Genomic DNA, 71,930 nt, shown 5'->3' on the forward strand with positions numbered 1-71,930 from the left:
GCAGCAGCTACTCTTCCTGGGGTCCACACAAAACATGACCTAATACAGAACATTCATAGACAAGAACAGCTCAAGGACAGAACAACATCAATTAAAAAAATACATATTAAAAAAGGCACATGTAGCTTACATATCAATACATAAACTGTCTAGGTCAAATAGGAGAGAGGAGTTGTGCCATGAGGTGTTAATCTGTATTTTTCAACCAGGTTTGCTGTCCATTTGAGCAATATGAGATGGAATGTAGTTCAATGAAATAATGGCTCTATATAATAGTGTACGCTTTCTTGAATTTTTTCAGGATTTGGGGACAGTGAAAAGACCCCTGGTGGGATAAGTGGGGGCGCCAGAGCTGTGTGTAAGTTGACTATGCAAACAATTTGGGATTTAACGTGTTTTTTATGAAAAGAAGTGACGCAGTCAGTCTCACCTCAACGCTTAGCCAAGAGTGACTGGCATGCATAGTATTTATATCATCCCTCAGATTACAATGAAGAGCAAGACGTGCCACTCTTTTCTGGGCCAGCTGCAGCTTAACTAGGTATTTTCTTGCAGTACTCGACTCAACAATAATCAAGATAAAACAAAAATTGTCCTAAAAACCTCAAATGAGCTAAATAATAAACATAGCCCAAATGGAAATAAATAAAAAAGGGCCCAACAATTGCACTTTTAACTTAGTGAATCACAATTGCACTTAGAATACATACAAATGTATGCACACATTACTGTAAGTCGGTTTGGATAAAAGCGTCTGCTAAATGACATATTATAACAGGCCTAGACCCTGACAAAAACAAGGGCGTGTGCGGCAGGTGGGGAGTGAGCTGTGTGTGAGCGAATTGGTTCCAGTTTCTCTCCGTAATGCTTTAGGCCAAATACTGGCATCCCAGACCAGCAGCTAGCTAGACCAGTGGAAAGTGGATGGCCAGAAGAATAAAACAGAGCCAAGCTAAGGCCAAGGCTTTATAAAGCATGGCTAGTAGACTGACAACATAGGACAAAGGACGACCTCACCCCCAATCAGAGAGCTCAGAGTCTTTCTGACACCTAACTTCATGATTAATAGCCTTACCAAACCCCCCCTTCACAGTCTGTGCTGTGAAGGTTCATAACCCACACTACACATGTAGACACTACGTTAGAACACAGTGTGTGAAGAGGTACCGCGCTCAGAAAATAAGGAAATGCTAAACTCCTGAGGAAGCCAAAGAAACCAATCCCCTGCTGCATTTCTCATCTGCTTACCCTGCCACTCACAGACAACAGGCCTACATAACCTGCTGCGTTTCTCATCTGCTTACCCTGCCACTCACAGACAACAGGCCTACGTAACCTGCTGCGTTTCTCATCTGCTTACCCTGCCACTCACAGACAACAGGCCTACGTAACCTGCTGCGTTTCTCATCTGCTTACCCTGCCACTCACAGACAACAGGCCTACGTAACCTGCTGCATTTCTCATCTGCTTACCCTGCCACTCACAGACAACAGGCCTACGTAACCTGCTGCGTTTCTCATCTGCTTACCCTGCCACTCACAGAAAACAGGTCTACGTAACCTGCTGCATTTCTCATCTGCTTACCCTGCCACTCACAGACAACAGGCCTACGTAACCTGCTGCGTTTCTCATCTGCTTACCCTGCCACTCACAGACAACAGGCCTACGTAACCTGCTGCATTTCTCATCTGCTTACCCTGCCACTCACAGACAACAGGCCTACGTAACCTGCTGCGTTTCTCATCTGCTTACCCTGCCACTCACAGAAAACAGGCCTACGTAACCTGCTGCATTTCTCATCTGCTTACCCTGCCACTCACAGACAACAGGCCTACGTAACCTGCTGCGTTTCTCATCTGCTTACCCTGCCACTCACAGACAACAGGCCTACGTAACCTGCTGCATCTCATCTGCTTACCCTGCCACTCACAGACAACAGGCCTACGTAACCTGCTGCATCTCATCTGCTTACCCTGCCACTCACAGACAACAGGCCTACGTAACCTGCTGCATCTCATCTGCTTACCCTGCCACTCACAGACAACAGGTCTACGTAACCTGCTGCATCTCATCTGCTTACCCTACCACTCACAGACAACAGGCCTACGTAACCTGCTGCATCTCATCTGCTTACCCTACCACTCACAGACAACAGGCCTACGTAACCTGCTGCATCTCATCTGCTTACCCTGCCACTCACAGACAACAGGCCTACGTAACCTGCTGCATCTCATCTGCTTACCCTGCCACTCACAGACAACAGGCCTACGTAACCTGCTGCGTTTCTCATCTGCTTACCCTGCCACTCACAGACAACAGGCCTACGTAACCTGCTGCATCTCATCTGCTTACCCTACCACTCACAGACAACAGGCCTACGTAACCTGCTGCGTTTCTCATCTGCTTACCCTGCCACTCACAGACAACAGGCCTACGTAACCTGCTGCGTTTCTCATCTGCTTACCCTGCCACTCACAGACAACAGGCCTACGTAACCTGCTGCGTTTCTCATCTGCTTACCCTGCCACTCACAGAAAACAGGCCTACGTAACCTGCTGCATCTCATCTGCTTACCCTGCCACTCACAGACAACAGGCCTACGTAACCTGCTGCGTTTCTCATCTGCTTACCCTGCCACTCACAGACAACAGGCCTACGTAACCTGCTGCGTTTCTCATCTGCTTACCCTGCCACTCACAGACAACAGGTCTACGTAACCTGCTGCGTTTCTCATCTGCTTACCCTGCCACTCACAGTCAACAGGTCTACGTAACCTGCTCAGAACTATACTGAACAAAAAAATATAAAATGCAACAATTTGCGATATTACTGAGATACAGTTCATGAACTCAAAAAAAGGAACGTCCTCTCACTGGCAACTGCATTTATTTTCAACAAACTTAGTGTAAATATGTGTATGACCATAACAAGATTCAACAACTGAGACAAACTGAACAAGTTCCACATACATGTGACTAACAGAAATTGAATAATGTGTCCCTGAATGAAGGGGGGGGGGTAAGAATCTAAAGTAACAGTCAGTATCTGGTGTGGCCACCAGCTGCATTAAGTACTGCAGTGCATCTCCTCCTCATGGGCTGCACCAGATTTTCCAGATCTTGCTGTGAGATGTTACCCGAGTCTTCCATCAAAGCACCTGCAAGTTCCCGGACATTTCTGGGGGGAATGGCCCTAGCCCTCACCCTTCGATCCAACAGGTCCCAGACGTGCTCAATGGGATTGAGATCCTGGCTCTTCGCTGGCCATGGCAGAACACTGACATTCCTGTCTTGCAGGAAATCACACACAGAACAAGCAGTATGGCTGGTGGCATTGTTATGCTGGAGGGTCATGTGAGGATGAGCCTGCAGGAAGGGTACCACATGAGGGAGGAGGATGTCTTCCCTGTAATGCACAGCGTTGAGATTGCCTGGAATGACAACAAACTCAGTCCGATGATGCTGTGACACACTGCCCCAGACCATGACGGACCCTCAACCTCGATCCCGCTCCAGAGTACAGGCCTCGGAGTAACGCTCATTCCGTCGACGATAAACGCGAATCCGACCATCACCCCCGGTGAGACAAAACCGCGACTCGTCAGTGAAGAGCACTTTTTGCCAGTCCTATTGTCACGCCCTGGCCTTAGTTATCTTTGTTTTCTGTAATATTTTGGTTAGGGTCAGGGTGTGACAGGGGGGATGTTTGTCTGTATTTGTCTCGTCTTGGGTGGTTGTATGGTATAGGGGGTTTTGGTAGAGTATATGGGTTTGTGTTTGAGTGTAGGTGTCTAGGTATGTCTATGGTTGCCTGAATGGTTCTCAATCAGAGACAGCTGTCATTCATTGTCTCTGATTGGGAGCCATATTTAAGGCAGCCATAGGCATTAGGCTATTGTGGGTAATTGTCTATGTGTAGTGTTTAGTGTCAGCACTATTTGTTTGAATAGCTTCACGGTCGTCTGTTTGTTGTTTAGTTCGTATAGTGTTCGTTTCGTTTTCGTCTTCTTAATAATAAAGAAGTATGTATTTCTCTCACGCTGCGCCTTGGTCCACTCTTCTTCAAAGTTACGACGATCGTGACAGAATTACCCACCAAACTCGGACCAAGCAGCGCGTCAAGCAGCAGCAGGAGCAGCGCATACAGGATTCTTGGACTTGGGAGGAGATACTGGATGGTAAGGGACCTTGGGCACAACCGGGAGAATATCGCCTCCCTCGTGAAGAGCTGGAGGCAGCTAAAGCCGAGAGGAGGAGATATGAGGAGGCAGCACGGAAGCAAGGCTGGAAGCCCGCGAGTAAAACCCAAAAATGTCTTGGGGGGGTGGCTACAAGGGAGTGTGGCGAAGACCTGCGCCAACTCCCTATGCTTACCGTGGAGTGCGAGAGTACGGGCAGACACCGTGTTATGCGGAAGAGCGCATGGTGTCTCCTGTACGTGTGCATAGCCCGGTGCGGGTTATTCCACCTCCCCGCACTGGCAGGGCTAGATTGAGTATTGAGCCAGGTGCCATGAAGCCGGCTCAACGCGTCTGGTCTCCAGTGCGTCTCCTCGGGCCGGCATACATGGCACCAGCCTTACGCATGGTGTCCCCGGTTCGCCTACACAGCCCAGTGCGGGTTATTCCACCTCCCCGCACTGGTCGGGCTACGGGGAGCATACAACCAGGTAAGGTTGGGCAGGCTCAGTGCTCAAGGGAGCCAGTACGCCTGCATGGTCCGGTATATCCGGCGCCACCTCCCCGCCCCAGCCCAGTACCACCAGTGCCAACACCACGCACCAGGCTTCCAGTGTGTCTCCAGAGCCCTGTTCCTCCTCCACGCACTCGCCCTATGGTGCGTGTCTCCAGCCCGGTACCACCAGTTCCGGCACCACGCACCAAGCCTCCTGTGCGTCCTGTTGCTGCTCCCCGCACTAGCCTTGAGGTGCGTGTCCTTAGCCCGGTACCTCCAGTTCCGGTACCACGCACCAGGCCTACTGTGCGCCTCAGCCGGCCAGAGTCTGCCGTCTGTCCCGAGCCGCCAGAGCCGTCCGCCAGCCAGGAGCAGCCAGAGCCGTCCGCCAGCCAGGAGCAGCCAGAGCCGTCCGCCAGCCAGGAGCAGCCAGAGCCGTCCGCCAGCCAGGAGCAGCCAGAGCCGTCCGCCGGCCAGGAGCAGCCAGAGCCGTCCGCCGGCCAGGAGCAGCCAGAGCCGTCCGCCGGCCAGGAGCAGCCAGAGCCGTCCGCCGGCCATGACCAGCCAGAGCCGTCCGCCGGCCATGACCAGCCAGAGCCGTCCGCCGGCCATGACCAGCCAGAGCCGTCCGCCGGCCATGACCAGCCAGAGCCGCCAGCCGGCCAGGACCTGCCAGAGCCGCCAGCCGGCCAGGACCTGCCAGAGCCGCCAGCCGGCCAGGATCTGCCAGAGCCGCCCGCCGGCCAGGATCTGCCAGAGCCGCCCGCCGGCCAGGAGCAGCCAGAGCCGTCCGCCGGCCAGGAGCAGCCAGAGCCGTCCGCCTGCCAGGAGCAGCCAGAGCCGTCCGCCAGCCAGGAGCAGCCAGAGCCGTCCGCCAGCCAGGAGCAGCCAGAGCCGTCCGCCAGCCAGGAGCAGCCAGAGCCGTCCGCCAGCCAGGAGCAGCCAGAGCCGTCCGCCAGCCATGACCAGCCAGAGCCGTCCGCCAGCCATGACCAGCCAGAGCCGTCAGCCAGGCATGACCAGCTAGAGCCGTCAGCCAGAGCCGTCAGCCAGTCATGACCAGCCAGAGCCGCCAGCCAGCCAGGACCTGCCAGAGCCGCCAGCCAGCCAGGATCTGCCAGAGCCGCCAGCCAGCCAGGATCTGCCAGAGCCGCCAGTCAGCCAGGATGCCAGAGCCGCCAGTCAGCCAGGATCTGCAAGAGCCACCAAAGCGGGTATTAACTATGGTGGAGTGGGGGCCACGTCCCGCACCCGAGCCGCCGCCGTAGGAAGGCCCACCCGGACCCTCCCCTTCTGTGTCAGGTTTTGCGGCCGGAGTCCGCACCTTTGGGGGGGGGGGGGGGGGGGTACTGTCACGCCCTGGCCTTAGTTATCTTTGTTTTCTGTAATATTTTGGTTAGGTCAGGGTGTGACAGGGGGGATGTTTGTCTGTATTTGTCTCGTCTTGGGTGGTTGGATGGTATTGGGGGTTTTGGTAGAGTATATGGGTTTGTGTTTGAGTGTAGGTGTCTAGGTATGTCTATGGTTGCCTGAATGGTTCTCAATCAGAGACAGCTGTCATTCATTGTCTCTGATTGGGAGCCATAGGCATTAGGCTATTGTGGGTAATTGTCTATGTGTAGTGTTTAGTGTCAGCACTATTTGTTTGAATAGCTTCACGGTCGTCTGTTTGTTGTTTAGTTCGTATAGTGTTTGTTTCGTTTTCGTCTTCTTAATAATAAAGAAGTATGTATTTCTCTCACGCTGCGCCTTGGTCCACTCTTCTTCAAAGTTACGACGATCGTGACACCTATCTGGTTTAGCGACGGTGGATTTGTGCCCATAGGCGACGTTGTTGTCTGGTGAGGATCTGCCTTACAACAGGCCTACAAGCCCTCAGTCCAGCCCTCAGTCCAGCCTCTCTCAGCCTATTGCGGACAGTCTGAGCACTGATGGAGGGATTGTGCGTTCCTGGTGTAACTCGGGCTGTTGTTGTTGCCATCCTGTATCTGTCCCGCAGGTGTGATGTTCAGATGTACTGATCCTGTGCAGGTGTTGTTACATGTGGTCTGCCACTGTGAGGACGATCAGCTGTCCATCCTGTCTCCCTGTAGCGCTGTCTTAGGAGTCTCACAGTTTGGATATTGTCATTTATTGCCCTGGCCACATCTGCAGTCCTCATGCCTCCTTGCAGCATGCCTAAGGCACGTTCACGCAGATGAGCAGGGACCCTGGGCATCTTTCTTTTGGTGTTTTTCAGAGTCAGTAGAAAGGCCTCTTTAGTGTCCTACGTTTTCATAACTGTAACCTTAATTGCCTACCGTCTGTAAGCTTTTAGTGTCATAACGACCGTTCCACAGGAGCATGTTCATTAATTGTTTATGGTTCATTGAACAAGCATGGGGAAACAGTGTTTAAACCCTTTACAATGAAGATCTGTGAAATTATTTTTACGAATTATCTTTGAAAGACAAGGTCTTGAAAAAGAGCTGTTTTTTATTTTTCTGAGTTTATAAGGAAATCAGTCAATTGAAATACATTTATTAGACAAAACCTATGGATTTCACATGACTGTGCAGGGGAGCAGCCATGGGTGGGCTTGGGAGGGCATCATAATTATAATTTTTTCCCACAAAAGGGCTTTATTACAGACAGAAATACTCCTCAGTTTCATCAGCTGTCCATGTGGCTGTCTCAGACGATCGATCCCGCAGGTGAAGAAGCCGGATGTGGATGTTCTGGGCTTGCGTGGTTACACGTGGTCTGCGGTTGTGAGGCCGGTTGGACGTACTACCATATTCTCTAAAACGACGTTGGAGGCATCTTTTTATTGTCCCCAGCACAAGGTGCACCTGTGTAATGATCATGCTGTTTAATCAGCTTCTTGATATGCCACACCTGTCAGGTGGATGGATTATTTTGTCAAAAGGAGAAATGCTCACTAGCAGGGATGTAAACAAATTTGTGCAAAAGAAATGGGAGTGAAAAACAATTCCTGGGATCTTTTATTTCAGCTCATGAAACCAACACTTTATATGTTGCGTTCAAATTTTTGTTCAGTATGAAATGATTTAGACCTTAAAGTCCCGCTTCCAATCCAAACAACAAATATCCTCACTGAACTTCTGACGTCCCATGCTTTTTGTTTCGGGAGAAGGGCAGTAAAAGACAGCAGTCAAGTGTGATTACTGCCTCATTATTCAAATACAGGAATGCTGTTGTAATGTGGAGTAACCTATTCCTTGGAATAAACACTCATTAATGCATGTTTTATAACATGTTAGCCAATGGCATTGATAGTGACACGCAGGAGACATCATTTAGAAAGAGAAGCACAGCTATCTTACAGACACAGCTGACAAAACAACAGTGACGCACTGTAGCCCACAACAAACACATTCTTATTGGGACGGGGTGGCAGATATCACCACCCCGCTACGCCTTCTGATTCTCTCCACATTGTACTGGTGTAATCTGCACTGTTAGCAAATTATGATATGACAAGCATAGTGGCGAACAATACGGAGGCTGTATGAGCTACTTCATTTCCTTAGGGTAGAAGAAATGCTTGGCTCAGTATGTTTTAGTGTGTGTATCAAGAAAACACAAGGTAAACGTTGTAGGCTGTTACAGTACATTACACTGGTTCAATAGGTAGAAGGAGCCTCCCTGAAGATAAACAAAGTTGGGGCTTATGGCCAACAGTTTTAATAAGGAAACTAGAGGAAAACAGAACATTCCCGGCCCAAACAGGATGGCCACTGCAGACGGTTCTGCACGGTCCGATTGTGAACACATCCAGCTGAAGGTCTGACCAGGCTTTCTCCTCTACCTCTTCCTTTACAGGATCAGTCTTAAACAATGGATCACACACACACACAGGAAGTCAGGACCACTGCATTCCAGACCATGTCTGCCCAGCTGTGCCACTCACATTTTACATTCATTCACTATTACCAAGGTGAAAATGATTCCATTCCTGAAAGCATAGTGAGGCAAATGTCCTTAAGCTAAACATTTCAGGATGTGGGCTACATTTGATACGGTCATCTTCTACATATCTTATATTCTGTATAGTTAATGGTTACTGTCTAAACAAAAACTTTGAAGTCTTCATATTGTAGGCCTTCAAATTCCTCTTTATCCAACTAATTGCCATCCAATACTCTAAATACTTTGACAAACATAACTGCAAGGCAAAAAGATTGCTAAGTAGCCTACTCTGGTTGAAGTCAAGGTTATACTAAACTGGCATAATAAAATCTGTGTTGTTTGAATGTTAATGAATTTTGAATGGTCGCCACTGCCTCCCACAATAAAATTCCACAATATTGTGGTTAATTTATAACAACAAGTAGGAGGAGTGAAAGGTTTATTTGTGGTGCACTTGCAACAAAGGAAAGACTAGCTAGCAGATTATAACGGGCTAATGTGACGCTCCATTAGCCGTTAAAGGTTAGGTACTGTTTAGCGTAGCACAGAGAATTTGACCAACCTTAACTTGGCAATACTTCCTCAATTCCCAACTTGGAAGACAACCAACGTCTTCTAAATGTCCAGGTCTAGTTGCAAGGGGCTCGTTTAAATTTAGAAAATGCCCCATTATCAAAATTAAAATCATGTTTTGCTGCATGAAGTAATCCAACAATGTGTATGCCGTCATCTTGTCTATTTCAAATCTTCTTTCATTGATCGAGACAGGTGAGTGTAATGGACAGATTTCAGGAGACAGGATTTAAAGGAAAGTCTAGCCAGAACACTTTTCGACTAAGCAGGCAGGACAAATTTGTTGAGGCCACCGGAAAAATGGAATTTGATAGCCCATCGGGAGAAGATGAGCTCACAGACTCAGATGAAGGAAGGATGGTGGAAATATTAAATCTGATGTCGGTGGAATTAAGGAAGAATGGACCTCTGTTCAAAAGAACAGTTAGAGAAGCAAAAGTTGGGATGGGAAAAAATATGCCCATTGTGAAGAATACCTCATATCTGGTGGGAGTCCGGTTTCTGAGACAATTGGGGCTCGAATTGTGAAATCCGTTGGAAGTATCCAAGATGATGGTGGGGAGAGGTGTGGGTAAAGTGGAGTCGGTGAGTCACAAGGAGTGGGCTGGTCTTGACTTTTTGTGTTTCTGCTGAACACAGGCGAATGACCACACATTAAATGACCATGCTGCATTGTGCTTTGAGCTAAGGAGAAGAGCACCTGTCAAGGGAGTCATTGCTGGAGTCTCGGAAGAAGTGGTTATCGAGGAGCTGAAGATTATTCCTGGAGTGGTTGATGCACGGAGGATGAATCGTTGGGTCAGTGGCAAGGAAAAGAAGAGCTTGTCTATTCTTGTGTTTTTTTATGTGGAGTCCCTCCCGACCAGAGTGAAGCTGGGGTGTGTACTTTCCTGTAAGAGCTTTTATTTCCAGGCCGTTGCAGTGTAAACGGTGTAACATTTTTGGAAACGTAGAGTGTCTACAGGCGGAGGAAGCCGAGATGCAGAAGTTGTGGGAAAAAGGTGATGGTGAATGTTATGAAGAAGCTGTGAAGTGTTACAACTGTGGTGGAAAGCATGTAGCTACATCTTTGGAGTGCCTGACAAGGACAAAACAGAATGAGGTTGCCAAAGTCAGGGCCGTCCAGTGCATTTCATATACAGAAGCTGTCAAAAGGGTGGACGGAACAAAAGGTACTCTTGAGGACTCCATGGTGTTGGCAAGTCCTTAAATGCAGGCTGCAGAGTTGGCTTCCCTCCAGGAGGATGCAGGGATGTTACGTGTAAAGAAGGTGGACTTTGTGATTTTTATGGCAAAGGTGATCAATGGCACGGCTAAAGTGTAGGGGAGGTCCAGGAAGATGGACAATATTGTGGATGCGGCTGAGCGGTTCCTTGGAATAAATGTTCTCAGGGAAGGAGTTATACGAGGCAATGTCACGAGCAGTAATACCCTCAGGCCCCAGAGCTTGGGGAGGGAGCTATGGAAGAAATTAGGTAGTACTAGGATATAGGTTTTGTTAAACTCCACAGATGAAGACATACGGCCCTTTGGGGTGGACACCCACCTGTCTCAATCAATGAGAGAAGATTTGAAATAGTCAATATGGCAGCATACACATGGTTGGGTTACTTCATGGAGCAAAACATTTATTTACTTTAAAACTAGACATGGACGTTTAGAAGACATTGCTTGTCTTCCAAGTCGGTAATTGAGGAAGTATTGACAAGTTAAGATTGGTCAAATTCTCTGTGCTATGCCAGTGGTATCTAATAATGCCCATCTGCCAGGTGGAACAGAGTAATGGTCTGAATAGGCAATATTTTTAATAGCTAGAAGATTAAGATCACTTTAGGTGCAACCGAAATTGTACTTCCGCTTTTAACCCAACCCCTGCGAAAGACACACATACATGCACATATACAGGTTTTGGAGGAGTGGGTGGGCTGCCACACTGGGCATCATGGAAGCTGTTGTTTAGAGTGGTTAAGTGCCTTACTCAAGGGCCAAACATCGGGCAATGGCATCTAGGATTTGATAACAGCAACCCTCTGGTTACCAGCTCACTGCCGCAAGATTTTGTCCTGTCGTACCCGGGATTCGAACTGGCAACTCTTCGGTTGCTGCAAACCGCTAGGCTACCTGCCGCCCCTAACAATTTAACACAATTAACTCTATTGCATGGTCCCAAAACAGCAAAACTGTATAATTGAGTTCCTTAAATAATATCCAATGTAAATGTTTTTTGGGCTACAATCTAATTAAACTTGAATATTAATTGCTTTCCCTTGCCTTGGCTGACCGACTGCGCCGGGCCTTGTCTGTTGTGTGGAACCAGACTGAATCGTTCGGGGATATTCTACCACACCATAAATAGGACACTAACAAACAGAAACGCAACATTGTAACAAAGTCACCCAATGACCAAGCGTGACGGACTGCGTAATTCTGTTTATCAAAACAGAACATGAGGGATTAGGCTATCTGTTGAGTATTTCGCGATATGATATTCTGGCCAGGTGCCTTCCACGGCTCCAAGCAAAGGTATTCACCAGCACTTGAGCGACAGGTTTTAGTGTAAACAACACTAAACAACAAAAAACGTAGTATGCTTTCTTGTGTATCATTGGGTAAATTGGAATACCCTGCGTCGTTACAATGTAATGCGCGTGTTTTATTGTAATGTATCAAAATAGCACAGCAATTAACTACATGCTACTATTGCTGCAGTTACCTTGTAGACATCTCCGTATGTGCCACTTCCTATCCGCTGAATTAGCTCGAAATCCTCCTGCGGATTGCGCCTGGATAGGTCGACGCTGGAATTCATCTTTAGAACTCCGATTTATGGTTCCCGAATGGTATGGTTGAACGACACCAATACTACAAATCGAAAAAAAACACAGCGTCAGAAAATAACAGCAAGCCTCCACCAAAACTTCAACATGGCTTCCAATGCGCAATGAGCATGCGCATCAATGTGTAGTTTTAAATTCTCTCTCAAAAAAAGCAGACTGGGAGGTAGTGTGCAGCAGCTTACAACGGTGTCAGATGGCTGGCTGACAATAAAGACCAAGTGAGAGATAAAGACTGAATGAAACAGGCTCTGGCCCCAAGAAAAGGATATGGGCCCCAAACTACAAACGACTTGGCTTCTACAACAATAAAACATTGGAGTAGGCTATGTGGTTAACCCTTTAGCCTCAGGTATTTCTCACTGCCTTTATGGCAGAACGTTTAACAAAGATTTAGACAGGAGACCTATAAGATCTGTACACGAAACTGTTTGGCTTTTAACTTACGTTTGCATTTTTCTGAGCCCCCATGTTAGTGTATTCAAAGGTATTGTTCAACGGCATTGCCAAGTCAATCCCTACTCCTATGCTCAATTGACGATTGATAATAGCAAAGTCTATACATTGGTTTTGGTGACAAGAGGCCTCGAGTGAAGGGTTGATGAGCAGGGATGTTAATTAGCGTTAGCCCACTACAGGGTACTGCCATTCATTCCTTGGTGGTGTGTGTATAGGCTATGTTGTCACTATACTGGTCTCATGGTGCAGCAGAGACAGTGCTCAGTCACGTGTTGGGTTAGGGAAGGGTGGGGTAAACATACTAAATTAATAATTTGACCAAATATTTAGGAAGGGGTCATCATTTCATGGAGTCTGTGAAAGAAGAAACCACATGGACAAAGTGTCCAAGTCAAACAAATTTGTATGAGGTTTCATGATGTTTGTATCTAAACAAAAGTAGATAATTTTTCAAGATTGTTCTATACATCATTCGGGGTCTCTATAAGCTTCAATATTAGGTCCTTAAAGTGCTTCCTTGTAGCTGTGTGGGCTAATATAGTCAAAATGTTTGCATTGGTGTAAATTAAGCCAATGGCCATGGGGAGTTGAGCCAATGACAAGTTGAGCAAATTCAAGTGTTTTCTTCCCAGGTGTAATACAAGGCATTATCGCTGGGATATGTAGTAACAACAGGGCCTGGCCTATGTTAAAAGTGTTTTAAAAAAGTACAGTGTTTATTAAATGTTAAGCCTGTTTTAAAAGATGCTTAAAAGTATTAAAAGACAAAAAAGTGATTGTGTTTGGGAAATAAAGATAGACATGGTTTTAAAAAGGCAGTGATAATATTTCATTCAGTACATAAATGTGTAGGTGGGTTAACTTAACCTGTCCCACGGCTCAACTTACTTCATACCCGGGGTAAGTTGTGCCAAGAGACCACTTTTTTTGGACAAGCTATGTTTTCAAAACTGTAATGTTTACATGAATTCAGATTATTTCCAGGGATACATAACATCCTGAAATGTATGTAGCTATCGTTGGTAATTAGTCACATTACAAACAGTGCCTTGTGAGTCTGCACACCACTTGTAAAATCTTAATTAAAAAATAAATAAAAAGTAAATAAATTAGATTTTCTTCCCTACTGATCTACAGAAGCTAATAAATATTTTCAAAGTGAAAGAAAATCCTAGAACATTTTCCAAATTAGTTACAAAATAAAAACGAAGATGTCTTGATCGTAAGTCTCCACCCCACTGAGGTAATACTTGATGGAAGCACATTTGGCAGCCATTGCAGCTGTGAATCATTTTTAATAAGATTCTACCAACTTTGCACAACTCTTAGGAAAACATAATGTATATGTTTTTGTCAAAATTGCTCAAGTTCAGTACATTTGGTTGGGAATCATTAATGGACAGCAATATTCAAACCTTGTCACTGATTTGAAAGCAGATTGAAGTCAGGACTGAGACTGGACCATTCAGAAACACCTCTTGGAAAGCCATTCTGGTGTCTTTCGCATTAACATATGTGTAATAACAAAAATACAACTCTATCCCAGGGTTGGGTTTTCAGAAGACTGAGACAAGGTTCTCTAACTTTATTATCTGGGCTTTGCTCCTTTCATATTATTTTGATCCGGACAAACTCGCCAGTCCCTGCCGTTGACAAGCATACTCATAGCATGATGCTGCCACCATAAATACTTGAAAATACAGAAGATCAACAACATTGCATTCACTCCACATTACTGGCCTGCATGACAAAGGGAAAAGAAGGAAGTCTGTGTTAAAAAAGTCACTCCAAATCATCCATTATGTTTGCAACAAGGCCTTTAAGTAATATGGCAAGACAACACAGCAAAGAAATTAACTTTTTGGCCTAAATTTAAAACTACAGGTTTGAGTCAAATCCAATACAACACAACCCTCTATTTTCAAGTATTGTGGTGGCATCATGCTATGGGTTTGCTTGTCACCAGCAGGAACTGGGGAGTGTAAGGTTCAAATGAAATAAGAAAGGAGCAGAGCCCAGGTAAAAAGTTAGAGGAAAACCCAGTCTGTCTTCTGAAAACCTTACCCTGGGATAGATACATTTTTCAGCTGGACAATTACACAAACGGTCATGTCAAAGACACACCAGAATGTCTTTTCAAAAGGTGCATAAAAAATGTGAAGACTGTGCAAGGGGTGTGTAGACTTTCACTAGGCACTGTAGATAATGACCACATACTATTACCAATACTGACCTCTATAGTGGTGCTCAATAAGTTCTTATACTTAGAAAGTATTGTAAATATAGAGGTCAGACAGCCATGTTGATACACAGAAGAGTGAGAGAATGTCTGTGTGGGTTATCACTACTTATAAATGCCATAAAGTCATAAACCCCGCCTACAATTTATCTTCTTAAAATTTGATTTTAAACCTAACCCTAACCTTAACGCTGCTAACCTTATGCCTAACCCTAACCTTAAATTAAGACCAAAAAGCCCATTTTGACTTAGTGGCTGTGGTAACTAGCGGAATCCTCTATCTAGCCAACTTGGTCTTGTAATGAAGTGCTATGCAAGAATTATGACAGACCACGCAGGTGTCAACTGGTCCAATTGGAACATAGGCTACTGTAGCTATTGTGTTACAAGTATTTATACAATGGGTGGGTCTAATCCTGAATGCTGATTGGTTAAAACCGCATTCCAGCCGGTGTCTATTCGACAAGTTACCACCGGCCAAATCTATGACATTAAAATGCCTATTTACTCTGTTCCATCTGACTGCACAATCCCCTGTCTCATCAGCCAAGCAATTTATAAACTTGATCTCCACTCTAAAAAGCATCTAGACATTATCTCACATTTCTTTTAGACTAACATTTCATTTTCAACAGCTGAGATTTGTATAAACCTAGCTGTCTGTCTCTCCGACATAACAACAATGTTTCAATATTCAAATTCGATCTCCACCTGTCCCATAGTAATGAACGTGTCGGGAGTCGGGACGAGAAAGACAGACAGGAAACGTTTCTCAACCAGTCGAAATCATGAATCAGCTGGCATCATTTTTATGGATATATACAAAGAATGTCAATAAAAAAAAGGTAAACCGAAAGGAAATGCAGCTGGTTTACAGTCTTTCCAGCTGCAGTTTGAAGTGATTTTGTTAGCTGTGTTGTTGGCTAGCTCCTCTGAACAACAGTGTCCTGATGAGTGAGCACATTTTCTATGCCAGGCGAAATCGCGCCTCATTAGCTCATTGTTATGGATGTACCCAAATAAATGTCACTAGAAAACAGCTTAAACAAATGCAGCTACTTTGCTGTTATTCTGGCTGCCAGTATGGCAATTGAACGTTTAGAACGAATGACGTCCATAGATACAGAACAAAAATAATGAATGACTGGGTCGTGTCTCTGGCAATTGAACCGATAAAACGAACAACCAGCTGGCTTGGGTAGCAAGGACTAAATCTTGAGGAAGAATGAAATGGTATGAAAAAAATTCATCAAAATAATGTGAAAATACAGTGCCTTCGGAAAGTATTCAGACCCCTTGACTTTTTCCACAGTTTGTTGTTACAGCCCTATTCTATTTTTCCCTTCATCAATCTACACACAATAGCCCATAATGACAAAACAAAAGCAGGCTTTTAGAAATGTTTGCTAATTTATTACAAATATAAAACTGAAATATCACATTTACATAAGTATTCTGACCCTTTACTCAATACTTTGTTGAAGCATATTGGTAGAGATTACAGCCTCGAGTCTTCTTGGGTTTGATGCTACAAGCTTGGCACACCTGTAATTGGGGAGTTTCTCCCATTCATCTCTGCAGATCCTCTCAAGCTTTGTCAGGTTGGATGGGGAGCGTTGCTGCACAGCTATTTTCAGATCTCTCCAGAGATGCTCACGAGTGGCACAGTGGTCTAAGGCACTGCATCTCAGTGCTAGAGGTGTCACTACAGACCCTGGTTCAATGCCAGGCTGTATCACAACTGGCCGTGACTGGGAGTCCCATAGGGCGGAGCACAATTGGCCCAGTGTCCCCGGGTTAGGGTTTGGCCGGGGTAGGCCGTCAGTGTAAATAAGAATTTGTTCTTAACTGACTTGCCTAGTTAAATAAATAAAAAATATTAGATCGGGTTCAAGTCCGAGCTCTGGCTGGGCCACTCAAGAACATTCCGAGACTTGCCCCGAAGCCACTCCTACGTTGTCTTGGCTATGTGCTTAGGGTCGTTGTCTTGTTGGAAGGTGAACCTTCGCCTCCAGTCTGAGGTCCTGAGCACTCTAGAGAAGGTTTTCATCAAGGATCTCTCTGTACTTTGCTCCGTTCATCTTTCCCTCGATCCTGACTAGTCTCCCAGTCCCTGCCGCTGAAAAACAGCATGCTTCACCGTAGGGATGGTGCCAGATTTCCTCCAGACGTGATTGGCATTCAGGCAAAATAATTCAATCTTGGTTTCATCAGACAAGATAATCTTGTTTCTCATGGTCTGAGAATCTTTAAGTGCCTTTTGGCAAACTCGAAGCAGGCTGTTCTGTGCCTTTTACTGAGGAGTGGCATCCATCTTACCATAAAGGCCTGATTGGTGGAGTGCTGCAGAGATGGTTGTAAATCAAATCAAATCAAGTTTATTTTATATAGCCCTTCGTACATCAGCTAATATCTTGAAGTGCTGTACAGAAACCCAGCCTAAAACCCCAAACAGCAAGCAATGCAGGTGTAGAAGCACGGTGGCTAGGAAAAACTCCCTAGAAAGGCCACTGTCAACTGTGGGACCTTATATAGAAAGGTGTGTGCCTTTCCAAATCATGCCGCCCCAGAATTAGTGTAACTACTTCGAACTTAGTAAGCCTCCATCTTCCTTTCTATGAAAGAAAGTCTGCGTCGTCTAACACGGTGGGAAGCTCCACCAATAGGGCAACAGGACGCAAGTAGACTCGATCCTTGACCTTGACCTCCGCAGTCCGGATCCTTCCATCTGCACCTGGTATCGTCTTCACTATCCGTCCGATGGGCCATGAAGCTCGTGGTAGCTGAGGATCAACTATCATGGCTACTTTCAGTGGCGATTTTAGCATGCCAATCTTGGTGGGGCAATTTTTGTTAATGTGAGATGCATGCCAGCAAAGCCACTACACAACACAACATTAAACAATACATGAATTGCACTATAACGGTGACAAACGGTGCCCACAAACTGTTAGGGCCTACATACTGTAAAGTCCCAACATCAGTCCCAACACCTTACCACTGCTCCACATGGCATCAGCAGAGCCTTGTCTGGCAGCGAAACAGTTCATTCAGCCTCATTTACTGCTTTAAAAAAAACATAGCTGACTTGCTTAAAAAAATGTGGTTTCTACTGACAATTGAGATGTACAAACTATGGCATAAGGGGACGACAAGGGGATAAGAGGCAATCTGTAATTTCGATTAAGACATTAATGAGCGAGCTAGGACGGATGTAGTCAATATAACTATTTGTTCAGCACTTTTGAAATGTACAACGACAGAATTCAGAACATGGGTCATTTTTACAGTGTTCTCCCTATACACCAAGTCAGAACCGTAGGATAAATAAAGGGGGCATATAAGCAGACAATATTCGATGATTACAAATTAAATCAAATCAAAGTTTATTTGTCACATGCGCCGAATACAACAGGTGTAGACCTTACAGTGAAATGCTTACTTACAGGCTATAACTAATAGTGCAAAAAAGGTATTAGGTGAACAATAGGTAGGTAAAGAAATAAAACAACAGTAAAAAGACAGGCTATATACTGTAGCGAGGCTTTAAAAGTAGCGAGGCTTCATTCAGACACCGGTTAGTCAGGCTGATTGAGGTAGTATGCACATGTAGATATAATTAAAGTGACTATGCATATATGATGAACAGAGAGTAGCAGTAGCGTAAAAGAGGGGTTGGCGGGTGGTGGGTGGAACACAATGCAGATAGCCCGGTTAGCCAATGTGCGGGAGCACTGGTTGGTCGGCCCAATTGAGGTAGTATGTACATGAATGTATTGCTAAAGTGACTATGCATATATGATAAACAGCGAGTAGCAGCAGTGTAAAAAAGAGGGGGGGAACACAATACAAATAGTCCGGGTAGCCATTTGATTACCTGTTCAGGAGTCTTATGGCTTGGGGGTAAAAACTGTTGAGAAGCCTTTTTGTCCTAGACTTGGCACTCCGGTACCGCTTGCCATGCGGTAGTAGAGAGAACAGTCTATGACTGGGGTGGCTGGGGTCTTTGACAATTTTTAGGGGCTCCCTCTGACACCGCCTGGTGTAGAGGTCCTGGATGGCAGGCAGCTTAGCCCTAGTGATGTATTGGGCCATACGCACTACCCTCTGTAGTGCCTTGTGGTCAGAGGCCGACCAATTGCCGTACCAGGCAGTGATGCAACCAGTCAGGATGCTCTCGATGTTGCAGCTGTAGAACCTTTTAAGGATCTCAGGACCCATGCCAAATCTTTTAGGTTTCCTGAGGGAGAATAGGCTTTGTCGTGCCCTCTTCACAACTGTCTTGGTGTGTTTGGACCATTCTAGTTTGTTGGTGATGTGGACACCAAGGAACTGGAAGCTCTCAACCTGCTCCACTACAGCCCCGTCGATGAGAATGGGGGTCTGCTCGGTCCTCCTTTTCCTGTAGTCCACAATCATCTCCTTAGTCTTGGTTACATTTCTCTAAAACATGTTATAGGCTACGTGTGCACCATCAAGTCAGAACAGTAGGGGAAATTAAGAGGTGAAAATATACCAAATTATTAGGGTGAGGCATATGGGCTACTAACAGCTTACTACACAATATACACTTAGTATTACTTTCTTAGCTATAGTATACTCTCCCTGGCATATTACATAATTTATGCAGCAGCATACAATACATTTTTGGACTCACCTTGTTGTGCTATTGCTCACTTGAACAGGAAGGTGGCGCGGCGGTCCTACGTGGGCAAATTTTATCATCAAACTTTGTTATCAAAGTCTGGCATTCTCTGGATTGATGCTTTCAAGACAACTGGGAACTCGAACAAAAAACAAGGTTGAATCATGATGACGTCAGTGATCTTCTGGTCATAGCTTTAGAAAGAGGCCCGAGTTCCCGATTTACAATTCAGAGTTGGATGAAAGTTCAAAACGTATTTTCCAAGTCGTAGCTCGTTTTTCCTGAGTTCCCAGCTGTCTTGAACTCACAGTTAGCCACTGATTCCTTACAAACCACTCATTGTTGAATTTGCGATTTCCAACTTGTTGTGTAATGTTTATGTCCAATGGCCAATGAGCACCGATACGTTTTATCTATAATTTCTCTTCATTATTTCTCTTCATATGACAAGGATTAAAAAGGATTTGCCAGTAGATTGTCGACTTGATTCATGATGATGACTGCTAGCTTGCTAGCTAAGATTTTGAAAGTTTGATGTTGACATAATCAGTCCAATCAAAGCTACTGCAGATATAATGTGATTTGAGGTAATTTTATCTGTGGTCAATGACCTTGAGCCTTCTTGAATGGGCACTTCTAATGTAACTATATTGCAGCACCCAAGGGGCTTGATTTTTCAAAATCTCCACATTTTCTGCTGTCTTGCCACACTGCCACAGAAAGCACTGAGCTAGGCTGAAACACCTGCATTTTGGAGCTCCTTTACTCAAGAAAATCATGTTTGTATGCGGCTTTATTAACTCAATGATATATATCTTTTCCCCCATTGTTTGCAAACTGATATGTGACAAGTATTTGTCAGGTTTTGGCCAAGACTGTTCGGGTTTTGGTCACTAGATGTCCCCATTGCACCTTTTTTGTACCTTTTGTTTTTCTTGCTCTAATTATTGTTTGCACCTGTAGGTCATTCCCTTGTTAGTATTTAAACCCTGTGTGTTCCTCAGTTCCTTGCTCAGTGTTTGTAAGTTAGCACCCAGCCTCAGCCCAAGCCTTGTTCTTTACAGATATTTATTTTATTGGATTTTCCAGAGGTTCTCTGGTTTAGTTCTTGTGTATATTTTGAGTAGTCTTTTGAGGTTTGTTTTTCCCCTGCTGTTTTTTACCACTTTGTGGAGTTTCTTTTGTATTTTGGAGGATTTCCATTTTGTGCCTCTTGGCTTTATTTTTGGACATTGTGGATTTAGTTTCTTTGCCTGAAGATTTTGTTCTTTAATTAAACCACCATCTCTAGTACTGCTGTGTCTGCCTCGTCTTCTGGGTTCTGACGATTATTAGTGACTATTTCTCGCACCGGGTCCTGACAGTATTAAAGCCAAAATAACATGCAAAACAGGCAAGCTCCCCCCCAAAAATGATGGGTCGCCACTGGCCACTTTATACAATGTTGGTAACCCATTGTAAGAAGTGATAATGCCCTTGAAGCCGGTGTTTGGAGGATATATTGGCACGACTTGGTCTCGGGCATAACAACACCCGTGCCAATATATCCTCAAAACACCGGCTTCTCGGGCATTATCACTTAATTAAAGAGCACCCTTGTCCTCAATTCCACCCTGTGGTGACATGGCAGAGTAGCCTACTATGCAGTCTGAGTTGGGAAGAGGAATAGCCTTGTGTAGGATTGTCTGTCACTCAGACTGCTTGCCAACACACTCCATAAATGCTTTTACGGTTTTTAATTAGTTTATTGTCATTTATTTATGCAAGTCTACAAATGCGAGGAAAGCTTTGATTTTACGTTAATGTCTGCTTGCCTCACTGAACCAAACAACAGGGAAGAATAAATATCCTCTCATTTTATACCTAATAGCTGGAGTGGTTTATTTCCGCTGAATACTCTGGGCAGGAATCCAGCCTTTAATTTCATGGATGGTTGTTCAACAATAGGGAAGAGATTAACCGTGCACCTACGTCAATACACACACGTGAGAAAAAAGTTGGAGGGGTAAAAAGGTGAAAGTCAAACTCAGTCAATACTGATTAAAGACAGCTAAGAAAGCTTTATTGAAGTTTCACTCCCTATTGATGTACTTGCTCTTACTTTACAGAAGGCCCTTTGATACATCTCTGCTGAGTGCATATGAACAAATCAACAACACCCACTGAATGAGAAGCCAAATATACCTGTGTTAATGAATCTTCATAAGCACTTGTGCACCATGTTCTGAGATGTCCATGTCCCCATATCTGCTAATGAAGCGGACTGGGAGGGGAAGGGAGCCTTCTCTGCACAATGTCTCTGACCATGTTGCAGCATCATGTTAATCATTAGCCTAAATAGACTATTTTAATGCACTGTGTTGAAGTGTTTGTTCTGTGTTTCAACTATGATATCACTAAAAAATGATGAAAAATACATCTAGGTTATGATAATGACAAGAAACATTGTTGCTATTAAAAATAATTATAATATATTTATATTATAATAAGTAGTAGTGGTGTTATCATGACTCTCATGCCACAGGGACTTCTATTAGTAGCGACGCGCTGCTGCGCTGACAGAATGATTGACATTTCATCGCGCGCTCTGTGCGCCGCACCTGTTTTAATCCCGCAAGACTGGAAATCGGAAAGGACAGCACACAGAGAGTCGGCTGCGCACAGGTTACAGATATACACACTCCTCATCCCACATTTATAGGATATACTGAAGTCAGGGAGTCGACAAAGTGGGAGAGCAGGAACACTGGTCAGGTTATTCTTGTGCCTACACCCAGCCGGAGATGCCAGGACTTTACAGCCTTTTCGGCATCATGTAGGACAGGATGAAGCCCTGCACACCCGTGTTGATTAGGAGGAGGGAAGTGGACGGAGTGACAGATGCTTCCTTGACCAACTCTTCAAATGTTGATGACCGAAGGATGGAGAAACAGACCTTGGTGACAGCTATCAGTTTGTCCATGAGCCTGGCGTCACTGGTGCTTCTCATCACCGCTATCATGACTGACCACTGGTACGAGACGGACACCACACGGCACAGGCAGAACTGCGACCAGTTCGGGCCGGACGCCAACGAACACAAGAACCGGTTGATGCCCATCTATCACCTGCCCCTGATGGACAGCAGCAATCCTCGGAGGAACCAGGCGCTGCTCCGAGCGATCCACGTCGGGAGTAGAGAGGAGCTCCTGGAAAACTGGAGGTCCATTTTGGGAATGGGAATTTTAGAAACGGAATGCGGGCGCCCTATTTTCTCCACTTACTCTGGACTTTGGAGGAAATGTTATTATCTAGGAAAGGACAAGGACATCGACAACCTCATATCCAAGGGTAAGAGATGCTGTGGGGAATTTGACCCCGGGCCCAGTGCGGTGCAGTGAAACCGCATCCCTTGGAGATATTACTTAACATCCGACCCAATATATAGGCCTATAACTTTCCTGAAAGAAATAGTAGGCCTATTTGTAAATGCATTTAATGCTGTTCAATGGTCATTTCAATTAATGATAGAATACATCCATTGATCCTTGAAGAAAACTCATGAGTTTAGTAGGCTACAACTGACTTAAACACATTATAACCCAAAATGTAGTTGTTTTTGTTGTAATTTCAGTGTATGTAAACAAACGATGTATAGCTTCAAAACATGTTTTAAACTATCATGTTGTCCTCGGAGATTCTGTGTGGGTCTAGCCCATCTGTAAGCCATGGTTCTGTATATTTGTGTCCATAACAAATCTATTAATTCGGATAACCACTATGGCCTATGTGTGTAGACAGGTTGCATGCGTGGTGGAGTGTGTCCACCATACAGACCTCAGAGAAGCTCTCTGATCTGATCAGTTTCAGACTGCATCTGTCAGAAATCTGACCTGACACAAAAGGCATTCTAGGAAGTGTTGGATGTGTTCAATATACATTATATTTCTATGATCCATATTATTTGCATGAGGATAGAACATGATATCAATATTAATATATGTGAATAGATTAACGGGCGCCTTCTGTACATAACATGCTCTGAACTCAATCAATTGGAAACTTGCTCAAAAGCTCGAAATCGTGGATTTGAGTTTGGTCAGCTAGGGTTCTCAAATAAAAATGTAGTATACCAATTAATATAGTGACAATGGAAATGTCAGTAGGCCAACTTTTTGTAATATTGATATATAGTTTGCAGAAGGGGAGCAGGTCAGATCCCTGCCATACTTAATGCAACAATTCTACTGAGTTACAGTTAATATAGGGAAATCAGTCAATTGAAATAAATGAATGAGGCCCTAATCTATGGATTTCACATGACTGGGCAGGGGTGCAGCCATGGGTGGGCCTGGGAGGGCACACACCCTCACCACTTGGGAGCCAGGCCCAGCCAATCAGAAATAGTTTTTCCCACAAAGGGATATATTACAGACAGAAATACCCCTCATTTTCATCAGCAGTCCGGGTAGCTGTCTCAGACGATCTCACAGGTGAAGAAGCCTGATGTGGAGGTCCTGGGCAGATGTGGTTACACGTGATCTGCGGTTGTGAGTCTGGTTGAACGTACTGCCAAATTCAATAAAATGTCGTTGGAGGCAGCGTATGATAAAGAAAATAGCATTCAATTCTCTGGCAACAGCTCTTTTGGACTGTCTTGCAGTCAGCAAGTCAATAGCATGTTTCCTCAAAACTTGAGACATTGGCGGCATTGTGTTGTGTTACAAAACTGCACATTCTTTTGTGACCTTTTATTGTCCCCAGCACAAGGTGAACCTGTGTAATGATCATGCTGTTTAATCAGCTTCTTGATATGCCACACCTGTCAGGTGGATGGATTATCTTGGCAAAGATGAAATGCTCACTAACAGGGATGTAAACAAATGTGTCCACAACATGTGAGAGAAATAAGCTTTTTGTGCATATGGAACATTTCTGGGATCTTTTAGTTTAGCTCATGAAACATGGTAGCAACACTTTACATGTTTCGTTTATATTGTTGTTCAGTACACAGCACTCCAAAACATGTTAGTTATCAGAGATGTAGTAGACCTATTTGGGTTGGTGCGGCATTTCCACGTTTGGCTTTTACTAGTCTAGAGGAAGTAGAATCTGCCATCTTGTGGGTAAAATTCTAACTTACAGCCCTATTATAAAACCCTATTATGAAGTCTGTTCACATGAAATGTGGGTCTGCATATCAAAGTAAACCTTAACGTGTATGTGACTATACTATAGCAACTAATTATATAGAGTTTAGATGCTAGAATAAATCATGGCATGAAAGTGAAAGTAGACCCCTTGGGCTTTATACAGTCTAGAAACAGGGGAGTCTACTTAATAAATGACTACAGCTTTTCTCAACACAACTGGCCTTGAGAAACACTTGCCCTTTTCTATATTTTGGCCTTAACCTGATACACATTAGGTTCACACAAGTTATGTCTCTGTGCAGGTATAGCCCAGCGATGCACCATCATCAAGTACCATTTCTCCCAGCCCATACGGCTCCGCAACATCCCTCTCAACCTGACCCGCACCATCCAGCAGGACGAGTGGCACCTCTTACGTAAGATCCTTTTCTCATTATGAAGGAGGTTCCCTGATGGGCCTGATTCATTCAGACATCCTATTACTCTCCTACTACCTTCCATTCAAAAGGAGGGCATATATTAATTTACATGAATTACATTTAGCTGACACTAGAAAAGAGAGGGGTTACAGAGAGGGAAAGTGTGTGCTCATCCTCCTCTTCCTGATGTCAGACCTGCGGCGGATCACAGCAGGGTTTCTAGGCATGGCGGCAGCCGTTCTGTTGTGTGGCTGCATCGTGGCGTCTGTCAGCTTCGCCTGGGAGAAGTCTCTCACTCAGCACGTCTCTGGGCTGCTCTTTCTCATGGCAGGTACTGTTACACCCCCCCCCCCCAAAAAAAATCACCTGATTGTGATAGTCCGTTTTCTTAAACAACTGATTTGTCTCTCACATTCTCCTCCTCTCTTTGCGGTCCCTCTTCCTTCTAAGGGATCTTCAGCACCATCTCCCTGTGTACCTACGCAGCCAACGTGTCCTACGACCTAGCCAGGGTCCCTCCCTTCATCTACGGGCTGCCTGCTGACGTGGAGCATGGCTACAGCTGGTCCAGCTTCTGTGCCTGGCTCAGTCTGGGGCTGACAGTGGCGTCTGGATGCCTGTGCACCACCTTCCCCATCCTCAGCTGTAGCAGCAGCAAAGCCCAGCAGGGCAAGGCTGCCCCCAACGCCGGTGTCTGACACACACCGTGTGGCGTTTGATATACACTTTGCTGTGTGTTACACACACACTGAGCTGCAGCAAGGGCTTGTAGGAAGAAAGAGTCTAATGTCTGTGTCCGACACCCCCCTTTACTGTGTCGGACACCCCTCTTACTGCATCTTTCACATCAACTCTGAGCCGCAGCAACAGTCTGCTGACCAAGCCCATCCCCAGACATCTGGCTGACACTGCTGCAGCAGGCGCCTGGGACTAACATGGACTCCTATGTTTTCAGGGTGAAAACCCTTCTGTGCTTCTACTAGACCCTGCATCTAAATCTAGGTTACCTCCATGGAGCAAAACATCCTGGAATTATGGAAGTATTGAACCATCAATGTTAGCTACACCCCTGCATTCAGGCTTTGTCTGGGGCCTTAATGCAATTATGTCTGTGATTCAGCCTACTGCTACATTTCCACATTATATTTCCTATGTGTGATCAGAATTCAGTGTCATGCAAGTAACTGTCAAATCACTGGTGGGAAAACAGAGGCCTTGACGTGTCATCAAATGATAGAAAGTTATTTGAAAGGAAAAAACTATAGAAAAGAGGATAGAATTTATAGAAAGATGTGGCTCAAACTGACATTGATATGTACTCTGACCATAATGGATCAAGCAGAATATACTTAGAATAGCAGATTTCTAACCAAAATTGTAAGCACATCCATCTGTGGATATTCATTAATCCTCTTATCAATGACACATACCAAACCCCTGTGCATACGCACCTAAATCCAAGTCAACATCCCCCCCATCAATGGATATCAACCCTTGATCCTCCCAGTGGAACCTAAGCTGAGTGTATTTACCTTAGTCTCAGTGGATGTATTCTGTAATCTAATCCCAGACAGTGTATAATTGTTGGATGTGAGTTGTGGTCTGATTGGGTAAATAGAGCTGCAGAATTTCAGACTCCTGTGAAGTGAAACTGAGAAACTCAAGAACTATGCATTATTTCCTTCCACCATTAACAAAGTAATTGGAATTATAGAATAAAAGTAGTAACAAAATTGGGTTTGATATTCTATGACATTTATGCATTTTTCTTCATTTTGTGGTAGTACAGTACACGTTGGTAAAATTCTAACCATGCCAAATTGATACAGTGGTTTTCTGTGTTTCACAGGTGGTATTGTCTTTGAAGTGTGTGTGAATGTCTCTTGAATCCTGTGTATCCAGCTCCTAAAAAGTCTCACTCAGGCTCCACTATGCAGGGGTTGAGTGTGTGTATACAGTCAGGCTCCACTATGCAGGGGTTGAGTGTGTGTATACAGTCAGGCTCCACTATGCAGGGGTTGAGTGTGTGTATACAGTCAGGTCCACTGAGTGTGGTAGTAGCAGTCACTATCTTGACATACTTGTGAATAAGAGCGTCTATAGCTCCCAGGCTCACTCTGTGGTAGCTTAGGGGCTGCAGTGAGGGGAAAAGGCTTGGGGTATGGGAGGGGTCCACATCACCTCCTAATCCCACCCCAGTCCCCTCTCCCTGGGTGTGTGAGGTTACTGGTCTGGGGGTCATGCTTTTCTTCAGCAGGCAGGAGAGCTGGGGACTAAGCAGCAAAACCAGGGTCCCACCCACACGGAGAACTCTGAAAAAACATGCATGTTTGATTGATTAATATAAATCAATCAATAAGCAATTCCTTTCTCAACTTTTGCTGTATCCTGAATGTTTATTTGAGCAATTATGAAATTGGGATACGTGATACTACAGTTAGCTAAATACAATACCTTTCCATCTCTCTCACAATCACTGGAAGAGAGGCAGCCATGTCAGTCTTGGTGCCAAACTTCTTCCCAAAAGGGACGTCACAGACAACGACATCCACACTACAGGAAGGCAGTGGAATCTCTTCACAGAAAGGAAGAAAACGAGGAGGAATGAATTAAAATCAGGAAATCATGCAGAATCATTTACTGCATTGTGGGTAAACAAATACCATAATGCCTACAGTATATCAGGGACAACTGCTACATGTATTAAAACACCTACTTTGATCTACAGTACATACGTCAGAATTAACCACATTTTTATGAAGTCATACATGACAAATGGTCATAAACGGCATACTTCACAATAACTCATGTGTAGTGGATTGGCATTCCTACCCTTGGATGATGCCTGCAGCAGCTGCACCCTATCCCCAAACTTTGCAAACTCCACATTCTGATCAGCTTTCACCAACTGAGACTCATCAATGTCCAGACCCAGGAAAAAGGCATCCTGTTTAGAGAAAAAAACATGATGAATTTCTGAACAAAACAACATATATTTAAGTGGAATTATACAAATGTAATGGAATGAAAAAAGGATCAGCATGTTTACAACTCTTTTCTGTCAATTACATCCCCTAACTACATCCACATCAAAAAGCTAACACAAGCATCCCACATGACATAAAATTCAAATGGGATCAATATAAAAGGTTCCCTCAGAAGACTCACCTGATATTCATGTGCAGCTTCCAGTAGAATAGTTCCCACTCCACACATCGGGTCGATCACACAAGAGCCAGGCTGGTTGAGAGAGGAGAGAGAATACATTCAGAACACACCAGGCCAAGCGACGGTGTGAGAAGAGAAAAAAATATTTGGTCCTTTTGATGTTAGCACAGAACCTCAGAACACAACCAAACATCAAAGAGAGGAAGATGAGACCAAACACGTGAGCTGGAGAGAGGAACTCCTTCCGTGCCACGAGGTAGCTACAGTACCTTGATGTCTGACAGAGAGGCCATGGCCCAGGCTATAGTGGATCTCAGCCCAGTAGTCTTCATATAACTCCGGTTGGCTAAAGGAAGCCTGGCGAGAAAGAGGGAAGCATACACTATTAGACATAGTCAACTAGAAGAGATATCCAGAAGGAAATAGACATTGAATACAGTTGTCGACACAGAGGGCAAGAACAGGTTCTGATCATGTCACCAACCTGAGGAGAGGTATCCCGAGGACACAGTGGTCATCACTCATGTACACATTCACCTACAGAGGAAACACATGATATACAGTGCATTCAGAAAGTATTCTGACCCTTTGACTTTTTCCACATTTTGTTACGTTACAGTATTATTCTAATTTGATTAAATTAATTACCTTCACACAATACCCCACAATGACAAAGCGAAAACAGGTTTTTAGACATTTTTGCTAATTTATAAAAACAAAACAAAACGTATTTATATAAGTATTCAGACCTTTAGCTATGAGACTCGAAATTGAGCTCAGGTGCATCCTGTTTCCATTGATCATCCTTGAGATGTTTCTACAACTTGATTGGAGTCCACCTGTGGTAAATTCAATTGATCGAACAACGATTTCAAAAAAGGCACAAACCTGTCTATATAAGGTCCCACAGTTGACAGTGCGTGTCAGAGCAAAAACCAAGCCATGAGGTCGAAGGAATTGTCCATAGAGCTCCGAGACAGGATTCTGTCGAGGCACAGATCTGGGGAAGGGTACCAAAACATTTCTGCAGTATTGAAGGTCCCCAAGAACACAGTGGCCTCCATCATTCTTAAATGGAAGTAGTTTGGAACCACCAAGAGTCTTCATACAGCTGGCCGCCCGGCCAAACTGAGCAATCGGGGGAGAGGGGCCTTGGTCAGGGAGGTGACCAAGAACCCTGATGGTCACTTTGAAAGAGCTACAGAGTTTCTCTATGGTGATGGGAGAAACTTACAGAAGGACAACAATCTCTGCAGCAGTTCACCAATCAGGCCTTTATGGTAGACTGGCCAGACGGAAGCCACTCCTCAGTAAAATGCATGATAGCCTGCTTGGAGTTTGCCAAAAGGCACCTAAAGACTCTCAGACCATGAGAAACAAGATTGTCCAGTCTGATGAAAGCAAGATTGAACTCTTTGGCCTGAATGCCAAGCGTCACACCTGGAGGAAACCTGGCACCATCGCTATGGTGAAGCATGGTGGTGGCACCATCATGCTGTTGGGATGTATTTCAGGGGCAGGGACTGGGAGACTAGTCAGGATTGAGATGAACGGAGCAAACTAAAGATGAACGGAGCAAACTACAGAGAGATCCTTGATGAAAACCTGATCCAGAGCGCTCAGGACCTCAGACTGGGGTGAATGTTCACCTCAAGCAGCACGACACGATCTCCTTCGCATAGAGTTGATCAGGCTGTTGATTGTGGTCTGTGGAATTTTGTCCCACTCCTCTTCAATAGCTGTGCAAAGTTGCTGGATATTGGCAGGAACTGGAACACGCTGTTGTACTTGTTGACCCAGAGCATCCCAAAACATGCTCAATGGGTGACATGTCTGGTGAGTATGCTTACTTACAAGCCCTTAACCAACAATACAGTTAAGAAAATAGAGTTAAGAACATAGTTACTGGGATATTTTCAGCTTCCAGGAATTGTGTACAGATCCTTGTGTACAGACATGGGGTCATGCATTATCCTGCTGATACATAAGGTGATGGTGGCAGATGAATGGCACGACAATGGGACTCAGGATCTTGCCACGGCATCTCTGTGCATTCAAATTGCCATCGATAAAATGCAATTGTGTTCATTGTCCATAGCTTATGCCTGTCCATACCATAACCCCACTGCTACCATTGGGCACTCTGATGTCAACGTTGTGAACAGCAAACAGCTACCTCACACGACACCATACACGTGGTCTGTGGTTGTAAACCCGGTTGGACGTACTGCCAAATCCTCTAAAATGACACTGGAGGCGGCTTATGGTAGAGAAACGAACATTCAATTCCAACTTTACATGTTGCGTTTATATTTTTGTTCAGTGTATTAACAGTATAGTATACATGCCTGATATTTAAATGGACTTTGACACTTGGCATGGTCAGACAAAGAAATATGAGAATCTCCTCACAGGTTGTGGTAATCATCCAATTATGGTTATGGCAAAATTAATATAACCTCCAGATTAACTCCATGTTAGGGTGATGATCATGTATGGTTAACATTACCTCCATGTTAGGGTGATGATCATGTATGGTTAACATTACTTCCATGTTAGGGCGATGATCATGTATGGTTAACATTACCTCCGTGTTAGGGTGATGATCATGTATGGTTAACATTACCTCCGTGTTAGGGTGATGATCATGTATGGTTAACATTACCTCCATGTTAGGGTGATGATCATGTATGGTTAACATTACCTCCATGTTAGGGCGATGATCATGTATGGTTCATATTACCTCCAGATCTGGTTTCCTCAGGTCCACTCTCCAGCCCAGCTGTCTGCTCGCTGCTGTTCCAATGATCCTACTCAGATCCTAGACAGACAGACACCATCAAACAGGACAGAGTCAAATCCTCTATCACCTCATAACAAAAACACAATAACCTGAAACCTACCAGACTAAACACCTGTTCTTATATGCATTTTGCTTCATAGGTTGAAGTTCCATCAAGAAGTAAAGATGTGACAAATAACTTCTCTCCTCCAAAGTGCATACCTGGGGAGAGAAACGTCTGGACAGGGCTCCACTGCACCGACAGTTCACTCTGAAAGACACTGTGGATGTCTTTCTGTCACGGCTGCCTTCTATACGCTCCTCTTCAACTTTGTCCCCTGCAACACAGTTTACACTTCCAGAGTCTTCTGTTGATGAAATGTGATCCTTGTGTAGTCCTAATTCTCGTCTCTCTCCTTCTAGTCCCAGCTTCTGTGTTCCATTTGGTTCGTTACAAGTTGACCCCTCAACACCACTCTCTTTCTCCTCTTCTTCCTCCCTCTTCCTCTTCCTCCCTGGTAGGGCCACGCTCAAGGTACAGTCGCTTCTCATCATCAGGTCTCTCTGCAGGCATCTCCATGACAACACAGCTCTGGTCCAGTCACTTCCATCACCCATGAGCCTTGACTGGATACCAGATGGTGTTTTAGCTGAGTGTGACAGAAAAATAAATGCAGTAAAAATATAAAGTCCTGTGCAAACCATTTAATTGCAGCTTCATACTATTAATCAGAGGATAAATATTCATACAGACTATTTGGTAGGCTTACCTGTATGGGCAGAGAGGGGGGAGTGTCGCTTTAGAAGTAGAAACAGCCTCTCTGCAGATTTCAGCTCCCTCACTTGCTTTATTTCAAAAGAGGTGGTGAAGAACACTTTTCCAGGGATGTGATCCACCTAAACAACACACATTATTTAGTGCAAACTAAGAATTCCCTAACATATAATCATGTCAACAACATGAAATTACCACTTGTTAATAAGAAAAGATTAATACAGAGCCAGGATTTACGATTGGCTTTTTTCCAAGCAGCCAACCTATGCAATATGCATGCGCAGTCAGCGGCCTGGCTTCCAGCTAGTTAAGAGGAAGACCATTTTATATAAACGGTATTACTTTACTGGCTAGTGTTTCATATAAATTCATTGCACATTATTACTAACGTTAGCTACACTAATACTGTAGCCTGGAACTAACTTATGTCTTGACTACTCACATCTTTGGCTGCAAGTTTGGTCTTCACCTCCTGAATCAGGAAAGGCTCCATGCCGTTCCCTGCTGTGCAATAGAACTGTAGAGCAGCACACTGACAATTTGAGTCGTTCATACTGTCGAGTTTAGAAATGCTAAGCTATAAAAGTCAAACTCGAAATCTCCATGCCAGTACCGATGTGGCTGCCATGTTGTTTTGTTTACACGGAAACGGAAATACCGAAAAGAGGCAGCTGGTTATTTCCGCGATGACCAGCAGAGGCTGCTTTAGCACTACAAAAGAGCCTCAATAACACAACTGACAATTGCTAGTTACCACAACCACAAAGTCATAAACCCCGCCTATTTCTAAAATGTATCAAAGTTATTTTAAACGTAACCTTAACCACACTGTTAACCTTATGCCTAACACTGACCTTAGATTAAGATCAAAAAGCAAATTTGTGTTTTCATAAATTTTTACGATATAGCCAACATTGACTGTGGCTGTGGTAACTAGTGATAACCCTGAGAGTTGGGTTATAAAAGTGAATAATGCCAGGCAAGGAAATAGCACTTTACGAATGTTTCTGTGTATCATCCTTTGAATGTGCCAGAGTTGCTCATACCTTTTCATGTAGATTTGCATGATCACATAGAAGGCATCCAAATAAAATGCATCAATACTAAAATGGATGAACTGTTTGGGAAGTTGAGCCATTTTTTACATTCAGTATGACTCTGTCAAGGGAAATATAGTATTATTTCTAACAAAGATATCTACATAGATTTCAGGATGTTGTGTATTCCTGGAAATAAACATGACAGTTTTCAAAACATAGCTTGTGAAGATTTTTTTTTAAAGTATCTTGGTACATCTTACCTCGTGTTTGGGGTAAGTTGAAAATAAGCACAGGGTAAGTTGAGAGCCCTACACTTTTCTGTACTGTATTAAATATTACCTTTTGAAAACCATGTCTATCTTAATTTCCCAAACACAATTCAACACAATCACAATATTTTTTTTTGTATTTTAATAATTTTCTTAATCATCATCTTTTAACACAGGCGTAACACCTAAAACATTTGTGTACTTTTTTAAACACTTAGCATAGGCCAGGCCCTGGTGTTACCTCATATCCCAGCGATAATGCCTTGCATTAGAAAACACTTACATTGGCTAAACTTACCCCGGGGCCATTGGCTCAACTTACCCCAAGGCAAATATTTGAACTATATTAGCCCCTACAGTTACAAGGATGCACTTTCATGCTCGGGTTTAGGACTTCATGTTGAAGCTAATAAAGACCCCAACCAAATTATCTACTTTGGTTTAGATACAAGCATCATGAAAACTCTAACACAATAAATTAATTTGACCTGATGCAAATCTGTTTTTTGGACCTAACTTGTTAACACTTTTTCCATGTGGTTTCTTCCTTTACAGACTCCATGAAATGACGACCTCTTCCTAAATATTTGGTCAAATTATAAATGTTGTGTATGGTTTCCTAGAAACAAGGGGTGGCTCAACTAACCTTTTGGCTCAACTTACCCCACTCTTCCCTAAACAGGCTTCCATAATGTCTCTGGCATTGAAAGCAATGATTATTTGGGGGAACTTTCTCTTAATCCAACTCTCAATCACCATGAACCTCCCTCTGTGACAGTCTTTGCTATAGCACAGAATGTTCCACTGACATTCGAGAACAGGTGTTCTGACATGCTGAGAAGACATGTGCATACTTGCATATTCAAGTGTTGTCATCTCTCTGAAATGTGTTTGTTTTGTTTAAATATCTAGGCCTACTTCCATAGTTCTGACGTGCATTAGATTGAATGAACACAACATTAGATTGAATGAACACAAAAAAATCATAATTTTGAATAGAAGGACCCTTGTTGCAATAAATTCCTCAACCCTGATAGAAAGAGCTTCCCTGTAATTTATGGGCTATTAACACCGTAACATTGTATAACATTATTGTAAGGTTAACATTTGACAGAATTAGTTACAATTCGGTCAAAGTGAATTACTCTGAGGGATAGACCAATTTTTTTCTTGAAAATGTCTGACGAAGGCCCCTCTTCCTGGTAGAGAGTAGTTGACTTGAAAGTGTATCTCTGGGCACCATATGTAATATACACTGATTGTACAAAACATTAAGAACGCCTGCTCTTTCCATGAGCTGACCAGGTGAAAGCTATGATCCCTTCTTGATGTCACTTGTTAAATCCACTTCAATCAGTGTAGATGAAGGGAAGGAGACAGGTTAAAGAAGGATTATTAAGTCTTGAGGCATGGATTGTGTATGTGTGCCATTCATAGGGTGAATGTGCAAGACAAAATATTTAAGTGCCTTTGAATGGGGTACGGTAGTAGGTGCCAGGTGCACTGGTTTGTGTCAAGAACAGCAACGCTGCTGGGTTTTTCACGCTCAACAGTTTCCCGTGTGTATCAAGAGTGGTCCACCACCCAAAGGACATCCAGCCTTGGACATCGAACTTGACACAACTATGGGAAGCATTGGAGTCAACATGGGCCAGCATCCCTTTGTAACGACACCTTGTAGAGTCCATGCCCGACAAATTGAGACTGTTCTGACAGGGTGAAGATGTTCTTAATGTTTTGTACACTCCATGTATATTAATAATGCCATTTAGCAGACACTTTTATCCAAAGCGACTTTCAGTGATGCATGCATTTTACCTACGAGTGGGTCCAGCGGGAATCAAACCCACAAACCTTGGTGTTAAAAGCGCCATGCTTTATCTACTGAGCAACACAGGACCACCATGTAACAATGGGTTATCATATTGTTGTCGTTGGATGGAAACAATCTTTTTTCCCCCGAATCACTGGAGGAGATGGTTCTAATAACAAATCTCTAATAATCGTGGCATGAAGTCGTGTTCTATTTGAACAACACCAATTTCTATTTGAACATGTTCTATTTGAATTTGACATCTAGGCCATCTAATTCTTTTTCATTTCTAATTTCAGACTCTCTTCATCAGTGCGTAATATTAGATGTATCCATGTAGAAACGAAACATTAATACTGTTTCACGAGCTGCCATTTGAAATAATTAGCTTCACTCTTCTGGTTAAATGCTACATTGTTTAAAATGGTAGACCAGCCTTAGAACTGGCATGATCTATCGCTCTGCATTAACTTGTTTTTATTTTCTACGCCCCATAAAACAAAGAAGGGAACGGGGAGTACAGAGGACTAACTGGGAGAGTAGCTATAAGGAAACAACAGGGCAATCATACAACTTCACCGCCACGGCTAATTACTGCATATTAGTTGTAAAATCTTTATGCACTGTTAGGGGTAAATAAACTCTGAGTGAGATGTCTTCACTATAATGACATTGTTTCACTGATTAATTAATCTGCCATTTTGATAAGCAGAGTTAATCTCTTTGGGGCCTGTATTGTATGTCTGACTGGACACCAAGGGCCATACAAACCAATTAAATTTTATTTCGCTCTGAGCCTCATTCTCCAACATTACACTTCATCAAGCTATCTCAGTGTCTATCCCGGCTCTACTAACCACGTCCTAACCTGCCCTTTACAAGCTGTAATGTAGCCTCAGAGACTGGCTGAGACAAGACACACAACTCAGTCTCTCCCTCTCTCTCTCTCACTCTCTCTGTATCTGACCATGTTTGAGTGTTTTAATACTGGGTCGCACTCCCCCCCCACCCCTTTTGCCCTCAGAACAGCCTCAATTTGTCAGGGCTTAGACTCTACAAGGTGTCCCCATAGGGATGCTGGCCCATGTTGACTCCTATGCTTCCCACAGTTGTGGCAAGTTGGCTGGATGTACTTTGGGTGGTGGACCATTCTTGATACATACGGGGAAATGTTGAGCGTGAAAAACCCAGCAGTGCTGCAGTTCTTGACACAAACAAGTACTCCTGGCACCTACTACCATACCCTGTTCAAATGCACTTAAATATTTTGTCTTGCCCATTCACCCTCTGAATGGCACACATACACAATCCATGTCTCAATTGTCTCAAGGCATAAAAATCCTCCTTCAACCTGTCTCCTCCCCTTTATCTACACTGATTGAAGTGGATTTAACAGGTGACATCAATATGGGATCATAGGTTGCACCTGGATTCACCTGGTCAGTCTATGTCATGGAAAGAGCAGGTGTTCTTAATGTTTTGTATAATAATGTACGTTTCAACTATGACCATAGAGGAGAAAACAATGTGATTTATATTGTGCTTACTGAATGAAGTTAAAAGTCAGCTAGCCATTCAGACCAGCCTTACTGACTTAACCTTAGTTATTAACTACATGAGTGGTCTGCAGCCAGCTTTGATCCACTACGGTGTAAAAACACAACCCAATTATCTTCCTTTCATTACACTGAACAGTAATGGGATAGAAAATAAAATAATACTATAACTGACACATTTGTGAAATGTATGGGCATTATTAATGCTGTAATTCCCTTATTCTTTAGTTTGACGGTACATTTTCTGAAATGTTAAAAATCTCTTGAACTGTCGAGCAGTACAGTATATCCGCAAAACAACTTGCATGTTGACTCAGTGGGTGATTTACATTCAAAGCGGGGCCTTAAGAGGCATAATCAGTTGAAATGGCAGTAAATGGCTAGGTGTGAGTGTACCCAGAGTCTGGGTAATGACTGAGCACATTCATTGTGAAGGTGAGTGACTCATGTTGATTACAGGGTCTGAGCCAATTTCCATGCTCGGCTTCCTGCTAAGCGGCTCTGTTCAGCATTTGTATTGCACTGCCTCCCCACTTCATGTTCACATGGAAATGAGACCTTTCACTTTGGTGTAGGAACCGAGAGAGAGAGAGAGAGAGAGAAGACAGCGAAGACGTGACAGCGATGCACAATACCAGAAGGATTTGGGAAGGGAGTGTTTGCAGAGAGACCAGACACAATGAACCATGTGCGGCTGTTCATGTTTGTAGAACAGGTTGCTGTAATGTCACCATTGTCATCCAGAGGGATGGTATCATTGCTACTGCTCTGATCTAGTGTCTACCATCTTGAAGTTCCTTACTCTAGTATTGCTCTGGCCTTTGCACATTCAGATTGCTGTCATTATCACCACTGCTAACGTAGTGTAATATAGACAATTCCCATCAACTGGATGAGTCACCATTTATAGTTTGGTCTGGTGGAAATTATCCAACTGACTCAATTATGTAGATGCATAAAAATGATCTTGTAGATCATGTAATAAACTACATGTATCAATCTGACTCCATTACTATGTGAATGCTATAGGCCCATACTCATATCCTGTGGGTATAGCCAAGGTTGCGAGCCTTGTCTCACCACTCAAAATAATACTATAAAATGCACGTGTCTAGGTTTACCTTTATGCAATTATTAGAGGCTAAGGAACAAAGCGCTAATATATTGCAATCAATGTCCTAGCATTAAATGATTGAGTTCACCTTAGCTCCAGTGGAGGCTCCTCAGAGAAGGAAGGGGAGGATTATGAGTGATTATGACAACTTCCGGAGGACGTCCTCCAACCTATCAGAGCTCTTGCAGCTTGAACTGACATACTGAAAGCATAAGCTACAGCTAGCTAGCACTGCAGTGCACAAAGTGTGGTGAGGAGTTGACTCAAAGAGAGAGAAAGACAATAGTTGAACAGTTTTGTACAAATTAATTTATTCCAAAATGAAGGAGAAGCAAGAGAGAGAGATAGAGAGAGATTTCATCCTTTTTTCCCGTTTCAGTTTCACTTACTTAGCTAGCAAATGCAGCTGTCTAGTTTAGCCTACTTAAACACCCTGCTCAAACAAAGGAATGCTATGTTAGCTAGCTGGCTATAATTATCCAACTCAACACTGGAACTCTTTCAAGTCAAGGTAAGCTTTTGGTTTGACTAATTTATTGCCACCAGAGCCCGCCTGTGTAAGTGCTAAACTGCTTAATGACTGTGCACTGTAACGTTACTGCATGATTGTAGCGGGTTTACTAATGCACTAGTTCTATTAGCTATGTTGACTATGACGTTACTTTAGCTAATATGGTGACAATGGTGTAAGCTGTGTGTAGCGGTTATGATATGGTTTGGCTTGGAAAGGTTTTTTCACCTGGTCACATACAGCTGATGTGTTGTCCATTGAAGTCCACAAGCGAAGGGAAAAGGTGAGAGGAAGAGAGCGCATAGATGCGAGAAGGAATACAATGTGGCTGTTATGAATGTGAACTGTGTTTACATGTGATCTCAGGTGAATTCATTTTTGCATATTCTGTTGAAAAACGTTTCTTAAACGTAAGCAAACGGAACAAAACGTGCATAACCATACCTGAATTTGTCCAATAGAAACTCTCGTTTGCAACTGTTGGAGTAATGATTACACTCGTCATCAGCTAGATGCAGGCAAGAGTGTGCAAGGCGGTATTGAATGTGTCACTTTTTATCCTGTGTCACTGTCTGTCACCCAGCAAAAAATTTTTTTTTTCAAAAGTAGTGCACTGAGCCTTTAACAAATCAAGTTTATTTTATATAGCCCTTCGTACATCAGCTAATATCTCGAAGTGCTGTACAGACACCCAGCCTAAAACCCCAAACAGCAAGCAATGCAGGTGTAGAAGCACGGTGGCTAGGAAAAACTCCCTAGAAAGGCCAAAACCTAGGAAGAAACCTAGAGAGGAACCAGGCTATGAGGGGTGGCCAGTCCTCTTCTGGCTGTGCTGGGTGGAGATTATAACAGAACTATGCCAAGATGTTCAAAATGTTCATAAGTGACAAGCATGGTCAAATAATAATCATGAATAATTTTCAGTTGGCTTTTCATAGCCGATCATCAAGAGTTGAAAATAGCAGGTCCGGGACAGGTGGCGGTTCCATAACCGCAGGCAGAACAGCTGAAACTGTAATAGCAGCAAGGCCAGGTGGACTGGGGACAGCAAGGAGCCATCACGCCCGGCAGCCCCGACGCACGGTCCCAGGGCTCAGGTCCTCCGAGAGAGAGAAAGAGAGAGAGAAGGAGAGAATTAGAGAGAGCCAAGATTTTCAAAATGTTCATAAATGACAAGCATGGTCAAATAATAATCAGGAATAAAAGTCAGTTGGCTTTTCATAGCCGATCATTAAGAGTTGAACAGGTAGGGGTTCCATAACAGCAGGCAGAACAGTTGAAACTGGAACAGCAGCAAGGCCAGGTGGACTGGGGACAGCAAGGAGCCCTCATGCCCGGTTTGCCGTGACGTATGGTCCTAGGGCTCAGGTTCTCCGAGAGAGAGAAAGAAAGAGAGAACGAGAGAATTAGAGAGAGCATACTTAAATTCACACAGGACACTGGATAATATAGGAGAAGTACTCCAGGTATAACCAACTGACCCTAGCCCCCCGACACATAAACTACTGCAGCATAAATACTGGAGGCTGAGACAGGAGGGGTCAGGAGACACTGTGGCCCCATCCGATGATACCCCCGGACAGGGCCAAACAGGAAGGATATAACCCTGCAGCGCCCAAAACTGCAGCGCCCAAAACAATGACAATTTCTCTCAACCAGTGGCATATGGGCTTTTTAGGGGAACACTGATGTCGCCCTTTAATAAGCAGTGCCTACTTTATCAAAGGCAGGGGCGCAAAATACTTTGCTTGTCCATTCCCAGCACGCCTCTTCAGGGTGCTGTTGGAGAGACTCATCTCTGCAGCGCTCCACCAACGTTCTGTCAAAAGAATCATCTAACATATAATGTAGTAGATATAGGATATGGTAGAAAGAGTATGTGGTCTTTTCTGTTGCCTACAGGCTGGGTTATAAAATGTATGACAATGTAATGAGCCGGACACTTTTTACATCATGCAGGTTTCTCCAATCAAATAGCTTAACATAAATGGCGCTCAATCAAATTTTAAAAATGCTGTCATGTTAACAAACAACATATTCTAACAACAGGACAGTTCAAAGTAAAATGGACAATATGGAATGGACAATAACCATTGTTGTCCAGGAGTTTCACCCCATTGTTGTGATCAGTGGTTTCAAGTTTGTAGCCTATCCATCAATTTTTGACAAGCTGATCATAGCGAAAAATACATTTCTTCTGCATTTCCCGCTGTGTAGCCTAAACATATTTCAAATAGGCTCACGATAACTCCTGATAAAGATGGGTAGCTGATACGCAGAGCTTCAATAGCCAAATTGATTAGTGACAGGAATCAGGACTAATAAAGCCAATGGCCTGTTTTACAAATGGTGGGCATACCACATGGTGGCAGAATGGCGAGGACCGGCTCTGAATCCAGCCACTATTTATCGTTGAACTCAACGGCTTTTGTCTGGCTAATAGCCTACAGAAACAGGCTGCAATATTCAAGGTAAATTAAATCAAATTATATCCAACTTGAGAGACTCCCCTTGTCTCCTGAAGTCCTCCTTTTTTTGTGTGCAAATGTTTTCACCGTGACCTGTATATCCAGGTTACGGCCCCGACTGTTTTCTATACTGAGTGTTGACAACCCAGACAGTCTTCCTGACACATTGTGCATTATATGTCCATTGTGCTGCACACAATTTAAACGTAGTCTTGAATGATGCATGCCAAGATATACTGTACCAGAGATATGGGACTGTTGATGTTATTATATATATTATCCACAAAAGTAGTGCATTGGGCCTTTAATATTATTGTATTAGCGGACCATTATAGCCGTCTGCAGAGCTGGCAAAACGTTTTTCCAGCACCCAATATTTAGTTTTGAACTGAGTACCAGCAGAAAAGTGGTTCAATTCCTGCAGTGTTAACACTACATGAACAAATCTCCTCCTCCATAAAGGTTGTAATGTATCCCTTGGTAAGGTCCGAGGCCACGAGGAGCAGGCCCGAACCTCACCAACAAACCTGGTGTGCTTCCAAACACGCCTTACACAACAATTAGTCACTTATCACCAGGGATCCAGGAGGTAATTAAGGCACAATTATCATGCAATTAAAAGGTAATTTGATACTGCACCACATCAGAGATCTAGTGAATGGGATTTAATAACACTGAGGGTGTCACGCCCTGACCTTAGAGATCCTTTTTTATGTCTCTATTTTGGTTTGGTCAGGGTGTGAGTTGGGGTGGGTATTCTATGTTCTATTATTTGTATTTCTATGTTTTGGCCGGGTAGGGTTCTCAATCAGGGACAGCTGTCTATCGTTGTCTCTGATTGAGAACAATACTTAGGAAGCCCTTTTTCCCACCTGTCTTTGTGGGAAGTTGACTTTGTTTATGGCACATAGCCTTTAGCGTCACGTTTTGTAGTGTTTATTGTTTTGTTCGGCGTCTTTTCTAATAAAAAGAAAATGTACGTTCACTACGCTGCACCTTGGTCCAGTTCTTTCAACGGCCAGAGGGCGGAACATGACAGAGGGTGGAACATTAGCCCCTGCTCAAGTCTGTTCTCTTGATTGTGATGGATCTGAGCCTCTGCTGTGGTCTGATGTCTGTCGCATACAAAACCCTTATTATGTGACAGTTTGGCAGCCTTCCCCAGTAATGGGCTTAGACCCGACAACCAGGGCCTCCCTTAAGTAATGATGGAAGGAAAATGTGCTCCAACTTCAAAGCAAGGCAAAATCAACAAAATACCGAAATATTCTTTCTTCAACGAGAATGTTCTCTGTCACTTTTTGCCTGTATGAAAAATAGATTTACTGTCATGTTTTTATACAGTTTAAAGCCCACACAGCCTTCTGCCTTTCGCACAAATGTTCAATGTCTTCAGATGGCTCCAAAATAATAACCTTCTAATGTCACTTTGTGTACTTACCCTTCAGCAAGAAAAACACTGAGCCAAAATGACCCAAACCATCAAAAGACAATAACATTTGAGAGAGAGAGAGCTGTTTGGTGCGTATTTAACCACCATTGTTTCTGAAATGTCATAGCAATGATATAAACGCCATTCCTACTGTTGCTGCTCTTCTCACTATGAGAGATTGCTTATAGTTTCCTAGAATATACCCATGGCTAGATCTTTTACTGTAATGTGAACCTGTCACGTCTTGATTCTCGACCACTACCTCCGGAGGTCGAGCACGACACTCGCTCGACAGTTGCCCCCCTCCAAGCAGGGCAGTGTAAACAGAATTGTCTCATTGAGCACAACACTCCCACAATAAAAACAAAAGGCAACAGTAAACATGTCATCCCCCACGAATGATGCAGAGTGCACCAATGATGACATATAGCCTATATTAAACTGTTTACAATGTAAAATTTCCTCCAGAAATGAACCCAATAACATATTGATTAAAAAAGCTATATCTTTAGAGCCTGTACATGGTCCATATGATCAGGCAGTTGTGCTATTTCAGCAGTAAACATGATCACCTGTCTGTTGCAGAATTGTGGCTACACTGCTGAAGCATGGGGTTGCTCCTCTGCGTTGTTTAACACAATGGGCTAATCATTAGCTAGATCACATACTCTAAATATGATCATGTTGCTTGTTTAATGTCCTTAAAAATTCCCACTGGCACTAATAAAATCATGTGATTTTTGTGTGTGTTTATAATAGAGGCCTGCTGTTTATGCATTCCAATGGCCGACAAGATTCCCACAGTTACTTATTTGATATTCATGTCAGACACTCAAGATTGTAAAAAAAAAAATTGGAGTTGAGGAATACATTATACATCACTGACAAGCTGGGATCCAACTCTTTTCAATAATTGCAATCAAAACTGTTGTATTTTCCCGAGATTATATTTAGGAATGTTACGAAGTGACTGGGTTTATTAGAACCATAGACAGATTAGAACACATTTATTTATGTGCAGCAATCAGCTGTGTGAGGAGTTGCGGCTCTCTTGCCAACAACAGTTGATATTCAGTTTATAAATAAAGGACATAGCTCATGAACAGCATCGGAAAGTAATCTGTTTTTTACCTCTTAAGGATCCGCCCCTTTTTTTCAATTTTCGCCTGAAATGACATACCCAACATACAGGCAGTTGCCTGTAGCTCAGGACCTGAAGCAAGGATATGCATATTCTTGATACCATTTGAAAGGAAACACTTTGAAGTTTGTGAAAATGTTAAATTATTGTAGGAGAATATAACACATTAGATCTGGTAAAAGATAATACAAAGAAAAAAACATGTTTTTTTTTGTACCATCATCTTTGAAATGCAAGAGAAAGGACATAATGTATTATGCCAGCCCAGGCGCAAAATAGGCCTACTTGGTTTATTAATACATTTTCAAATTCATAACTGCGCACTCTCCTCAAACAATAGCATGGTATTCTTTCACTGTAATAGCTACTGTAAATTGGACTGTGCAGTTAGATTACCCCCCCCCCCCCCCCACCTCATGATAAATCGAAATTTAACAAAAGAACACTCTTTTTTTTTAAAGAGAGGGGGGGGGGGAGAGAGAAAGAAATCCACAAAATTTGTGAAATAAGCCTTTATTACACCTGTATTAGCTGAGAAAAGTGGGCAATATGAAAACTTGATTAAGTGGCCCACCAGGCCCGGTGTGCTCAGCAGATGTTGCCGGGCCAGCAGGCAGCCCTTAATGTCGAGTCCTGCAGTCTCTAGCTAATCCATTCCCTGTATTCCATGTCATGTGCCAAAAACAAAACGCCACCTGCTGGAGAAGATAGATTTTGGGCACAGTTAGCCCTCTCGCTTCGCCTCTTCCTCTCTTGTGTGACTCACAAATATACGTTCATTACTATAGCTCTCGCCTTGGAACAATCAGTGTAATTTTGTAAATGGCGGATCTCTATGGCAAGACGCATCATTCACTCAAATTATGTCAAAATCGGGTCAGTGGACGGACAGACGGAGAACCATCCACAGTCCCCTCTCCGATTTCATTGTGGGGGACAATAATACATTGTAATAGCAGAGCAATGTTTTTGAAACCGCTGAAATATATGTACATTTTCCTAATATTAGAGACTTGTTTTATTGAGTTTTTACCTGAAAGTAAGAGCCGGTTACTCTGAAATTGACGCTGTAGCTTTAAGGGAATCTCAACACACCATCATTTTATTTAAAAGAAGACAGGCAGGTAGCAACTCGCCAGTGAATTTGCGACTTTTTAAGTCACTGTTTTCCATGTAATGATTTGCATGATATTGATGAAATTAAGCATGGTTTGTTCTAAGGTAAATTGTTCAGCTAATTTAGCTAACGTTAGTACGTTAGTATGTGAGGAGGATGCAGACATTTTGTTTAGCTTGCTACCAAGCTCTGTATAATATGAATGACACTGTATGATAACTTTACTGTATTTTTACATTCGTATGAGGGGTACATTTTTACAATGATGTTACTTGAGGAATCAAATGTTATTAGCTAGCTAACGTTAGCTATAGCTAGCTAGCTGCTGTACCACGCTGGCTGTGTTATTGTCTTCAAACTAAATTAGTGTATGGGCAATTATATAGACCATTTAGATGTCTGTACATGCTTGTGAATTGTTGCATTATTCAAGAGTGTAATATGGGTTTGTTGCATTAATCAAGAGTGTAATATGGTAGATGAAAAGTTGCTCGCATAGCTAGTTGAATTAATTACTGCCTCTGATCTGGCTGACTCACTGAACACAAATGCTTTGTTTGTAAATTATGTCTGAGTGTTGGTGTGTGCCCCTTAAAATTATGCCTCTGGTTTGCTTAATATAAGGAATTTGAAATTATTTATACTCTTACTTTTGATACTTAAGTATATTTAAAACCAAATACTTTTAGACTTGTACTCAATTAGTATTTTACTGGGTGACTTTTACTAGAGTCATTTTCTATTAAGTTATCTCTACTTTTATTCAAGTATGACAATTGGTTACTTTTTCCACCACTGATCAGAGGGCACAAATCAACTCAAAGAAGGCAGCATAGGAGGGATGGAGGGAGAGAATGGGTGATGGGCTGAGTCAGAGGCAAACAGGCCTCTCAGTCGTGCAGTTGAGTGTGTCAATGTTTCTATTGGCTCGCTGCTCTGACTGCACATGTGCACGAGTGTGTGATAAGATGTCATGAACATTGCACATAATATGGTGAACAATGGTTGAGTATTGGTTTAGCATACACTAACACTGTAATGGATAGTTTGACTGCATTCACTATGAAAACTGAAGTCATGTTAAAATAAAACACATTACACGAGTACATGACTCAAAGTCCTTGTCCCATTTTATAAAGTTAAAGACGGTCAATGTGTTGGACGCCCTTGGACCATTTTATAAAGTTAAAGACGGTCAATGTGTTGGCAGCCCTAGTCCCATTTTATAAAGTTAAAGAAGGGAAATGTGTTGGCAGCCCTTGGCCCATTTTATAGAATAAAAGGCTCAATGGTTGCTCGACCTTGCAGTATTCAGTAGGGGGAGCTCTAGATTTTCCACTGCCCTAGTTTCTCTCTCTCCCTGTTGTCTTGGATTTAGTGCTGCAGTGTAGAAAATCGGGCCACTGTCTGCCATATGAGCTGGCTGCTGGATACAACGGTAAGGAACACGTTCCCCGGTTAACGCCTTACAGTAAGGGAAGAGCCCAAAGCTAAACGAACGCAGTTGATATGTGAAGTGTTGTTTGATTATTTGTAAAGTTTTTTTAATGACATGGTTATTCATACTGAGAGAATGGCGATATGATGAAATCAACTTCCTTTCTGTGCACTGTACGTGATCCTGTTCATAATTATTTTTATTGAATGCTTTTTAAAAACGTTTTTAAAGCTTTTCCAATGTTTTAGCACGTAACCAATTGCTTCATAAAGAGACGCATACAAATCATCTCACCACTTACACTAGGCTAAGGATTAGAATGAATTTAGGCTACTCTATAAGGAGGACAGTTGTTTACATGGCATGTACAGAGGCATAACTAACCAAAGGTTAACCTGAGGTTAATGAATAATTCCAGACTAGACTGAAACTGAAAGTGTGTCTCAAATGTATACTTTATAAACTGTGTAATAAACACTGTATGATAAACACTCAACTGTGTTTAAGCTTTCTTCTCTATGTCTTCCACAGGCTTTTTTCTCACCTGCACTCACAGCAACAACACACTCGCCTGCCCACCCCCAGATATCCTGACGTTCATCATGGGGCAGCTGTTGGCCTCAGAACAGGAGCAGTCGGAGGCTCAGGTTGCTGTTGGCTCTCTGCTCTACTCCGCCATGTTGGAGGCCGGTGCTCTGCCTGATGTTGCCGTCGACCACTATCTGCTAGCTAATCCAGAGAGCCTGGACTCCAGGGCCCACCTACAGGACCACCTCCGCCAGCTGCAGGGGCACGTAGGGAACCGGGCGCCCACCTACCTGAAGGAGCTGATCAGCCGCCTGGTCGCTTTCTCTGACGAGCCCAAGGTGGCAGGCCTGGTGGGCTTGGTGGTCTCCATGGTGATGGAGACGGCATACGCCTCGTCCAGGGGGTCAGTGAGGTCGAGGGGTTGCCAAGTCGAGGAACGGCGTGCGGAGCTCCAGGACGTTATGGAGGAGTACCTCAAGCGCTGCCGGATGCACTTGAAGGATGAGCAGAAGCTGAGAGAAGACACCCAGCGTCTGGAGGGCCAGCTGAGCTACTTGCTGACCCAGCTGAAGAACACCATGCTCAGGGAAGGCCCCAGCTCCAAGGCCCTGAAGCACTGGGCCAGCGGCGCCGCCTTTCACACGCAGATGCTGCTGCACCTGACCAGGCTAGAGCAGAGAGGAGACCCGCTGGTCGTCCAGGCTGCAATGGAGCAGTACCAAGAGGACTTCAGAGAGATTCTACCTGCGTACAGATGCTACAAAGCCAGTACGGTGACTGTGATAAAGTGTAGGGGAGGGCTGCAGACCGGGGAGGATCCTCTGACTGAGGGGAGTGTGACTGGGTTCACTGTGGTGGATAAAGAGTTAGGGAAGAGTGTGAGTGTTCCCCTACCTGAGGACGCTCCCCCTGGCATTGTCCTGATCACTTCAGATATGTGTGCTCAAGCCTATTTAGAGCGACTGTTCTCTCCACAAGGCCCCATAGCAGAGCTGGAGAGGTACTTTCTCAACAGCAGAGAGAGTCTACGCATGAAGTTGATGGTACAAGAACCAACGGACTCCAACGAGAGGCTGAGCATAGTGGAAACAGAACCCCTAGACAGAAGATAGCACATGTTCATGTTGACTTTCATACAGGCATAGGCAAGATGCACAATCCACGGAACTGAACGAACTCTCTTGAATAAAATGTGCATTTATTGTATTGTATGTATGATCAAATGTTGAATCATATTCTGGTTTATTCATTGCTAATGTTCTCCTATGAATTTCTGAGAAAATATATTATAAAAGCACATGAATAATTCCTTCCCACGCAAATCAATTGTTATAATGCGAGAAACTAATTGTACAGACACAAATGGCAAAAGTAGCACAGTTCACAGTACTTAATTGTCTATGGTATTGAAAAGGATGCTTGAGTTCAGTTTGCAGGTTTGAATTGATTTCTTCGTGCTTTGTGGAAGTGATTCTTTCTTACTTTGTCCTCACTTTCAGTTCAATAACCTTTTCTACAGCTTTGTAGAGTGCTCGGAAGCAACAGCTGATTCTTTGAAAATAAACTCTTAATGGTCTGGCTGCTGCCATGGCTGAATGTGTCAAACTTTATCGAGGCCTGTCAAATTGAATGCCATTTGAGTCATACTTCATTGCTACAATTACAAGTCAAAGTGAGCGACGGAGCTGCTCTCCCAATGCTACGTGATTAGTGTGATTAGTACTCTGCACTTCTACACTTTCCAAAGCTCTCTCTTTTATTCTCCATCTCTTTCTCTTTTCTCCTCCCTGCCTCTCTCTGTCACGTAGCATTAGCTCTCCCCGCTATGTTAGGTGGGCCTGTGAGCCAACACTGCCAGAAGAACAGAGTTGGGCTCTGTGATGTCACTCTGCGCTGACCTGCCACCTTTAACACCCTACTCTGACATCTCAGCCACTCTTACTATAACTCAATCCTCCATTTCAGAGTTAGTTACTTAGAGGGGGGAGGGAAGCTACAGGACTTTTAAACTTAGCACCCAGCAGAGATACCCTGTGGTGTCACATGTAATGTATAATGTTTCTGAAAGGCCAAAGGGTGTGTTTTTGTCATTATAGATAGAGTCACGCTCCGCTGCAGTAGCTATGTCTTCTCTTAGTGTTAGCAGAGAGGGGTGTGTGTAGTGTTATCCATCTATCCTCGGGGTATTCACGCACACACACATACACACCTGCTGGATGCTTATCCCTTAGCTTAGCATTCTGACCCCCCCATGGTAATGATGGTGGACTAGAAGATGGCACTGGGCCTTCTGCCGCACCCTGCTGGTCTCCCTAGGCAGCCTCCTACATTAACAATGTTCCGACATACACATGTGCACAGATACAAGAATCGGTTGGTTTAGGTGGAAATGGAGGAAATCCATCCAGAGCCATTTCCGTTTGTGCCCTGCTACTAACACTGTTGTACAGACACCCTCTCTGGACAGAGTGACTCATTCCAGGCACAGCCACACAACCTTTGGCATACAACCATGACTTATTCAACATTTTGTTGTGTTACAGCATGAATTCAAAATTGATTAAATATTCTCACCCATCTACGCACAATACCCCAAAGTGAAAACATGATTTTAGAAATTTTTGCAAATCTATTGATAATGAAGTACAGAAATATCTCATTTACATAAGTATTCACACCTGAGTCAATACTTTGTAGAAGCACCTTTGGCAGCGATTACATTTGTGACTATTTCAGTGTAAGTCTAAGAGCTTTCCACACCTGGATTGCACAATATTTGCCCATTATTCTTTTCAAAATTCTTCAAGTGCTGTAAAATTGGTTGTTGATCAGGTCTTGCCATAGATTTTCAAGTAGATTTAAGTCAAAACTGTACCTCTGCGACTCAGGAGGATTCACTGTCTTCTTGGGAAGCAACTCCAGTGTAGATTTGGCCTTGTGTTTTAGGCTATTGTCCTGCTGAAAGATGAATTCATCTTCCAGTGTCTGGTGGAAATCAGACTGAACCAGGTTTTCCTCTAGCATTTTACCTGTGCTTAGCTACATTCCGTTTATTTTTTTGTCCTGAAAAACTCCCCAGTCCTTAACGATTACAAGCATGCCCATAACATGATACAGCCACCACTATTCTTGAAAACATGGAAAGTGATACCCACTAATGTATTGGATTGGATTTGCCCCAGACATTACACTTTGTATTCAGAATAAAAATGTTAATTGCTTTGCCACATTTTTGTCAGTATTACTTTAGTGCCTGGTTGCAAGCAGGATGCATGTTTTGGAATATTTTTATTCTGTACAGGCTTCCTTCTTTTCACTGTCAATTAGGTTAATATTGTGGAGTAACTACAATGTTGTTGATCCATCCTTAGTTTTCTCATATCACAGCCATTAAACTCTGTAACTGTATGAAAGTCACCATTGGGCTCATGGTGAAATCCCTGAGCAGTTTCCTTCCTCTCCGGCAATTGAGTTAGGAAGGACACCTGTATCTTTGTAGTTATTGGCTGTATTGATACAGCATCCAAAGTGTAATAAATAACATCACCATGCTCAAAGGGATATTTTTTTAGCCATCTACCAATAGGTGCCCTTCTTTGCGAGGCATTGGAAAACCTCCCTGGTCTTGTGGTTGAATCTATGTTTGAAATTCACTGCTTGAATGAGGGACCTTACAGATCATTGCATGTGTGGGATACAGAGATGAGGTATTCATTCAAAAATCATGTTGAACACTATTATTCCACACTGAGTAAATCCATGCAACTTGTTATGTGACTTTTTAAGCAAATGTTTACTCCTGAACTTATTTAGGCTTGTCATAACAAAGGGGTTGAATACTTATTGACTCAAGACATTTAAGCTTTTCCATTTTTAAATAATTTGTAAAAAAAGAAAGAATCTAAAGCATAATTCCACTTTGACATTATGAGATATTGTTTGTAGGCCAGTGACAAAAAAATCCGGGTAACACAACAAAATGTGGAAAAATTCAAGGGGTGAGAAAATGTTCTCAAGGCTCTGTAGATGTTTTAGAAAGGTTGTAAGTGGCTTTGCCATAGGTTCACAAGATCACATCCCTCACTCTAGCACCCCAGACAGATAGCTTCTCAAACAGATGCATTTAAAAACAGTTTATTAACATGTGTTGTTGAGTACACCTTCCTTCCTGACTTGGTCTGGTCCTTCACATTATAGTATGAATCTTGTAGCGTGACACAGGACACATAGATCTCTGTCCTAGATGTACTGTCTTAATTATTTTAGTGCTGGCTATGGCTGTTATTTTCAGGGCTGACAATGCAGCCTGTCGGAGGACTGTTTGATGTTTGATCTTTTGTCTCTGGAATGAAAGTGATATTAAAGTATTATTTTTCCCTCCTGGGGGCATAGTTCATGTTTCAGATTAAACAATAAAAGGATGAGATATCTTCAGAGATCAGTGTGATGCATGATATTTATTCATCTAGACTGAGAATGGAGGTATGTACAGTGCATTCAGAAAGTATTCAGATCCCCTGACTTTTTCCACATTTTGTTACGTTACAGCCTTATTCTAAAATTGATAATATATATTTTTTCCACTCATCAATCTACACACATCCTATAATAACAAAGCAAAAACAGGTTTTTATAAATTTTGGAAATATCACATTTACAATATCACATTTACATAAGTGTTCAGACTCTTTACTCAGTACTTTGTTGAAGCACCTTTGGCAGTGATTACAGTCTCGAGTCTTGAGTTTGACATTACAAGTTTGGCACACCTGTATTTGGGGAGTTTCTCCCATTCTTCTCTGCAGATCCTCTCAAGCTCTGTCAGATTGAATGGGGAGCATCACTGCACAGCTATTTTCAGGTCTCTCCAGAGATGTTCGATTGGGTCCAGGCTTTAGCTGCGCCACTCAAGGACATTCAGAGACTTGTCCTGAAGACACTCCTACGTTGTCTTGGCTGTGTGCTTAGGGTTGTTGTCCTGTTGGAAGGGGAACCTTCGCCCCAGTCTGAGGTCCTGAGTGCTCTGGAGCAGGTTTTCATCAAGGATCTCTCTGTACTTTGCTCCATTCATCTTTCCCTCGATCTTGACTTGTCTCCCAGTGCCTGCCGCTGAAAAACATCCACACAGCATGATGCTGCCACCACCATGCTTCACCGTAGTGATGTATTGGCCAGGTGATGAGCGGTGCCTGGTTTCCTCCAGACGTGATGCTTGGCATTCAGGCCAAAGAGTTCAATCTTGGTTTCATCAGACCAGAGAATCTTGTGTCTCATGGTCTGAGAGTCTTTAGGTGCCTTTTGGCAAACTCCAAGTGGGCTGTCATGTGCATTTTACTGAGGAGTGGCTTCCGCCTGGCCAGTCTACCATAAAGGCCTGATTGGTGGAGTGCTGTAGAGATGGTTGTCCTTCTGGAAGTTCTCCCATCTCAACAGAGGTACTCTGGAGCTCTGTCAGAGTGACCATCGGGTCCTTAGTCACCTCCCTGACCAAGGCCCTTCTTCCCCAATTGCTTAGTTTGGCCGGGCGGCCAGCTGTATGAAGACTCTTGGTGGTTCCAAACTTCTTCCATTTAAGAATGATGGAGGCCAATGTATTCTTGGGGACCTTCAATGCTGCCGACATTTTTTGGTACCCTTCCCCAGATCTGTGCCTCGACACAATCCTGTCTCGGAGCTCTACGGACAACTCCTTCAACCTCATGGCTTGGTTTTTGCTCTGACATGCACTGTCAACTGTGGGACCTTATATAGACAGCTGTGTGCCTTTCCAAATCATGTCCAATAAATGGAATTTACCACAGGTGGATTCCAATCAAGTTGTAGAAATATCTCCAAGACGATCAATGGAAACAGGATGCTGAGCTCAATTTCGAGTCTCATAGCAAAGGATCCGAATACTTATGTAAGTTATTTCTCTTTAATATTTTCTATAAATTAGCAAACATTTCTAAAAACCATTATGGGGTATTGTGTGTAGATTGATGAGGAAAAACATGTATTTAATCCATTTTAGAATAAGGCTGAGAGAGAGGACCGTGTGGGAATACGCACCTGTGTATTCTAGGTGTGTTTGTGTCATTCAGTAGTGCTCTTCATTCCATACATTTTCTTTAACAAGGTCATTATTCATCAAGAAGGGAGCTTGTAAGCATGAAATCAGGCAGGTCAGAGCACCACATATGTATCACACTATCTTAATCAGGATAAATGGGATGAATTTATATCTAATCTCCCATAACAGATTTGCCAATCTGTGAAGATGTGTCATGTGCTGCAAATCTAATGAGATCAGTGCGGATAATCAATTAACAGATCATATGATCCGTTAAGATGAGAGATTTGCAAGTATTACAATACTAAAAACAAAAAGTGGAGCAGAGGGTCAGATAACGACTAGAAATAAATGGAAAGGCAAACAGAAATAACCTCCTCCCAAAATGATACATGTTTATGTTTAAAAAAAGTATTTTGAAAGCATAAAAATAAAAGTTCTACAGATGTTCAGTCTTTTTATCTCTTTCGCCCTCTAAGTACTCATGGCCAGTCTTCTCTGTAGAGGCTAAAGTAATGACTGTGTGATGTTTACTAATGCAGTGTCTGGGTTAGTCCTTGGTCTTGAAGCTTCTCCGGAGCAGTGCGCTTCTTTTATTAACACCATTCATCTCTTTTTCTCTTCGTTAACCTCATGCCTTCCTCTTTTCTCTGTGGTGTTGTTGTGGTTAATGACCAAGGCCTCTCACACGCACGCACGCACGTACGCACACACACGCACGCACGCACGCACGCACGCACGCACGCACGCACGCACACACGCACACACACACACACACACACACACACACACACACACACACACACACACACACACACACACACACACACACACACACACACACACACAGCGGGTCACACTAACTTTGCAAGTCTTACCAGCGCCCTAACATGAGGGCCATGATGCTCTGTTGCTGTGGTAACATGTCTGTGATCCAGAGAGGTTGAAAATAACAAAGGTTAAGACAACGTAATAATTCCATGCGAAACTCTAGAAAATTAACAAATTCATTGGACCAGCGCCGTTGTGGTTTAGTATTGAAAACGTGACCAGCGGTGGGGAAATCAAGTAATAAAGTGGCTGTATTATTCCAACCTCAGTGTGGAAATATATATATATGTAAAACACAGGAATATCACATTTTTGACTGCACTGGGCCTTTAATGAGATTGACAGCACGCTATTATTTTTCCACAAATACTTGAATGTTGAGAGCCCTCATCAAACATATACTCAAACATTGAGAGCCTTTATCATACAAAAACAACCTTCACTCTGCATTTCTAATCATGTATACCCAGAATTGGCGGCCAGTGCCGTTTAAGATGAGGGAGGACGATTATTTATTTTGGAGCATGGCCTTATTTTTATTACATCATATTGAATGACTGTCATTATATTCTATTCACCCAGCTCAACGTAACATTTCTAGGTTTAGGCTACTACGTGATACTCAAATTATCCCTATACCCAACATGAGGTTGCTACATCCCAATCTATGAATGAAAGTTTAAGAAGAAGTTTGAGTAATCGAGGTGACAGACATTGACACATTCAATACCGCCTTGCACATTCTTGCCTGCATTTAGCTGATCTTGGGTGTAATCATTAATCCAACAGTTGGTATGCTTATCCACGTTTCGTTCCATTAGCTTCTGTATAAGAAAAGTTTTTCAACAGAATTGGCAGAATGAATACACCCCTGATCACACGCAAACACAGTGTCATGACCTGAGATATCTCTGTTTTCTTTATATTTTGGTTAGGTCGGGGTGTGACTAGGGTGGGTACGTTAGTTTTTGTATTGTCTAGGGTTTTTGTAGGTCTAGGTGATTTGTATGTCTATGGTGGCCTGATATGGTTCCCAATCAGAGGCAGCTGTTTATCGTTGTCTCTGATTGGGGATAATATTTAGGTAGCCATTTACCATTTTGGTGTTTGTGGGTTCTTGTTCTATGTTTAGTTGCCTGTCTGCACTACTCATATTCGCTTCACGGTTCGTTTTGTTATTTTGTTTGTTTGTTCAGTGTTCGTTCTTATAATAAAGAAGAACGTACGCTTACCACGCTGCGCCTTGGTCATCTACTTACAACGGCCGTGACACACAGTTCACTTTCATAGCATCCACATACAAACAGCATGATCCCTTTGATTGTTGTATAATTTCTTCTCGCATCTACACGCTCTTCTCCTTTTACCTTTTCCCTTTGTTTGTGTACTTCAGTGCACAACACATCAGCTGTCTGTGACCAGGCGAAAAAACATTTCCAAGCCAAACCTTCATATCATAACCGCTACACACAGCCTACGTCGTTGCCACCATATTATAATGTCATAGTCAACATAGCTACTAGAACAGACGTGTAAGTAAACCCGCTACAATCATGCAGTACAGTGTACAGTCAGCAATTAGTTTAGCAGTTACACCGGTGGTCCCCGGTGGCAATATATTAATACATCCAAAAGCTTACCTTGACTTGGAAGTGTTCCAGTCTTGGATAGCCATAGCCAGCTAGCTAACATTGCATCCCTCTCTGTTTGAGCCTGGTGTTTGAGTAGGCTAAACTAGTTATTTGCATTCACTAGCTAAGTAAGTAAAAGTGGGGGGAAAAAATACAAAATATCTCTCTCTCTCGCTCTCTCTCGCTCTTTCACTTCTCCTTCATTTTTTAAAACATGTATTTGTTCAAAACTGTTTAACTATTGTCTTTCTCTCTCTTTGAGTCAATTACTCACCACATTTTATGCAATGCAGTGCTAGCTAGCTGTGGCTAATGCTTTCGGTACTAGATTCATTCTCTGATCCTTTGATTGGGTGGACAACATGTCAGTTCATGCTGCAAGAGCTCTGATACGTTGAAGGACATCCTCCGGAAGTTGTCATAATTACTGTATAAGTCTATGGAAGGGGGTGAGAACCACGAGCCTCCTAGGTTTTGTATTGAAGTCAATGTACCCAGAGGAGGCCAGAAACTAGCTGTCCTGCGTCTACACCTTGGTGCTACCCTACAGAGTGCTGTTGAGGCCACTGTAGAACTTTATTGCAAAACAGTGTGTTTTAATCAATTATTTGATAACGTGAATATATTTATCTAAAAAGGATAACTTTTTAAATGTTTAGCTATTTGAATTTTTCTGAAATTCACTGAGGATGGTCCCCCCCTTCCTCTCCTGGGGAGCCTCCACTGATACCCAGAGTAACATTTGCGAGGAAGGAAAATAATTCATAGCGACTACAGCATTGCCATTTTATCTGCACCATCTACACCATTGGGTATTTTCTCTGCAGTGGACACCTGCTACTACAACTGTACCAGGTTCATACTAATGTACCTCCCCTCCTCTCAGTCTCCCCTCCGGCTCTTTGTTCACTGTCACTCATTACATTCCTTTAATCTCTCTCTCTCTCTCTCTCTCTCTCTCTCTCTCTCTCTCTCTCTCTCTCTCTCTCTCTCTCTCTCTCTCTCTCTCTCTCTCTCTCTCTCTCTCTCTCTCTCTCTCTCTCTCTCTCTCTCTCTCTCTCTCTCTCTCTCTCTCTCTCTCATAGAGAACATTTACCCTCCAGTGACACTATGGGTTATGGGTAACTGCGGTGGTGGTAGTATATTTTACTGTATGACTCTAATTTCTCTCCCTCTCTTTCTCTCTCTCTTTCTCCCTCTATTTCTCTCTCTCTCTGTTTACGTTCATTTCCATGTAAATTGGGTGTCAAATAAAAGCTAAGAGTCTTTTTTTATTAAGACATTTATTTTTTATGTACAAGTACCATATCCGTTCCGCTTCTTTTTTCCCCAAAATGTATAAACACAAACAAACTGAAACAACACAACACAAAACCAACACAACCCCACACCTGATACACACTACAACATGGACAAACCTGTTCATGAACGCACATAAACACACTGTAGCATCCCCTTTCAATACACACATACAATACACATCAAATTCAAACACAATTACTGTTTGTCTGTTAGGAAATGTCACACTCCTCTAGATGGTCAATGTGAGGTTTCCAGATTTTGTCAACCTTGTATTTCTTTTGCTTAATTTGAATAAATACACAATCTAATGGAATGTAACTATACTGAACAAAAATGTAAATGCAACATGCAAATATTTCTAAGATTTTACTGAGTTACAGTTCATATGAGGAAATCAGTCAGTTGAAATGAATTAATTAGACCCTAATCTATGGATTTCACATGACTGGGAATTCAGAAATGCATCTGTTGGTCACAGATACCTTTTAAAAAATGGGCCTCACAATGGGCCTCAGGATCTCGTCACGGTATTTCTGTGCCTGCCCATACCATAACCCCAGTACCACCATGGGCACTCTGTTCACAACGTTGACATCAGCAAACCGCTTGCCCACATGAAGCCATACACGTGGTCTGCAGTTGTGAGGCCGGTTGGAGGCGTCAACAGTGAAGAGGCGACTCCGGGATGCTGGTCTTCTAGGCAGAGTTCCTCTGTCCAGTGTCTGTGTTCTTTTGCCCATCTTAATCTTTTCTTTTTTTTGGCCAGTCTGAGATATGGCTTTTTCTTTGCAACTCTGCCTTAGAAGGCCAACATCCCGGAGTCGCCTCTTCACTGTTGACGTTGAGACTGGTGTTTTGCGGGTACTATTTAATGAAGCTGCCAGTTGAGGACTTGTGAGGCATCTGTTTCTCAAACTAGACACTCTAATGCTCTTGTCCTCTTGCTCAGTTGTGCACCGGGGCCTCCCACTCCTCTTTCTATTCTGGTTAGAGCCAGTTTGCACTGTTCTGTGAAGGGAGTAGTACACAGCGTTGTACGAGATCTTCAGTTTCTTGCCAATTTCTCACATGGAATAGCCTTCATTTCTCAGAACAAGAATAGACTGACCAGTTTCAGAAGAAAGTTCTTTGTTTCTGGCCATTTTGAGCCTGTAATCGAACCCACAAATGCTGATGCTCCAGATACTCAACTTGTCTAAAGAAAGCCAGTTTTATTTCTTCTTTCATAAGAACAACAGTTTTCAGCTGTGCTAACATAATTGCAAAATGTTTTTTTAATGAGCATTTAGCCTTTTAAAATTATAAACTTGGATTAGCTAACACAACGTGCCATTGGAACACAGGAGTGATGGTTGCTGATAATGGGCCTCTGTACGCCTATGCAGATATTCCATAAAGAATCTGCCGTTTCCAGCTACAATAGTCATTTACAACATTAACAATGTCTACACTGTATTTCTGATCAATTTGATGTTATTTTAATGGACAAAAAAATGTGCTTTTCTTTCAAAAACAAGGACACTTCTAAGTGACCCCAAACTTTTGAACGGTAGTGTATATATATATATATATATATTCTTTTTTTTCTCCACTTTATGGAGTTAAGGTTAGTGTTAGGGGAAGGGTTAGCTAAGAGGGTTAAGGGAAGGGTTAGCTAACATGCTAAGTAGTTGCAAGGTAGCTCAAAAGTAGTTGAAAAGTTACTAATTATCTAAAATGCTAAAGTTGTCCGTGATGAGATTTGAACTTGCAACATTGGGTTGCGTTATACACCCACCCACCCTGACCAACAATACTACTTTTGTTTTTACCTTAAGGAACCTTCCGTCTTTGTAACCATAACAAACATAACATATCACACTAATTTTAGCTTCCCAGATTTATGTTTACTATGTTACGTCTAATTTATGAGACCAGGCTGGGCTGTAACACAACAAAATGTGGAAAAAGTCAAGGGGTGTGAAAACTTTCTATGTCAATCTCGACCAACAGAAAATACACTCTTCCCTATCTTGTAGGCTTATCCAGTATCAAAGGCTTTTTTGGTGTTTTGTAACAGATGGTTCTTTCCATTCATCAAATGGCCGCTGCACAATTTGGATGGATTTATTGATTGATCAATTTTATTTTTCAGTTACAAAAATACATATACAAAGTACAACAATTTTTTAAAGGGATTTCACAATAACAGCTGGGATGTATTTCCATTATGCTTCCTATTTTCTTTTACATAAATACATGTACAATATCATAAATACAGACACATTACAGAGAAACAGACAAAACAATGGTCGACCTCCAGGTGAGTATGGGGGGGGAGTTTAAGGACAAGTCTTACAAGCTTGTTTTGGCTGGTAAGTAGCTTATTCTTGTCACAATCGTTGGAATAAATGGACCAAGGCGCAGCGTGCGTAGAGTTCCACATGTTCTAATAAATGAAACTCATCAAAACAAATACAGAAACAAACAAAACGTGAAGTATTGGAGTGCTCACAGGCACTACACAAAAACAAGATCCCAGAAACAGGTGGGAAAAGGCTGCCCAAATATGATCCCAAATCAGAGACAACGATAGACAGCTGCCTCTGATTGGGAACCATACCAGGCCAACATAGAAAACGAAAAACTAGAATGCCCACCCTAATCACACCCTGACCTAACCAAATAGAGAAATCAAAGGATCTCTAAGGTCAGGGCGTGACAGTATCCCCCCCCCCCCCCCAAAGGAGCGGACTCCGGCCGCAAAACCTGACTCTATAGGGGAGGGTCCGGGTGGGCATCCAGCCTCGGTGGTGGCTCCGGTGCGGGATGTCGACCCCGCTCCGCTCACGGATCCGCCAGCTTAGGTGGCGACTCTGGTGCGGGGATCGTCGCCGGAGGAACCGGACCGTGGATCGTTGCCGGAGGAACCGGACCGTGGATCGTCGCCGGAAGCTCCGGACCGTGGACCGTCGCCGGAAGCTCCGGACTGTGGATCGTCGCCGGACGCTCCAGACCGTGGATCGTCGCCGGGGACTCCGGACCATAGATCGTCACCGGAGGAACCGGACCGTAGATCGTTGCCGGGGACTACTGATTGGGAACCCTCGCTGAAGGCTCCGGACTGGGAACCGTCGCTGGAGGCTCCGGACCTTGGATCGTCTCTGGAGGCCCAGGGCCATGGATCATCACTGGAGGCTCCGGGCCATGGATCATCACTGGAAGCTTCGGGCCATGGATCATCACTGGAGGCTTCGGGCCATGGATCATCACTGGAGGCTTCGGGCCATGGATCCTCACTGGAGGTCTGGAGCGTAGAGCTGGCACAACGCGTCCTGGACCAATGACCACCTTCGCACGGCAAGCGCGGGGAGATGGCACAGGACGCACTGGGCTGTGAAGGTGCACTGGGGACACAGTGCGTAGAGCCGGCACAGGATGTACTGGACCGTGGAGGCGCACTGGAGGTCTGGAGCGTAGAGCTGGCACAACGCATCCTGGACAAATGACCACCTTCGCACGGCAAGTGCGGGGAGCTGGCACCGAATGCACTGGGCTGTGAAGGCGCACTGGGGACACAGTGCGTAGAGCCGGCGCAGGATGTACTGGACCCTGGAGCCGGCACAACCCGTCCTGGACAGATACCCACTTTTACACGACAAGTGCGGGGAACTGGCACAGAACGCACCGGGCTGTGGACGCGCACTGGAGACACGGTGCGTAGAACCGGAAAACATGGCACCTGAACGGTGACCAACTCCACACGGTGAGTACAGGGAGTTGGTTCTGGTTCCCACCTTGGCTCCGCCAACCACCACGTGTGCCCCCCCCCCATTTTTGGGGGAGGCTGCCTCTCGGGCTTCCGTCGTGGCCGCGAACCCCGGTGCCGTCGTTGTTGCTCCCTCGCTGCTTCCGTCTGCTCCCATGGAAGGCGATCCTTTCCGGCCAGGATTTCTCCCACGTCCAGGATCCCTTCCCGTCCAATATATCCTCCCACGTCCAGGCTGTCTGCTCCTCCTGGGCACACTGCTTGGTCCTGGGATGGTGGGATCTTCTGTCATGAGCGTTGGAATAAATGGACCAAGGCACAGCGTGCGTAGATTTCCAAATGTTTTAATAAATGAAACTCACCAAAACAAATACAGAAACAAACGAAACGTGAAGTATTGGAGTGCTCACAGGCACTACACAAAAACAAGATCCCACAAACAACAGGTGGGAAAAGGCTGCCTAAATATGATCCCCAATCAGAGACAACGATAGACAGCTGCCTCTGATTGGGAACCATACCAGGCCAACATAGAAAACAAAAAACTAGAATGCCCACCCTAATCACACCCTGACCTAACCAAATAGAGAAATAAAAAGATCTCTAAGGTCAGGGCGTGACAATTCTTTAGATGTTTGGGGCTGGTGAACCATGATGTGCAGGCATAATCAAAGTGACACTGGACTGGCGTACTTGCCAGAGCATGAGTGCAACTTTGGTATTAGAAGTGGGGGGCACATAACTTGACGAGGGGTCCTCCCATTTTTGGGGTCATCTAAAGGTCCTTTCCTGCATTTCTACACAATCTAATATGACCCATGGCCCTTCTAGCCGTGTAACGATCGTTGTAATGTGGAAGAGAGGAGGACCAAGGCGCAGCGTGATACGAATACATTCTCTTATTTAATGAAACGAAGAACACTTAAACAAACTTACAAAACAACAAACGAACGTGACGCTATATAATAAACAAGTGCAGACACAGGCAACTTACACATAGACAATAACCCACAACCCACAATACAAAACAGGCTACCTAAATATGGTTCCCAATCAGAGACAACGCAAAACACCTGTCTCTGATTGAGAACCATATCAGGCCAAACACATAGAAATAGACAAACCAGACATACAACATAGAATGCCCACTCAGATCACACCCTGACCAAACCAAAACATAAAACATACAAAGCAAACTATGGTCAGGGCGTGACAAGCCGTCTCTATCTAGAACAACAAAAAGTAAGCAAAAATGCCCAGAGTCATCAAGCTAGGTAAGAGATCATTATTATATGTATTTAAGTTATTGATAAGACTGAACTACATCAATGATAATTCAATAATCATTGTTCTGTTGCGCCTTTAACCAATAGCCTATCAAATGAACAACTCTTAAAAATAAAGTGTAAAGACATAACTTTTGATTGTCTTTATTAAGACATGCTATAAATCAAATTTCAGCCATCCCGCCCAGCCAGCCCGAGCCGCCTGCACGCCCGACCCCCACCAGTCTAGTAAATAACTAACTTTTTAATTTTTTTATGTCTCAAGGGAAAGGTTTGGAAAACAAGAGTTTAATAAAAACACACTTAAACCTACACATTAACACACAGAAACAGTACGTCCTCAATATAATTCATATCATAGGCTTAATATTACTTTAGAGCTCCTTTGACTTGCACATAATATAGCTGGGTCACCTCATCCTGTCCCTAGGGGTACACGGCCCTGCAGCGCCGCAACCCAAAACACCCCACTCAGCTTTAGGATATTAGTGAAACATTAATTATTTGTTTCAGGTGTGTTAGGCCAAGGCCAGAGTGACAACCAACAGTACGGCAGACCCCCAGGGCCAGGACTGAGCAGGCCAGCACCAATGTATTGCCTTAATAGGTATCACCCCTGACGTGGGCATGTTTTCATCCAGACCTTATGAAACTTGCACAGTACACCCATAATCCTCTAATAAATCTAATCTAGTGATACATAACTGGACATTTCTTCCATCCATTGTGGGAGGATAACCAACCTTCTAATTAAGGCAATGCATTTACTAGCTGCTTTAAATGCTAGGTTACACAGGTTCTTCTGATAGGTCTCCAGTATCAACATTTCCAAGCAAATCAAAACAGGGAGAAGGGAGAATCTGCAGACATGCTGAGATAAAAGAAAATACTCTTTGCCAGAATTCAGCCAGCCTCCACAAGACCGTAACATATGCAAATATGCCCCCTTTTGTGTTTTACACCTCCAGCAGAATAATACAATTTCTGAGTGCATGATATTCAGTTTCACTGGCATATAGTACGTTCTATTGATGGTCTTAAACTGCAGTAATTTAAGTCTGAGATTATATGAACATGACTGGGCATTCTAACACATCTGTATCCATTCATCATCATCAATAGTGTCTCCCAGGTCTTCCTCACACTTTTATTTTACATGTTTTGCTTGCTTGTTCAGTGTTTACTGCACAGAGAGAAAAAAGTGTTGTGTATGCAAAAGTTCACCTCTGCCCTGTCACAGACTGGTCTTCCCTGGCTGCCTGACCCTGATGAGACCCCTGTCACCATCTGATCCTCCTAAAATGAGGCATGACAAAGATTTACCTTGGTGTACATTTATACATTATATTATCCAAGAATAGAATCAATGGTTCAATGATTGAAATGACCATTATTCCCAGATACTGAAAATGGCGCCGACAGACAAACTATGCAGTATTTGTTTTTTATGTATTATTTCTTACATTGTTACCACAGGAAATCTTAAGTCTTATTACATACAGCCGGGAAGAACTATTGGGTATAAGAGCAACGTCAACTTACCAACATTTCGAACAGGAATACGTCTTTCCCGAAGCCGATCCTCTGTTCGGACCACCACCCAGGACAATGGATCTAATCCCAGTAGCCGACCCAAAACAACGGCTCGGCAGAAGGGGCAGACGGATCGGCCTCCTGGTCAGGCTCCGTAGACGTGTGCACATCACTCACCGCTCCCGGGTATACTACTCGCTAATGTTCAGTCTCTTGACAACAAGGTAGACAGAATTCGAGCAAGGGTTGCCTTCCAGAGAGACATCAGAGATGGTAACATTCTCTGTTTCACGGAAACATGGCTCTCTCGGGATATGTTGTCGGAATCGGTTCAGCCACCGGCCTTCTCCATGCATTGTGTCGACAGAGATAAACACCTCTCTGGGAAGAGGAATGGCAGGGGTGTATGCTTTATGATTAACAACTCATTGTGTAATCATAACAACTTACAGGAACTCAAGTCCATCTGCTCACCCGACCTAGAATTCCTTACAATCAAATGCCGGCAATTTTACCTACAAAGAGAATTCTCATCAGTTATAGTCACAGCTGTGTACATTCCCCCTCAAGCGAACACCAAGACGGCCCTCAAGGAACTTCACTGGACTCTATGTAAACTTGAAACTATATATCCGGAGGCTGCATTTATTGTAGCTGGGAATATTAACAAAGCAAATTTGAGAACAAGGCTATCTAAATTCTATCAGCATATTGATTGCACGACACGCAGGGCTAATACTCTTGACCACTGCTACTCTAACTTCCGCGATGCATACAAAGCCCTCCCCCGCCCTCCCTTCGGCAAATCCGACCACGACGCCATCTTGCTCGTACCGTTTCATAGGCAGAAACTCAAACAGGATGTACCAGTGACAAAAACCATTCAACGTTGGTCTGACCAATCAGAAGCCACGCTTCAAGATTGTTTTGGTCACGTGGACTGGAATATGTTCCGGTCAGCCTCAGAGAACAACATTGACCTATATGCTGACTTGGTGAGTGCATTTATAAAGAAGTGCATTGGAGATGTTGTACCCACTGTGACTTTTAAAACCTACCCTAACCAGAAACTGTGGATGGATGGCGGAATTTGCGCAAAACTGAAAGCGTGATCCACCGCATTTAACCATGGAAAGAGGTCTGGAAATATGGCTGAATATAAACAGTGTAGTTATTCCCTCCTCAAGGCAATCAAACATGCGAAATGCTGGTACAGGGACAAGGTGGAGTCGCAATTCAACGGCTCAGGCACGAGACGTATGTGGCAGGGTTTACAGGAAATCACATACTGCAGAAACATAAACAACCATGTCACGGACACCGACGTCACGCTTCCAGACAAACTAAACACCTTCTTTGCCCGCTTTGAGGATAACTCAGTGCCACCGTCGTGGCTCACTAACAAAGACTGCCACCCCCTTCTCCATGGCTGACGTGAGTAAAACATTTAAACATGTTAACCCTCGCTAGGCTGCTGGCCCAGACGGCATCCCTAGCCGCGTCCTCAGAGCATGCGCAGACCATTGGCTGGTATGTTTACAGACATATTCAATACTCCCTATCCCAGTCTGTTGTCCCCACATGCTTCAAGATGGCTACCATTGTTCCTGTTCCTGAAGGCAAAGTTAACTGAACTAAATGACATCCGCCCTGTAGCACTCACTTCTGTCATCATGAAGTGCTTTGAGAGGCTAGTCAAGGATCATATCACCACCACCTTACTGGTCACCCTAGACCCACTTCAGTTTGCATATCGCCCCAACAGGTCCACAGATGACGCAATCGCCATCACAATGCACACTGCCCTATCCCATCTGGACAAAAATATTACCTTTGTAAGAATGCAGTTCATTGACTACAGCTCAACACCATAGTACCCTCCAAACTCATCATCAAGCTGGAAGACCTGGGTCTCAACCCTGCCCTGTGCAACTGGGTCCTGGACTTTCTGACAGGTTGCCTCTATGTGGTGAAGGTAGGAAACAACATCTCCACTTCGCTGACCCTCAACACTGGAGCCCCACAAGGGTGTGTGCTCAGCTCTCTCCTGCACTCCCTGTTCACCCACGACAGTGTGGCCATGCACGCCTCCAACTCAATCATCAAGTTTACAGACGACATAACAGTAGTGGGCTTGATCACCAACAACGACGAGACAGCTTACAGGAAGGAGGTGAGGGCACTCGGAGTGTGGTGTCAGGAAAACAACCTCTCACTCAACATCAACAAAACAAAGGAGATTATCGTGGACTTCAGGAAACAGCAGAGGGAGCACCCCCCTATCCACATTGAAGGGACAGCAGTGGAGAAAGTGGAAACTTTTAAGTTCCTGGACCTTACACATCACAGACAAACTGAAATGGTCCATCCACACAGACAGTGTGGTGAAGAAGGCGCAATAGCGCCTGACAAACTTTTACAGATGCACAATCTAGAGCATCCTGTCGGGCTGTATCACAGCCTGGTACGACAACTGCACCACCCTCAACCATAAGGCTCTCCAGAGGGTGGTGCGGTCTGCACAACGCATCACCGCAGCCCTCCGTGACACTTACAGCACCCAATGTCACAGGAAAGCCAAAAAAAGATAATCAAGGACAACAACCACTCGGGCCACTGCCTGTTCATACCGCTATCATCTAGAAGGCGAGGTCAGTACAGGTGCATCAAACCTGGGACCGAGAGATTGAAAAACAGCTTCTATCTCAAGGCCATCAGACTGCTAAACAGCAACCAGTAACTCAGAGAGGCTGCTGCCTACATTGAGACCCAATCACTGGACACTTTAATAAATGGATCACTAGTCACTCTAAACAATGCTACTTTAAATAATGCCACTTTAATAATGTTTACATATCTTACATTACTCGTATCACATGTGTATATACTGTATTTTATACCATCTATTGCACCTTGCCTATGCCACTTAGCCATTGCTCATCCATATACTTATATGTACATATTCTCATTCACCCCTTTAGATTTGTGTGTATTAGGTAGTTGTTGGGGAATTGTTTGATTACTTGTTAGATATTACTGCACTGTCGAAACTAGAAGCATTTCGCTACACTCGCATTAACATATGCTAACCGTGTGTATGTGACCAATAAAATGTTCTTTGATTTGATTTGAGATACCAGACTGTACCCATCAACTCAAGATGGAACTTTGTATCTATCCACTGATTCTTACAATAAACTACAAAATTCCCCTGAGCTCCATAGACTGGTCTTCCGTGGCTGTCTGACCTTGCAGGGACACCTGTCACCATCTGATCCTGCTAAGACATGATAAGCATAGTGTTGTGTACTGACTGTGCACCATGGCAGTGAAGCCTGTAGAACTGTTTATACCGTGTCAGTGTGAAAAGTATGGAATTAGCTAGTGAAACTGACAGATCAATAACATTACAGTGCTATACTGATAAGTAAAATCTCACATTGTGAATGTCAGTCTTCAATTGTTCGGCCACTGGTTTCATCATTTGATTCAGGTCTAGTGTGATTGAGGCAAAATTAATAGCAAAAGTTAGTTAACCTGCTAACTAGTTACCATTAGCTAACTTTTGGCTAGCCCTAGCTAATGGTACATCAAATGGACTTTTGTTGAAACGGGAAAAAACAAAGGCTACAAAACATTTCCATACACAACAGATGTTTGATACCGCTACCTGACAGATAGCTTAGAGGCTAGCTAGTGCTGAACTGTCTGTGGTAGCTACTAGCTAGCTAACTAGCTGCTAGTAGTCTATTCACTTCAGTCGAGAGGGGATGAAACATTATATTAGGTAACGTAACATGTCAGTTACACTACTAGATCAGCACTGGGAATAAATACCCCCCCCCCCCGTCAAACAGCATTTACCTTGCCAGCTATACAGTTGAAGTCTACAGTTTACATACACCTTAGCCAAATACATTTAAACTCAGTTTTTCACAATTCCTGACATTTAATCCTAGTAAAAAATTCCTGTCTTAGGTCAGTTAGGATCACCACTTTATTTTAAGAATGTGAAATGTCAGAATAATAGTAGAGAGAATGATTTATTTCATCACATTCCCAGTGGGTCAGAAGTTTACATACACTCAATTAGTACTTGGTAGCATTGCCTTTAAATTGTTTAACTTGGGTCAAACGTTTTGGGTAGCCTTCCACCAGCTTCCCACAATACGTTGGGTCAATTTTGGCCCATTCCTCCTGATAGAGATGGTGTAACTGAGTCAGGTTTGTAGGCCTCCTTGCTCGCACACACTTTTTCAGTTCTGCCCACACATTTTCTATAGGGTTGAGTTCAGGGCTTTGTGATGGCCACTCCAGTACCTTGACTTTGTTGTCCTTAACTTATTTGGGAAAGGGGGGCAGTATTGAGTAGCTTGGATAAATAAGGTGCCCAGAGTAAACTGCCTGTTACCCAGGCCCAGAAGCTATGATATGCATATAAGTAGTGGATTTGGATAGAAAACACTCTAAAGTTTCCAAAACTGTTTAAATAATGTCTGTGAGTATAACAGAACTCATATGGCAGGCGAAAACCTGAGACAAATCCAACTAGGAAGTGGGAAATCTGAGGTTTGTAGTTTCATTTAAGTGATTGCCTATCCAATATGCTGTGTCTATGGGGCCAGATTGCACTTCTCAAGGCTTCCAGCAGATGTCAACAGTCTTTAGAAAGTTGTTTGAGGCTTCTATTGTGGAAGGGGGTCGAATAAGAGCTGTTTCAACAAGTGGACTAGGCTGAGGCCAATGAGTTGTTTACTGCGCGGTCACGCGGGCGCGCCGTTCCTTCTTTTTCCTCTGTAATGAATATGCTATTGTCCGGTTGGAATATTATTGAAGATTTATTATAAAAAGACCCTAAGGATTGATTGTAAACATCGTTTGACATGTTTCTACAAACTGTAATGGAACTCTTTTGACTTTTCGTCTGGATTTTGCGCTCACGCATTGTGCCTTTGGAATAGTTAACTAAAAGCGCGACCAAAACTGAGGTAATTGGACATAAATATGGGCGTAATCGAACAAACCGAACTTTTCTTGTGGAAGTGGGAGTCCTGGGAGTGCATTCCGACGAAGATCAGCAAAGGTAAGTGAAGATTTATAATGCTTATTCTGACTTTTATTGACTCCACAATTTGGTTGGTAACTGTATGGCTTGCTTTGGTGGCTGAACGCTGTTCTCAGATTATTGAATATTGGGCTTTTGCCGTAAAGCTTTTTTGAAATCTGACACAGCGGTTGCATTAAGAACAAGTTTATCTTTAATTCTATGTAAAACATGTATCTTTCATCAAAGTTTATGATGAGTATTTCTGTTATTTGATGTGGCCCTCTGCAATTTCTCCTGATGTTTTGGAGGCATTTCTGAACATGGCGCCAATGTAAACTGAGGTTTTTGGATATAAATATGAACTTTATCGAACAAAACATACATGTATTGTGTAACATTGAGTCATGGGAGTGTCATCTGATGAAGATCGTCAAAGGTTAGTGATTCATTTGATCCATATTTCTGCTTTTTGTGACACCTCTCTTTGGTTGGAAAATGGCTGAATGCTTTCTGTGACTAGGCGCTGTCCTAACATAATGATATGTTGTGCTTTAGCCGTAAAGCCTTTTTGAAATCCGAAACTGTGGTTGGATTAACGAGAAGTGTATATTTATATGGTGTAAAATACTTGTATGTTTGAGGAATTTTAATTATGAGATTTCTGTTGTTTGAATTTGGCACCCTGCAATTTCACTGGCTGTTGGCGAGGTGGGACGCTAGCGTCCCGAACGATCCCAGAGAGGTTAAAGGTTACCCTTGGTGCTACTACGGTGGAAAGTCCAGACCAGGTCTCCACCGTGTGCATTCCCCCTGAATATGCCGATTTGACTCTCGACTTCTCCAAAAAGAAGGCGGCTCAATTACCACCCCATCGACGGGGCGATTGTGCGATAAATCTCCTGGTAGACGCTGCACTTCCCAGGAGTCACGTGTATCCCTTCTCACAGGCGGAGACGGCGGCTATGGATACATATGTCTCCGAATCCCTGCGTCAGGGGTACATTCGGTCCTCCATTTCACCCGCCTCCTTGAGTTTCTTTTTTGTGAAGAAGAAGGAGGGAGGTCTGCGCCCGTGTATTGACTATCGAGGTCTGAACCAGATCACTGTGAGGTATAGTTACCCGCTACCGCTCATAGCCACAGCGATTGAGTCAATGCACGGGGCGCGCTTCTTCACCAAACTAGATCTCAGGAGCGCTTACAACCTGGTGCGTATCCGGGAGGGAGACGAGTGGAAGACGGCTTTCAGTACCACCTCAGGGCACTATGAGTACCTTGTCATGCCGTACGGGTTGATGAATGCGCCATCAGTCTTCCAAGCCTTTCAGGGACCTGCACAGGCAGGGTGTAGTGGTCTATATTGATGACATTCTGATATACTCCGCTACAGGCGCCGAGCATGTGTCCCTAGTGCACAGGGTGCTTGGTCGACTGTTGGAGCATGACCTGTACGTCAAGGCTGAGAAATGCCTGTTCTTCCAGCAGTCCGTCTCCTTCCTAGGGTACCGCATTTCCACCTCAGGGGTGGAGATGGAGAGTGAACGCATTTCAGCCGTGTGTAATTGGCCGACTCCCACCACGGTAAAGGAGGTGCAGCGGTTCTTAGGGTTTGCCAACTACTACCGGAGGTTTATCCGGGGTTTTGGTCAGGTAGCGGCTCCCATTACCTCACTGCTGAAGGGGGGACCGGTACGGTTGCAGTGGTCGGCTGAGGCGGACAGGGCTTTCAGTCACCTGAGGGCTTTGTTTACCTCGGCTCCTGTGCTGGCCCATCCGGATCCCTCTTTGGCGTTCATAGTAGAGGTGGACGCGTCCGAGGCTGGGATAGGAGCTGTGCTATCTCAGCGCTCGGGTATGCCACCGAAGCTCCGCCTCTGTGCCTTCTTCTCGAAGAAGCTCAGCCTGGCGGAGCGAAACTACGACATGGGGGACCGGGAGCTGTTTTCTGTCGTCAAGGCCTTGAAGGCGTGGAGACATTGGCTTGCGGGGGCTAAACACCCTTTTCTCATCTGGACTGACCACCGCAATCTGGAGTACATCCGGGCAGCGAGGAGACTGAACCCTCGCCAGGCAAGGTGGGCCATGTTTTTCACCCGTTTTGTGTTCACCCTTTCCTACAGACCAGGGTCCCAGAACGTGAAGGCAGACGCATTGTCCCGGCTGTATGACACAGAGGAGCGGCCCATGGATATCACTCCCATACTCCCCGCCTCCTGCCTGGTGGCGCAGGTAGTGTGGGAGCTGGACGCGGACATTGAGCAGGCGTTACGTGCAGAGCCCGCTCCCGTCCAGTATCCTGCTGGGCGTCTGCGCGTCCCGTCTGCTGTTCGTGACCGGTTGATCTATTGGGCCCACACGTCACCCTCCTCCTTTCCGGTGGTTTTTATTATTAAACTGCGCCGTTGTAAACACAGTTTTTGCTCTCCTGCGCCTGACTTCTCTGCCGCCAGTATGCACCCCTTACAAAGACTCTCTGCTGGCTGGCCTGTTCACCTCCTGGCTGGCCATGTTACAGCTGATGTTGTAAACACTTTGATCTGGGGACTCCCTGGGATCCTCTCTCTCTCTCTCCGGGATACAACTCCATATTAGGAGAGAAGGAGAGAGAGAGACAGAGACAAAAAGAGAGAGAGGATGGAGAGAAAGGAATCATTCTGGTTCTGGTCACCTTTAAACACAAATTCTAGTTAATTTCAGAATAATCCATTGTTATGCTACCGTCTGGGGTTTTAATGCTGTGGATGGTACGTTCCTTCTCCTCTTCCTTATTGGCCAAGCAAGCATTTTCCCTGCACTTTCACCTTGCTGAACATATTGTTATTTGGATTTCAGGGCAGCAATCTCTGGAGAGCTGGTGTTTATTATGTTATATTCAAGCTTCAAAGTGTTCAACTGTCTGTGTGTTGAGATATAAGATCAACTCCTTATCTCCAAGTAACATTGTCTTAAATCGCCATATCTTTGTTTTTGGCATAGGCGGTTTAAGCTTAAATGGACAATGGGCTATGGTCCATAATTATTCTAGGAAGGGATTTGCATTCAGAAACACAGTCAATTAATTTAAAGTTTACAATAAAAAGTAAATTCTTGAATATGAGTTGTGAACATGAGAGTAATAGGAGTATTTTCTTTCAGTTGGATTTTTATAGTGTATCTCCACAGTTCACATGGACCAGCATTTCCCAAACTCGGTCCTCGGTCCCCCCTCAATATTCATGTAACATTGAGATCATTTTAGTACAAGGTCGTTATTGAACCTTGGGTCGTCTTCATTTGGGCAATTAGCAATTCAGTAAAGTTACTTTTCTTGTTCCAGGTTTTCTTTAAAACGTCCATTTGGGTCTGTAGTAATTTCTGTAGACTTAAATGGGATTTTTTGATAGTCTTCTGGATCTTGAGGAGTAGGTGGAGGAGAATGTCAACACATCCCAAGCTCTCCCAAACCTTTCACTTTCTATTGCTGATAAGTGTCATGTTTTGTCATTGATTATCATGTCTTGTCCCTGTGCTTCCCCTTCTATTCGTTTCCCTCTGCTGGTCTTATTAGGTTCTTTCCCTCTTTCTATCCCTCTCTCTCCCCCTCCCTCTCTTCCTCTCTCGCTCTCTCTCTCTATCGTTCCGTTCCTGCTCCCAGCTGTTCCTCATTCTCCTAACTACCTCATTTACTCTTTCACACCTGTCCCCTATTTTGCCCTCTGATTAGAGTCCCTATTTCTCCCTCTGTTTTCCGCTTCTGTCCTTGTCGGATCCTTGTTTGATGTTTGCTGTTCTGTGTCCTTGTTCCGCCCTGTCGTGTTTCCGCCTTCTTCAGATGCTGCGTGTGAGCAGGTATCTATATCAGCTACGGCCTGCGCCTTCCCGAAGCGACCTGCAGTCTGTGGTCGCGTATCCAGTTGTTCCCCTCTACTGCCTAGAGGATTTCAGTTTTCCTGTTTGACTTTACCTGATATTATATCCAGGATTATCGTTTTTGTTATAGACTGGAATAAAGACTCTGTTTCTGTTAAGTCGCTTTTGGGTCCTTATTCACCAGCATAACAATAAGTGAGCTTTTTGTATAAAAAACAGATATTGACGTTATTCCTTAATTATTTTGGCTGGCTGCACAATCCCATTGACATTCTATGCCACACATATTCATTTATTCATATCTTAAGTATTATCCACAAAACGTGATATTGAGATGGGTTTTTACATATATTTTGTCTCGTATTTATACAACGGCTGTGTCTAATCCTGGACGCTGATTGGTTAAAACCGCTTTCCAGCCGGCCAAAGCTATGATGTTGAAATGCCTATTTACTCTGTTCCATCTGACTGCGCAATCCACTGTCTCATAAACCCAGCCAGGCAATTTATAAACTTGATCTCCACGATAAAAAGCATTTAGACAGTATCTCCCATTTCTTTTTGACTAACATTTAGTTTTCAACAGCGGAGATTTGTATAAACCTTGCTGTCT

The 71,930-nt window shown here is 43.7% G+C and overlaps 4 protein-coding genes across 13 annotated transcripts in view; 2 read left to right on the forward strand and 2 right to left on the reverse strand.

Moving 5' to 3' along the window:
• Positions 1-12,098, reverse strand: part of LOC139562592 (mitogen-activated protein kinase kinase kinase kinase 3-like) — a 97,835-nt gene extending 85,737 nt beyond the window's left edge. For 6 of the 7 annotated variants that reach the window (XM_071380398.1, XM_071380395.1, XM_071380393.1 and 3 more), the window contains exon 1: positions 11,872-12,098. In XM_071380398.1, coding sequence (XP_071236499.1) covers positions 11,872-11,967 — 96 coding nt within the window. In that variant the 5' untranslated portion in view covers positions 11,968-12,098. The remainder of the gene's footprint in view (positions 1-11,871) is intronic. The other variant, XM_071380397.1, reaches the window with a different exon arrangement.
• A 9,933-nt stretch (positions 12,099-22,031) lies between these two features.
• Positions 22,032-26,619, forward strand: LOC139562284 (transmembrane protein 178A-like). 2 transcript variants are annotated; one of them, XM_071379850.1, is made up of 4 exons: positions 22,032-22,665; positions 24,770-24,883; positions 25,080-25,217; positions 25,337-26,619. In XM_071379850.1, the coding sequence occupies exons 1-4, from the start codon at positions 22,161-22,163 to the stop codon at positions 25,582-25,584; spliced, it is 1,005 nt and encodes a 334-aa protein (XP_071235951.1). In that variant the 5' UTR covers positions 22,032-22,160; the 3' UTR covers positions 25,585-26,619. The 2 variants fall into 2 exon arrangements, with proteins under 2 accessions (XP_071235951.1, XP_071235950.1); XM_071379849.1 differs by having other exon boundaries at positions 25,011-25,217; positions 25,337-26,158.
• Positions 26,620-26,624: 5 nt separating this feature from the next.
• Positions 26,625-32,337, reverse strand: thumpd2 (THUMP domain containing 2). Its single transcript, XM_071379847.1, has 10 exons — positions 32,054-32,337; positions 31,607-31,733; positions 31,059-31,486; positions 30,798-30,875; positions 28,539-28,591; positions 28,324-28,411; positions 28,055-28,126; positions 27,719-27,833; positions 27,341-27,461; positions 26,625-27,198 (listed from the first exon to the last, which is right to left on the reverse strand). The coding sequence occupies exons 1-10, from the start codon at positions 32,162-32,164 to the stop codon at positions 26,802-26,804; spliced, it is 1,590 nt and encodes a 529-aa protein (XP_071235948.1). The 5' UTR covers positions 32,165-32,337; the 3' UTR covers positions 26,625-26,801.
• Positions 32,338-43,690: 11,353 nt separating this feature from the next.
• On the forward strand, positions 43,691-47,648 carry LOC139562368 (uncharacterized). Of its 3 annotated transcripts, none has more exons than XM_071380051.1 (2): positions 43,691-44,176; positions 46,042-47,648. In XM_071380051.1, exon 2 carries the CDS (start codon positions 46,113-46,115, stop codon positions 47,148-47,150), a length of 1,038 nt encoding a protein of 345 aa, XP_071236152.1. In that variant the 5' UTR covers positions 43,691-44,176; positions 46,042-46,112; the 3' UTR covers positions 47,151-47,648. The 3 variants fall into 3 exon arrangements, with proteins under 3 accessions (XP_071236152.1, XP_071236150.1, XP_071236149.1); XM_071380049.1 differs by lacking the exon at positions 43,691-44,176 and adding an exon at positions 44,199-45,510; XM_071380048.1 differs by lacking the exon at positions 43,691-44,176 and adding an exon at positions 45,523-45,683.
• Positions 47,649-71,930: the final 24,282 nt, after the last annotated feature.

Source organism: Salvelinus alpinus, chromosome 32 (genome assembly GCF_045679555.1).
Source record: "Salvelinus alpinus chromosome 32, SLU_Salpinus.1, whole genome shotgun sequence".
NCBI classification, from domain to species: domain Eukaryota; kingdom Metazoa; phylum Chordata; class Actinopteri; order Salmoniformes; family Salmonidae; genus Salvelinus; species Salvelinus alpinus.

Bases quoted from the DNA above. Each gene is read 5' to 3' on its own strand.
- LOC139562284 (XM_071379849.1), top strand. From the start codon at position 22,161: ATGAAGCCCTGCACACCCGTGTTGATTAGGAGGAGGGAAGTGGACGGA. The intron at 22,666-24,769 runs GTAAGAGATGCT...GTCTCTGTGCAG, and splicing joins CGACAACCTCATATCCAAGG to GTATAGCCCAGCGATGCACC. The intron at 24,884-25,010 runs GTAAGATCCTTT...AATTACATTTAG, and splicing joins GGACGAGTGGCACCTCTTAC to CTGACACTAGAAAAGAGAGG.
- thumpd2 (XM_071379847.1), bottom strand. From the start codon at position 32,164: ATGAACGACTCAAATTGTCAGTGTGCTGCTCTACAGTTCTATTGCACA. The intron at 31,734-32,053 runs GTGAGTAGTCAA...TGTGTTGTTTAG, and splicing joins CCAAACTTGCAGCCAAAGAT to GTGGATCACATCCCTGGAAA. The intron at 28,127-28,323 runs GTACTGTAGCTA...TCTCTCAACCAG, and splicing joins CCTCTCTGTCAGACATCAAG to CCTGGCTCTTGTGTGATCGA.
- LOC139562368 (XM_071380048.1), top strand. From the start codon at position 45,620: ATGACATGGTTATTCATACTGAGAGAATGGCGATATGATGAAATCAAC. The intron at 45,684-46,041 runs GTACGTGATCCT...TGTCTTCCACAG, and splicing joins CAACTTCCTTTCTGTGCACT to GCTTTTTTCTCACCTGCACT.